This window comes from Saccostrea echinata, unplaced genomic scaffold (assembly GCF_033153115.1).
Source record: "Saccostrea echinata isolate AGI-Se365-2 ecotype Australia unplaced genomic scaffold, CSIRO_AGI_Sech_v1 ptg000029l, whole genome shotgun sequence".
Classification (NCBI taxonomy): Eukaryota; Metazoa; Mollusca; class Bivalvia; order Ostreida; family Ostreidae; genus Saccostrea; species Saccostrea echinata.
In genome coordinates this window covers 33,653,467-33,713,666 of record NW_026889778.1, presented here as the reverse complement: position 1 = coordinate 33,713,666, position 60,200 = coordinate 33,653,467, and the positions used below count along the sequence as shown (strand labels likewise).

Sequence of the window (60,200 nt, the reverse complement as noted above, 5' to 3'; positions counted from 1 at the left end):
AAACGACATGTCAAACAAGGAAGTCCGGTCCTATGAAATTGATTAGTATACACCTATTTACTGGCTATGAGGACAATAGCAAGTTTATCGTTCCCCAAGACAGCAACTATTTCCCGAGGCGCAGCCGAGGGAAATAGTTGCTGTCGAGGGGGACGATAAACTTGCTATTGTCCGAATAGTCAGTAAATAGGTGTTTTATTATACCGAAGCAGTTTTTACTTGTGTTACGTCATAATCAGGATAAAACCAGAAGAGTTCCGAGATGAAAAGCGAGGGAAACAGAATGCTGCCGGTGAATAGTTTAATGACTATTTCACCATGGGCAAATAGCACAAAAACTATTCCACGGTAGGAGCTGTTTGGAAAAAATAGCATGTTTATTCGTCATATTTTTATATAGAAAAAATTCACAGAGGTATAATAATGTATTATGGCAATCAGCTCGCAGAATAAATCACGTTCAACAAGTTTTAGAAAACTCATGCTGGAATCTGTGTCTACAGATGTAAGCCTCAATAAAAACGTGGACTGAAGGATCTGATTTAGAAGCATGTACTAGTGTATATATATATATATATATATATATATATATATATATATATATATATATATATATATATATATATATATATATATATATATATATATATATATATATATATATATATATATATTTAACGAACTAAGAAGAATTATAAAATATGTCAGGAGTATGTTATAATTGCTTTCTAGTCTCTGTATCGCATGTATGGGCACTGCTTTTATAGTGTACAATGTGTGATCAAAAGCATTGATTTACATTAACTATTGAAAACCTCCACTAAGCTATATGAAATCCCGCAGAATTATATTTAAGGACTAATTAAATATACATGAGTTGGAAAGATTCTGCATCTAGTAAATCCTCAAGGCAATATACTGCGGTATCAAGGGCACTCCACATCTTAAGTGGTATATATAGAAAAATATCTACTGAACTGTAATTGATATATTTTTACTTACCGATTAAAATTGAGAGTACCTATGGGTCCAGTGAAAGCTTAAATTTTCCTTACAAGATACCCACACAACAAAGATGTAAGTAAAGTAATGTACTGAAGTGACCTTGGCACATATCTTTCCAAGTTAACCAAATTTACCGAAAAAAAATAGACACCTATATTTTTTTTAGTTGGTATTTCTTAAATAATCAATATCGTAATTGTGAAAGTTGTGATTACCTTTAATCATATATAGTTACATTAATCTTTCTATCTATCTATTTATCTATCTATCTATCTATCCACTTGCTGTATCGTTCACAAAATATCTAAGAGCCATGAAGGCCAAAGCAAAGACACTACTTCGTCTTAAAATATCAATATTAACTTATTTCCCTTAAGAAATATTTCAAGAAACGTAATTCAGAATCTGTAATATGGATTTTAGTCATTTTGTGCTGTCTAGGCTCAGTACTTACTTCAAAAACCATGATCTCACAAAGTATGCATTATTCATGTATCAAAAATAAGCAGTTTCGTATAAACGGTGATCTAGTACGTTTTATTGCATTGCATGAAACAAAATGCCTTAACCAAGGGCTGCCATAAAAAGTTGGTAGAGTTTAATTCTTTGTTTTTCAAAGATAGATATCTCAGCCTGGCGTAAAGGGATGAACAATGTTTCTCAGCAGCATACATGTATAAGTATTTTTCTTTATTACCTCAGTCAGTGATTCTCCACGGTTTGTACAATACTTACAATGCTTCACTGGTCCTTTCACATTACTTTTAAATCATTCTTTTATTATATAATTAAATATTTCCTATCCCTCTGATCGGCTGAGATTCAAATGTAGAAAAAATACTACGTTATATTCACCTGCACGTGACCTTCCGGGTGAATATAAGGATTTATTTTCTCTACATTGATCTAAAAATAGATCGGGAAATCCCAAATTGATACAAATAGTTTTGGAAAGCTATTTCATTTGCTAACAAATTCCATTCAGGTGATTATAACATTAGAAAATATATAATTTGGGGTGGGGACGGTTGGGGGATGCAAGGGACCTCCTCCCCTAACACTTTTTTGTTCTGAACGTAAATTTCTACTTTTAATTTAGACTTAAAAATATTCATTAAAAAGCTGGTCCCCCACTTATGGACTTTATTCCCCTATCTCAACCCCAAAACAAAATTTGAAGTTTAGAGATTTTTTTTTCATGGGGGCTAATCAAAGATTTTTTTTAGCCACCTTCGAAGTACAATATTCACCTCGCTCTTCAGGTTCGGTTAATATTGTACTCCTCAGGTGGCTAAATCATCATATTGACCTAAAAAAAAACCCAGCAATAATTGTATTTTTGCATAGTATCTATAAAGAAAAAAAGTTTATATATGTATTACGATATTTAGCGGCTACTGGCATAACTGATTTAATTTTGTATGTCCGTATGCTTTCAAACCTTCATTCAATGATCTACAAAATTCTTTAAGACACTTAAAAAAATTCTTGTCCTTAGCTCGAACAAACACTGCAGATTTAATATATCTCCAAGTAAATGAGTGATTTTCGGTGTTGCATCATACTCATGTGTGTAAAATCTGACATATGTACTTGTCAAAGAAGGAATATCAATAAAGTCAAACTTACAGGTGAACCCAGTTATAAATCATTTAGGGGTATGTTTTCTAGTCCAAGTTGAAATATTTCTGAAAAAAATGCTTATTTTATGCAAAGGAGAAAATTTATTTAACTACACAGAAAACAGTGTTACTTGCAGATATTAAGTCACACATAATGAAATTTTACTTGTTATACTTTGTTTTCTACAAGGAATATGATTGCATAACTTATATATATATATATATAACTTGGATTTAATTCTACAAGTGGTAATCCAACTTATACTCATAGTTCCCTTTCTAAAGAAGACATTCTCCAAAATCATATGTCAGTTTTGAATATTTTTAATATTCCAAACAACCAAAATGAATTTGAATTACCATATTTATATTGGATTCCGAAACTTCATAAAAATCCTTACAAACAAAGATACATAGCGGGTTCCAGTAAATGTTCAACCAAGCCTCTTTCTTTACTCCTCACTAAGATATTAACAGTAGTGAAGGAGAAACTTCAAGAGTACTGTGTAACAATATATCCGAGAAGTGGTGTAAATCAGATGTGGATACTTCAAAATTCCAAGGAACTTTTGGAAAATTTGAAATCACAAAATTTTACCAAAATCAATAGCTTAAAATTAACGACTTTTCAACTTTATACACAACCATTCCCTACGATAAATTAAAGTCCAGGCTTTTTGATATCATTGACAGCTGCTTTTTCAATAAAAATGGAACTCGTAAATTTACTTACCTTGTCACTGGTCATTTGCAAAATTGCAAAAACATTCTGATTGTACACACAAGTACTCTGAAGTTGACATTAAAAAGATGCTTGAGTTTCTGATTGACAATATCTATGTGGTTTTTGGAGACCAGGTCTTCCAACAATCTATTGGAATTCCCATGGGTACCAATTGCGCCCCGTTATTAGCAGACCTTTTTTGTATTCATATGAAGCAGAATTTGTCCAAAATCTTCTACATGAAAAGAAGAAAACACTTGCAGTGGCCTTCAACTCGAAATTTAGATATATCGACGACGTATTGTCCATTAACAATGGCTATTTCCATTCTTATGTCGATACGATATATCCCGGTGAGCTTGAGATAAAAGATACCACAGAGTCTGACACATCTGTTTCATATTTGGATATTTTACTTGAAAAAGACGTTAATGGTAATCTAACAACCAAACTTTATGATAAACGTGATGACTTTAAATTTTCAATCGTCAACTTCCCTTACTTATGCAGCAATATACCTTCATACCCTGCATACGGGGTATATATCTCTCAGTTGATTCGATACGCAAGAGCATGCTCTACGTATGTACAATTTCTAAAACGAGATAAATTATTGACAAACAAGTTGATGAAACAAGAATATCAGCTGTCTCGTTTAAAGTCATCATTTCGTAAGTTCTATAGTCGATACAATGACCTTGTCAGCAAATACAATTTATCATTGAGTCAAATGCTGACTAACGTTTTTCATTCTAATTGTTAGGCCATTATTTACACACTGAATTGTCGACGGATTTTCCCGTTATTTCCCGATCATGACAAGGAGCACACGGCGGGTGTGACCGGTCGGCAGGGGATGCTCACTCCTCCATGGCACCTGATCCCACCTCTGATGTTTGGTGGTCCGTGTTTGCTCTGCTCCTATTTTGTATTGTTTAATGGACTTTGAGCTTGAATACTGTTCGTTATCTCCATATATTTCATTATAGAACAATAATCATGTCATGTATTGTTTATCACGTTATAATTACCGTATACATCATACAAAATTTAAAATCCTTTAGAAGAGATTTGAAACAATTTACAGTGTCCTTACATTGAATTTACAAGTACATGTTATCATAGTTGTCGAATGTTTTACCTTGTTGTGCCATTCAGAAATGGAATAGGTTTTTCTTTTTACAGCAAAAATACAAGCCATGCAATGGCTTCAAATAGATAAAAGTCAGATTGGTCAAAAAGACCGAGTTCAGCTGTTAAAGTGGATCCGCTCCTCAGATAGCCCACTAGTGATCTCAGGTTAGTATTCTCATTGTGTTTTAAAACAGTGTATTCTTTGTTTTAACATGTTATTATGGAGAAAGTGCAGGAAAGATAACTCGCTTGGTTCTGTTTTGGCAATTTGGCTTATTTGCTTTGTGATACACTGAAATAAATAATTATAGTAAAGTCGTCATTTAATGATATTTCTTTTATGGCATTTTTATCGTCAAAAAATAGGTTGAAGTGCTCATGTGGGAAAGACTGTATTACATGTTTATCACAAAGGTTGCAAAATATCACAGCCTGTCACACATTAATTAGCTCATTCATCTTGTTGACGAAAGCAAATCAATTTTCACCTGTCTTTATTGAATATTATAATTTAATCATTTTTAAACGATTTTTTTTTGTCGGATTGGATACATCAACTTGAAAGAAACCAGTATAACACGATATTTTAAAGTGTATGCAAATTTTACAAATTTTCCGCCATTGCTGTTAAGCGTACAAGAGAGTAGTGGTAATTTCCAGAGACCTTCCGAGTGTGACACAGTATGTCTCGGACGTAAGCTTATAAGTAATGATATATCTTTTTCCAAATTGGCAGCAATTTGCGTATTTATGTTAAATCTTTGTTGCATTTCAATTTACCACTTTGTAAATAATGTAGCTGAACTGGAGGAATTCTCAAAAGTTTGGAAAAAATATTCTTTATCAATTGAACCATTCTGAAGTCCAAAATAAGTATGCATTATATGACATTGCTACCATGGGTGAGACTTTTCAGTAATTAAAATCATCGTGGCCATGGATATTTAAATGTAGGAATTATCCTTCTGTCCTTACAATGTTTGCGTAGCATTAGCATCTCCAATACTAGTTGACTAGATTAAAAAACATAATTTTGAGTCAACAGAAAAGCTCTAGATGTTGAAGAGACTTCTCCTATAAGCAAAATATTGATACTACATGGAACCTTTTCCGAACAACGTTCAACTTAGATTAAAAATTTGAAGCTTTGTTGACTTCAACTTATACAAAAACCCGAAAAATAAGTCTTTTATCTGAAATAAATATAATCCCAGTTTTCATTTAAATTGATTAGTATTTAGGTTTCTTTAAGAATATTGCAATCAAAATCGCTTGCTAGTTAACAAAAGCAAGGCTTTTAAAAAGAAATGCAACTGATTACATGTAATTAAGAAAACGGTTTTGGTTATTGGATTTGAACATTTTATATCAGTTGTGGAAAAAAGTATATTCTTTGATTCGTCACAAGAGAATTTTGCATTATTACTTTGCAACATAAATAACACAGGGTATATTGATAGTTGTATTGGTGGTGCCGTGTACATGTACATTAGGAGCCATAACAGGGATAGAAGCTTAACTAAAGAGTATTACTTAGAGATGAGCAATCTTTTTCTTATGGTCACAGTTAGTCAAATTGATTCTCAGGCATCATCACGTGGCATAAATTCAAATTATACAATCTTGACCCTCAGGACTAGGATGGGACCACAATGAGGGATAATAGTTTAACATATAAACTATTTATAATCTTTATAAACTACATTACAAACTTGAGACAGTAATTTCACCTTTAACAAGAGCATTTAAACAGGTTATAGAGATAAACAATTAAGTAATCTGATATTGTCACGGCGGCAACGGAATGAAATAACGATTCTTGATACGATATTTCAAAAGATGATTTCATTACCAAATATACTTTTTTAATCTCTTCCATCTTCTTGTGAACATTTTAGAGCATCGTGAACTTAAAAGGATGATCTATCGAAACAGGAAATATTGAAATGACATTACATTTTCATAAAGACAACCAACTAATTAGTTTTGCCAATTGCCAAAAAAAAACCTTTTCTAATTTGAGTGATCCAGTAACAGACATTCACAATAATTTATTATGTTTCAGTTGTTAAACAATCGAAAAAATGAAGCAATTTGACCTTCAGAAGAGTGGAATTTAGAAATGCATATAAAAACCGCCCCTAATTATTGTAACTTTGATCTCATAATTAGCTTTTATCATTAAGTTCTTTGATTACAGCTTTGTTAATCTGATTGATGCAATAAACATCAATGAAATTTGTTTCATGTGTAATGGATATTTGAAAATAGAAATGTTTATTTAAAACCCTATCATGGAGTAAAGTGTAAAAAGAACATGTTAATATCAATTTTTTCATGCAGACTTGTAATCAGAATATAGCTTTGCAGCATACATGAAATGTAAAGTTAATAGTGATTTTCAAAAGTCCATTTAAACAATACAAATTATGAGCAGAGCCAACACGGACCTCTTAAAACATTGGTGGAATCAGGTGTCATGGAGTAACCATCCCCTGTCGACCGGTCACACCTGCAGTTTTTTCTTTTTCATAATTGGTTAAACGGAAAAGTCCGTAGAAAATTCAATGCGAAAATAATGGCTTAAGGAGGCTGGGGGGTCAACAAATTAACCATCAGATATAACTTAATTTTTTAGGCATGATATCTTAAGCTGTCAACTTTCATTTGGCAAAGAAAAAATTTCATAAATTTTAGTTTTAAAATTTGGTCATTTTTGTATATCTTTATATGGAGCTCTTCTTCTAAAGGAGATCAATATAGTCTGAAAATGGCCACAACCCCCCAGCCTTCTTAACAATTTGTTTGAAAAGCGAAAGTCAACATTCGACTTAAGGACAGATTGTATTTGCAAACAAGCTCACTGTAAACACCATAGAATTTGGGAAATGTTGACTTTACACAAGATTGTTGATATCCTTGCATTATCAACTTATTTGTCAATAGCCTATCTTGTTTCAACTGTGACCATATGAAGGTGATAATAGTTTATTGCTGCATAAATAGGAGAAGTTGACGAAAGACAAGTCGAAGTTTTCACGTTTATCATAAAGTTTAGTTGTCTTTCTCTGGTAAAGCATCCAAATATGAAACAGATGTTTCAGATCCTGATCCAACCTCTGATGTTTTAAAGGTCCGTGTTTGCTCTGCCTGATTTGTATTGTTTGAATGAACTTCTGAACTTGAATACTGTTCGTTATCTCCATATTTTATACTGTGGTGTCTTTTATTTCGAGTTCAAAAGGATATATCGAACCAACGTCAGCAAGCTAATATAGCAGTAATATGAAAGTGGGCAGATTTATTACAATCTTGTATAATTCTAAATTGGCCTACCTGCTAGTAATACAATACGAGTCAATCCTGCTTTCTTACCTTTTCATCATTTTTTAATATAAAACTTTCTGAATTATTAAATAAATATGTCTTTCAACAATTAATTGTAATGAATGATTTATGCATTATTGTTTTATAGCTTGTTCCTCTTTATGAAATAAATGTTGTAATGAAGACGGAACCTTTATTTTGATTAGTTTTATAAAAAAGTTTTTCATTTGAACATTTCGCGATTTGACGGACTTTTTATACAATTTTTTATACATGAGATTCATAGACAGCAGCAAAAGTAATCAAACAGAAGATTTGCGAGGGGGAATTTTGAAAAAGAAAGACAAGTCATTATATACATATACGAGGATTTTCCAAAAAGTCGTAGACAGGTTAAAACAAGTTAGTTTTTCTAATTTGCTAAATTGACTTTTTTTGCTGAATTGACTTTTTTCTTTGTCAAAGTAAAAGGCAACTTTTAATGTAACAAACCTAGTATTTATATGTTATTTTATATGTATTTTCTTTAAAAACACTCTTTATAATTCATTGTTTTCTTCCCATACCCGACTCTTTTTGTTCACAGTAAATATAGTTGTTAAATTGCTAGAACAATGACTCAGTAGATGATACAAAATCAAGAGACTACCCGTCTGAATTTTCATTTTTGCATTTGATTTTCTGGATACATATAAAGCACCATTATGTGCGTTGAAACTGGTTGATATGTGCAGCTCTTAACAGTAGATTCTATAGAAAGGTCAAACTTTAAAAAGAAAGACCTACTTTTTTCAAGAAGGATCGACAAGAATGTTAATAAATAAAGACTGTCGACAATCAAGGTATACAAAATACTAGTATAATGTTTTGAAATCTTTCAAATCATAAATACTTTAAACTAAACTCCCCCCCCCCCCTCCCCCAAGACTGATTGATATTCTTATAGAGGAGAACAGAAATGTCCCGTTATTTTACTCATTTGATTTATATACATCTTTGAATTAGTTTATCCTTAAATTTTCGTCATTACACTGAATATTTAAGCGGTTGTTTTTTTTTTTTTTTTGCATAATAAAAGGCGTCTTTAGATGTGTGCATAATTTTGATCGATTTTTTAACATTTTATTCAATCACAATTGAAGGTTTTTATTTAACTTTCAGACGACGCATTTTTGGGATAGAGAATATATGTCTCTTTGCATCTGTTTACTGCTCAGCTTATACCTCTCAATTATGACGTACATTAGTAATAAAGCACAAGTGACAAAAATTTTTCAGTGTTATCTAACGGCTCAAACACCATTTTTTGTCTATATATTAATCAAATCATATCCGAAAAAATGATTGCAATGTCATGGATGATGATTGTTTTGAAAGGTATCCTTTATATCACAGGATGTGAAACACGTTGATGTTAGATAAATCAATGAAGAAACTTTCTGATATCAAAATTTATATAAAAAAAAAAAATAATAATAAAAAAAAAATGTATATAGTTTATGATTTTATCTAAATGGTAATTAAAAAGTTTCTTCTTATGAATAAACAGAAGATTTTTAAGTTATTTACAGTTTAATAAACAAAAGAATTTGATATTCAAATTTGAAACAACATTCATCAATTTAGTTTTGAAGGGGTGGGATGTTTAGAAAATACTTGCACAAATTAAATATTTCTATTTTTGGAAACCCAGAAAGTAATAGTATTGCATTACTTTACTAAAGCAATGGTAATGTAATTACTTTAAATTATAATTTTTATGCCCAAATTCTAGCAGTACAATATCCTTGTAATATGTTAATATGTTGGCAAAATTCTCAAAAAAGCACATGAATATGCATTCACTCTTCCTCTGGCATTCACTTTAAATCTTGGAAAGTATAACAATGTACTATAAAGATAACGAACATTGTTCATGATCAAAAGCCCATCCCAAACAGTTCATTAGAGAGCAGAGCAAACACGGACCTCTGAAAAACATCAGAGGTGAGATCAGGTGTCATAGAAAATTAAGCATCCCTTGTCGACTTGTTATTACTGCCATGAGCTTTTTGTCTTAATTGAGTAAATGGACAAATATGTAGTCAGTTCATTATGTAAGCAATGGCCTTACAATTCTTAACAAAAACCAGTAAACATTCGACCTAATTTACCGACAGGTTGCATTTAAGAACAAAGTCTTCATATCTGTCGTAAGATCTGCAAGAAAATATTTTTAACTAGATTGTTGATACCCTTGTAACATTAACTTATTTGTTGGTAGTGTGCCTGGGTTGTGGATTTGATAGTACGAAGAACATGTCCTTGCGTATTGAATTAATTGGGAGACATAAACACCATATGCAATTGATAATGGTATATTGCAATATATATAAGGGAAGTTGATGCTGGAAAAAGTTAAAGTCGCCAAGTTTTCATAACCCTTAGTTGTTATTTTGCCATCAATGCTTTCTCTAGTAAAACATCAAAGTGTAGAGCAGATGTTTCAGAACTCTTTTATTTCAAACTCTGATGTATATATCGAATCAAATAACGTAATCAACGTTTTAAAAATACACAGAATATCATTGGATTCCCGCATACAGAACGGACATTGCAGTGTCTTGCCACGTGCCTCAGCACTGAAAATTCATTCATGGATTGGGCAAGTAAATCAGAAAATCCACTCTAAGGACCTTTGTCCCCATATTTAAAAAGTGTTTTCGATATGTTCCCATTTAATGGAATACAAGGAAGATAACTCCGTTGGATTTGTTTCCATTTCGGAAATTACGCTTTTGTCATCGTGTCGCTGTTCTCTGGGCCTTTAACATCTCAAACTATCGGAAAAGTCGACATATTTTTATTTTCTTTCACGATAAATATATGGGGTGAAGCACAGAGTGTGGGAAAGACGATAATACATGTATTTTTGTTAAAGGTTGAAAACTATTACAGTTTGTCAAACGTGAGCACTACTTATCAATTTTTGACGAAAACTAATAAGTTTTGACTTCTCGTTATGACATATTCAAGTATTAAATGATTTCTGAACCATTTTTTGTATAAATGGATACATGTAACCTGAAACAACCCAGCATAACAAAAATATAGAAAAGTGTGCGGACATTTACAAAATTTTGGTCAAGCGTTCGAGAGAGTAGTTATTACAGTACCCGCATCGTTATTCTTTACAATTCTATCGTGTCCTATCGTGCGTGTATCCTATCGTATCGTGCGTGTATCCTATCGTATCGTGTTTTCTGTTTATCAGGTTTTGCGTTTTCTATCGTGTTTTCTTTTATCAGGTTTTGCGTTTATCGTGAAGATCGTTTATCAGGTTCTATCGTGTATCGTGTTTTGCGTTTATCGTGTGCATTCGGAAACCCTCGCTTTTTATCTTTACCATGAGAAGAAACACCCGAGGTATCCCGAGTTCATTTTTCGTTTTGTTAATTTATTAAGGATTAATTTAACTGTTGAACATAAACACAAATTAATACTTTAACTCTGGTATATTTGTTTAAGAAAATAAATAAATAAATAATAAACGTCAAGTACCGTGACCAAGCAGAGAGTGTAAATCGAAAGTCAAATTCTATTTTTGTACATGAAATAATCCATCTACTATTCATTCGTTTTTTTTTTCTCTTTAATTTGTCGATTTATAACTCCTTTACACAGTCAGGGTCACAAAAGCAAGACTTTGTTGTGCAAAAATAAATTATAAATAAAAAAATAGCAGCATCATTATTACATGTAAGTCAATCCTTTCTATCAATAACGGAATTATAAATTTTGTCTATGCGCGCAAGTTTTGTTGTTCCTTTTTATTTATTTGTTTCTCTGATGTGTGAACAAGTTAAATTACATGCAGTTTATTTTACATGAACATGCTCCATTCAATTCATATGATAATTATATATTTTAATATAGATGTTTGCCATTCATATTTGACTACTGCATTTAGAAGATCGATGTAAAAACAAAAACTAAATAAACAAATAAACAAAACCATACTTATTTTATCATACAATTACCTATTTCAACGTGTAAATGAAGTGAGTATACATGTATACACCGTAATTAAGTGACAGGTGGAAGCGCTTCCGTGACAAGAGAACTGACACCTGTATGTACCTGCCTAAACAGTACACTGTCTTCTTGTCTGATTTGTCATTTCAAGAATCCACCCCCCCCCCCCTTTCCCCCTACATGACTGGCCCGTGTGTATTCAACGTCGACATACCTGAACTCCTCTCTCACCTGGTGTCAGGTATTTACCTTGAATCCTACTAGGTTTCAATGAAATGCTTCTTCTTATTTTCTGGATATCGTTTGAACAACACTAAATTAACAATTAAAGATTTTGTACTAAGAAAATTGGTAAATGTACACTTCCGTTACAGATCAAAAATTTAATAAATGAATCAAATAAAATATAGGTGAGTTTTGCCCCCAAACTCCGTTGATTTAGTTCATTTGTATACTTTTATATTACTTTTATAGGTTTACAGTATTAAACATTATTGGTGTGATCAAATAAAAAAAAATGCGCTTGTGGTACTTCCGGATCTTCGGGTTTTCTACATGTATGTAAAATAAAAAAAGAAGCATTCTAATAATCGAAGAATATGCTAAATAATTCATAGCAGAAAAATATGAACTTTGCCTCGCAGGAATTTTCTCAAATATTGAGAAATAGAGACACTTTTTTTATACCAATTTGTTATTACACATGTTTTTTCTTTAACAAACAATTAATTCATTTAATTCATTTAGCTTTCATCTCCCACCCTCTTTTCTTTACCATTGATAAGTGATTGGTAAAATGACTCTGTCAAAAGATATATATGATATAAAGTAAAAGGAATAATTTTCATTTTGTGAAATGAAATATCAAAATAACGAACAGTAATCAAACTCAAAAGTTCATTGTAACAATATAAATTTGGAACAGAGCAAACACAGACCTCTAAAAACATCAGAGGTGGGATAAGGTGCAATGTAGGAGTGAGCATTCCTTTTTCACAGGTCACATCCGCCGTGTGCTAAATGTTATGATCGGGCAAATGGGAAAATCTGTAGACAATTCAGTGTGTAAATAATGGCCTAACAATTTGTATGAAAAACGTCAGTTACTGTAGCATTCAACTTAATGATAGATTGTATTTGCTGACAAGGTCATTATATCTACCAAAGAATTTGCGAAATATTGGCTTTAAACGAGACTGTTGATATCCTTGTTTCATCAACTTGTTTGTCAATAGCTTGCCTAGTTTAAAAAATATTAGTACGTAGAGCATGCTCTTCCGTAACGATTCAAATGGGTTACAAATAAAAATAATCTAAACATGCTTTTCTACAATCAGGTTAAACTTTATTATGTGCATTATAGCTAGTTGAGTTGTGCATCTGTAAATGGCAGATTTTTCTGGAAGGTTCATCTTCAAAAGAGCAAAATGACAAACACATTTAAAAATTCTGTTCGAACACTTTTTTTAAATCTTCAAATTAGAATTCATCAAAACCAAAACTAAAAGACCCCGAGATTTAATTGTTATTTGTACGGAAGAGACAGAAATGTGCTGTCATTTTAATCTTATGAAGCACATCTTGATTCTTATGTATTCTTGAATTAGTTTAAGTTTGAACCTTTGCTCTTACTGAAAGACAGGTCCCTCTAAATGTTAGACTATATCACATTCTAAAATTGAATAATGTTTAACTCTTTATCAAGTCACAGAATTCCATAAGACAAGATTGTTTTTTGAACTTTCTGAAATGCTCATTCATTTTTACCCCTCCTCACTACGATCAAACGAATATTTGAATTTTTGCATCTACCGACTCGTCGATAAATCTATTTTCAGTGTTACCTAAAGGGACAAAAAGCATTTTGTTATTACAAATATAAACATAGCATTGAACAAATATGCAAGGTTATGGATGACGGCTTTTTTATTTGGTATCTCTAACATCACACGTTGTGTAACCCATTGGTGAAAGATAAATCAATTAAGGGCGTTAAATAAGGTCAATGCTTACGCGGAGGGAATCACGTTTTTTTATTCGCATTATAATTTGCCTTTAAATGTTTATAAAATTTTCTTTTAAGTCCTATCAATAAACTTCTTTTTTTCAAATCCATTCAATTTTCATTCAAAGGATATATGACTCGATCAATTATCTTTAAAGTTAGACTATTTGTATCTCTTATGAAGATATTTGACATTTCTGTTTTGGGAGTTACCGAGAATAGAAGATTCAGAGGAAAACATCGTTCTATGTCACCTTGAAGTAGACCATTACCATCAAGTATGATTGAGACAGTAATATGGAATCTAAATAGAGTGAATTTGCCATGTATACTCACATTCCTAACGTATCAAAACATCAAATAAAATCAATTAAAAAATTTTTGTACACGTGAGTCCCTTTCAAAGATGCAAATTGATCAAGACTTTGTTCGAAACAAATGGAGTTTCTGAGAAGGAAAGGTAAGAGAATTTGAAATGGAAATCGAAAGAAAAAACGGGGAGTTTCAATTATAATGTAGTTAAGTACGTCATTCATTTGTGAAAATTTAAGAAAAAGTTCATGTTCGACAATTTTCAGCAAGTTTTATAAATACAAAATACATATTATTTCAAAGGCTTAACATTTAGTTTCGAGAAAAGCCTCTTTATTAGCAAAAGTATCATTCAGTTAATTGTTTTAACAATAGCTTTTGATTCATTATGTGATATCTAGCACAATTTCTTCTTCATCAGGTGACTTCCATTGATTATTGATATTTTTACACTAAAGCTGTCATGCTTATAATAAATTCTGTAGCTTTTTTAATCAGTGAATAATTCTTTATCTCAATTTTTTTTCTTTTTTTGTCTCTGATAAAACAATTTTAATGTATATGAAATAAATGTAAAACATCATAATAAGAATGTCTGATGTCAGGCTCAATCGATGGTGACGTGCTATTTGCAGAATTATATAGATCTAATAAAGTGATGTGGTCCATAATACTTGGTCCACAAACATATTATTCCCTTTATAGTGATCCTGTTAATATAATGGTTCCGGTCTACCCTATACAGTTTTACATAGCAAACCGTACAGAGCGAAAACCAGGCTTATCCTGATAATTACAACATTTAAAACCTCAAATCTCATATCAAAAAGAGAGATAATTTTTGTCGTCGAAAGAAATGTGCTTTTAATGGAAAATATTCTTGTTAACTTAACTTATCTCACTTTTCCAGTAATATCATTAATATAATTTTCTATCAAAAATATCATTTATTTGTAATTACCAGAGATACTGGATATGTTTATAATTTCATGATTTTATTCCTTATCATTATAAAAAAAGAAATTGACAGATATAAGTAGGTTTACGTGGAATGTGAGTTTTAGGGGTGGTGGTGTTGGTTGGAGTGTCTGGGTCCCATATTTTATGAAGTGGATTGTCCGCTCCGGACTCTATGTCCCTTCTTCTTTTATATTAAATAAACTTTCTGAGTACTCTTTATGTCTGTGATTTTAAGTAATTTGTTTATGTTCCTTTCGTTTTTTAATTAAAAAGCACTCAAATTGTAACTCATTATATCAGCAAGGTTGTCCAATTCCTGGAGAATTCTTAGTTGATATAAAATTATGTCATGCCCTGAAGTTTTGAAACCTTGTGTACTTTCACTTTCTTGGAGGAAAAACTGGAACTAGATTTTTCCTCAGAAAATAACTGATGAGATAATGGGGAAAACAGCAAGTTTTTTAGGATTTGTGAATAAATTTCTACCAAATCATTCATTAAACTGGTGCCAGTGTATGTGCATGGTTTTGATAATCTGATTATAACTGCTCGTCGTTAGTATAAACAGAGAAATAGAACAAGATGTTTAGAAACCTGACTCTCTGAATAGTATCTACATTCCATCCTGGTAATCCATAGGGGTATCAGTTATACGAATCGCATCGTTCATAAAAATGCTTCCTTTGCGATACTAAATTCTGTTTCATCTTTCATAGCGTGATTTCTGTATGGTCTAAATAATATAATTAAAGTAGTCGGGCAACTTCTGTTTTTAAGAGTTTGAATCTCTAGCTTGTTATGACACATCTGTCAATCATTGTCTTCATATTTGATCACTGTATACAGCCTGCTGTACAATTCAAGTACATATGTAATTTGTTTTTAATGTTACTGTAAAGTAAAATCACTTATTTTCTAAGGTCACATTTTCGTTGTTTAAAGGTAAAACAAAATTGAAATTCCTACATAATTAGTGATTTCACAGAAATATGCATTAAATCACAATATATGTTTCGCGTTTAAATGTAAAAAGGAAAGAAGATTTTATAAACTAAAAATATCATCAAAACAGGACCCAGTGAGATTTCTCAAGGAACAACCAGTAAAACCTCATTTGATTTAAGTATTAGAAGTACTGTAAGTCAGCCAATAAACTATGTATACATGGACAAATATTATACAGACTAGAAAGAAGTAGTTGAGGAACAAATAATTGCATATTGCTGTTCTATTGACTACACTGTTCTCTGTATCTTAATGCTCAAAATGTTGATTTATTTAAGTGTCTGTGCATATTACAACAGATCATTTTGTTTGCACTTAATTTAATAAAACGTTTAAATTAAAAAGATTTTTGCCACAATGTTTTTACATCTGATTGATATTGTCGCTTGAAACCTTGTGGTAACCCTTACTGTTCTCTCCATGATGATAGAGATGTGAAAAAAGTCATGAGGTTTCTTTCTATTGTTCTTTTTACAGACAGTGTTACTTTTGATCATAAAATGTTCTGAGCATAAACGAGACTGACAAGAAAAGTGATAAAAATTATTGGAATCCATTGTTTTTTTTCAACTTTCTATTTATTTGACAGAGATGATGATGAGGACACCTACGGGGCCATTCAGAAAGTTTTGTCTTTAGTGCAATAATAAAAATAAGGGCATGATATTATGTCCATTTCTTTATTTCATTCCGTTAAAGTACTTCCTTTTAACATGTACACACTTTTTCAGACGAGAATTCCACTCCTGAAATGCTTTTCTGTATTCCACTTTAAAGAAACCTTTCACAAACTGATGAATTGTAGATCCAAATGATGACCTAGAAATATAGCGTCTTCTTGCTTTTGCTTTTTGGGAACAGAAAAAAAGTCACAGGGGAAAAGATATGGAGAGTAAGCAGGGTGAAAGATGATTAAAACTTCTCTCTTTGCTGAGATAATCTGTAACAAATTTTGATTAGTGAACTGGGGCACTATTATGCAACATTATGCAACAATAAGAGACGCTTAATATCAGTTTTCGGACGTATGTTTAAGTTTCTGCAAAATTTCACAACTGTACACTTTTCCAATGACACTCTTCTTGGGAATACTAAATTGCAACACAACACCCTCCATATCAAAGAAAATAGCATAGGTTGATTGATTAATTTTATGTAGTTTTACGTCAAATTCGAGAATTTTTCACTCATATAGAGACATCACCATATACCGGTAAAGGGCTTCAAATTTAGACCTTTACTCGGCACTCAGGGCCATTGAGTAAGTGAGGGATCTTTATCGTGCCAACGCCTGCCGTGACACAGGGCCTCGGTTTTTAAGGTCTCATCCGAAGGACCCGCAACTTTCACTTCAAAGTGCCGAGCACTTGGCGAAGGAACAGTTGCTACCTATTTTTAATCGACTTAGGTCAGTCGTGGCCGAGATACGGACTCACGGCCTTTCGATCACGGAGCGACCGCTCTGCCGACTGAGCTACCGTGACAGCGAAAATAGCATAAAGAATCTTTTTTGTGTTCTGACAACTATTGACAATTACTGGACGCTTTCCATATTTTGTTATCCATACTTTATTATTAAACTTTTTTTGCGGCTGAATATAATGCACCCACGTTTCATCTCCTGTTTCTATGTCTGAAAATAGTCCATGTTTCCTCTTTTCGAACAATTTTTTTTCACATGAAACATGGTTAGCTTTCTGTTTCTTATTCAGTAAATGAGGAATCCAACTCTCAGAGTTCTTCCTGTATCCGAGGTCTCTTGTTAGAAATATATGAACTAGCCTTAACAAAAATTAATAATATTAAATTAACTACTACTCGCATAGTTAACTATGATAAATACTTTGATTTGCTATGATACTTTACTCTAGAACGTTTTTTTTTTTTTAAGATTTCGAACGTTAAAATCTCTTAAATTCGATACCAATAATGTAAATTTCGGGAATAATGTATGAATACACAAGTAAAATTCCCATTTCAAATCAAAAAGGTTCATGTATGAATTGTAGAACATAAAATATAACAATCTGAAAAACATAGTAAAAATACTTTGATTTACTAAAGAAAAAACTTTGATTTACTATAGTAAAAACTTTGATTTACTATAGTAAATACTTTGATTTACTAAAGAAAAAACTTTGATTTACTATAGTAAAAACTTTGATTTACTATAGTAAAAACTTTGATTTACTATAGTAAATACTTTGATTTACTAAAGAAAAAACTTTGATTTACTATAGTAAAAACTTTGATTTACTATAGTAAAAACTTTGATTTACTAAAGAAAAAACTTTGATTCACTTTAGTAAAAACTTTGAAACTATATAGTAAACTATGGCATTTTTGTTAGGGCTGCTCCCATTGATATCCCTACTATACGAGCTAAGTCCTCAACAGGTTACCCCCCCCCCCCTCCCTCTACGAAATCTTTGATTTTCGGTAATTTTTTTTTTTTACATTATTTACCGCTTTTGGTATCCCAGATGGTATATATCATCCATCTTTAATTTTTTTTTCAATCACCTGGAACTTGTTCTATATGACGGTTCTTGGTCTCCATGTATATTGTGTTCTTGTTCGAAAGTTTCTTTTGCTCTTTTCTTAAGTTTAGTACAGGTTTTTATGTAGTTTTTTTTTTATCTCCACTGTTGTATTTACATGTCCTTTCTTTCCCATGATAAAGCAACAGAGTATCACATGTAGGGTATTTTCGAAACTTCCTGCAAGGTAGATGTGGTAGAAAAGGAATTCAACGAACCGTTACAAGTGTGTTTGAAGTCTTCTTTATTCAATTTCTTGACATTTACATCAAATAAAGTTTATCAAAAATTAAAACTTTTCTCAAAAACGAAATGTTTAAAAAAAAAAGGATACAAACAATTTTGCAGTAAAATATTGTATAGAAATGATTGATATATTTAACTGAAATCTATGGTGGCATAGTTATGCCATCCACATCATTTTTTGTCAACATAGCATATCATGTCAAGTCAAGATACTATCTCGTCAAGTCATAATAACTTTCTGGTTTGTCGACAAACACCGACTTTATATCTTGTCCAGTCAAGATAAGCTATCACATTTATTGCGATAGCTATCTTGACAAGACGAGACAACTTATCTTGCACCATGAATATAATAGCTATCGCAAAAATACGGTAGCTTATCTTGACCAGACAAGATTTGTCAACAAACCAGAAATTTATCATGGCTTGACGAGATAGTTATCTTGACTTGACATGATATGCTATTTTGACAAAAAATTATGTAGATGGCATAAATATGCCACCATAGAAATCAAAATGAAAATTCTTTTTCACTAAAAAAATTGAAAAGGAATCAGATTCCTGACTGATCTTCATTTGTACACTGTAAGTATTCTCAGCTGGTTGAAACTGCAATAACTCAAATAATTTTAAAATTTCAATATTCATTTTTGACTTTTTCTGCTTATCGAATCATCTAGGCGTTTCCCAACTTTACCCGCTTTACGTCAGAATACCCAAAGCAATATACTAGTTATCCAAATCATGTATATTTTCTATAAGCACTTTCCATACAGTGATAAATGCTTAAATTCAATTCTAGTCCTCTCTATTTCTCTTGGAGTTTCTTTTAATGTGTTTTAATGTGATTTTTCTGATTATCCTGAAGACTTTATTTCATAAGTTATCGAGCTACGTCAATCTTTCAATTTATCTCATTTCATGGCCTGGTTTCTAATAGACATATATATATATATATATATATATATATATATATATATATATATATATATATATATATATATATATATATATATATATATATATATATATATAAAGCACTAAAATGACCAACGATACGAGCAATAGGTATTGTCGAATTTTCGGGACGTCCAACAAAAGATTAGAAAGTCAACGAAAGTGAAAAAACAAAACAAAATCCAGCATTACTACTGATCTTCTAAACCCCTTATATTTACAATTTTACGTGCCTAATTTTAAAGCTGAAAACCAATCGATTCGAAATAATTAAGTATCTCTATGAACCTCTATATAATATATCTGGTCTGTCTGATTTATCTTTATTGTTTGTGTATATAGTTGGTGATATTTAGTACCTTAATTAATTAATTGATCTTTCATATCATTTGTGACGTTGTATCTATCTATTTAGTAGGTCCGACACTTCAGGATATGCAGTGTTGCTGCTTTTCTTTTGCTTTATATATAAAGAGAGAGAGAGAGAGAGAGGGAGTCCCCAACGATTTTTAAATTTTATATGCTCTAAAACATTCCAGAGATCAATTGAGGGGTGAACAGCCGGGTTAAGATATTATCACTTTACTTAAGATGCATTAACAACAGTACTTTTCAAGCACACTAATAATCAAGAGCAGGAAGAGCAAGAGCAAGAAAAGGTCTTCATGAAAAAGAAAGTGTGGTAGTTTGTCTCCATGTAGATGAAAACAATATTGATTTCAAGACTTGTAACAGCACAGATAATTGCCGCAATATTCTCCTTTAGTGGGTCAGGGAACGTAATGCTTAATCCAATCGAACGAAAACAGAAAATACTTTTGCATGCTGAGCACCTCAATGTAATTTAAAAAAAAACTTCTTTAATAGAATTTCTACTCTCATTCTGGAAGTTGAATTTAGAATAGAAAAAAGTTTATTTTGTAGACTCAATATTCACTGAAATGACAACGTTTTTAAATATCATCTAGCCCAGCATAAAAAATAATGTGCACATACCTAATCATCTGTTATAGGCTCTGCCGGCTAGGCGACATGTTGCCCTCACGGAGTCGTTTCTCAGGAGCTAGGTTTATGTCTCTCTTTCTTGGACTTATATTTACCCTTTGTATCTGCAGGTTTCTTTCTGGTAAGTTTTACTTATTTAAATATCTCAATGTTCTTTTTTCCCTTTAATTCTCCTATTTTATAGAATACTGCTTGTGTCCACAATGGGTGATCTTAACCATGTGAAGGATGTTTATCTTCTATAAGCTATGTATTTATACGTCCATTAAAACATTGATAATTGGAGAAAACGTATACATGTACATGTATCTTTTAATAAATTGGTGTTGAAAATCCAGCCTTTCAAGATAGTACAAAGCTTAAGGAATTCAGATACATCCCATAAAATCAATACATCTTAAAGAAAATTCAAATTGACTAATATTGAGCGCTTGCTCTCTACGAAGATGATAAAATAATCAAACCTACACAGAAAGGCCACATTAATCATATTTTGTGACTGCTATTCCTTATCCTAGTTTTTTGTGACTTCAAGTTTGGTGCAAACATGAACCTTTTAGGCTAGACTGGGCTATATCATTGTGTTAAAATTTTAATTTGAAAAAAGAGGGGGAAACTAAAAAAATCATCTGTTGAAGAACAGCAGGGCAAATGGTGACTCTGGTGACAGGTTGGGCAAATGCCTCTTGTTTTTAGCTTACCTAAGCGGGAATTTTATTCGTTTTCTGTGGTTATATTTTCGACTTCTTCTCAAGAACCATGAGCCAAAATCAATCGAACTTGTACAAAATATCCTTGGATGAAGGAAATACAAATTTGTTCGAATAAACTGTCGCGCATTTTTTTAAGGGGGAATAATAAGGAAATTATGAAAATAGGGTAGTGTCGTTTAAAACACTCCAAAGAATCACTCAGTCTGAAGAGGAAAGAAAACTTATTTGAATGCTTTCTTAAGATGGGCTGTGGATTTTTTTTCTCTTTAAATTATTAGAAAACATTTAACGAAATTAAAAAGCTCAAAAACGCATGTCACGATTTGTTTTGTTTTTTTTTTAACTAGAATACTCAGAAGATATTGTGCTGCCTTCTTTTATCACACAGTTCCAGTGAAATCAATAGTTGGTAGTTCTGAATACAATAGAAACTAAAGCAAAGAAAATTTGAAATCTTTTTATTTATCAGTTATCATGTTAGAAATTCATAATTTGTATCACTTTCATTTATTATGGTAATTAAAAAAGAGGAAGATTGATGGGGAAAGTATTCCAAATTGGGAAAGTATACCAAATGGAAAATTCAACCTTATTACAAAATTAGGCATTTCTGGACATTTCATGGTTAACCACTTCTTTTTTTCTTTTATATGTTAATTTACTTCTGTTGTATTTAAAAGGCTCATAAAATGTAGTTCTCAACTACCTTTCCTCCTCTCGACAACTTTTTAATATATATACCCCTATCTCTTTCAACTTTAACTTGAAAAAATGCAATTGTAACACATTTGTTCTGAAAAAAAAACTTCATTTGCATGCCTTAAAAAAATAGAAGTCATTCTTTTTGTACGAAAAAGATTGTGTCATAATTTTGTTTTAAAAATTTTATAACTTACGTATGTAAATATAGTACATTGCATACATAAATGCAAGATGCTGATATGTAAATGTAGTTGAAAATACCCTAACAAAAAATGCTATAGTTAAGTATACTTTACTATAGCTAATTATAGTAAATCAAAGTATCAAAGTTATCACTACAGTAAATTAAAGTTTTCAAAGTGATCACTATAGTGTCATAGTGATCACTATAGTAAATCAAAGTTTTCAAAGTGATCACTAAAGTGTCATAGTGATCACTATAGTAAATCAAAGTTTTCAAAGTGATCACTATAGTTTCATAGTGATCACTATAGTAAATGAAAGTGTCAAAGTTATCACTATAGTAAATCAAAGTTTTGACCATAGTAAATCAAAGTTTTCATAGTGATCACTATAGTAAATCAAAGTTTTCATAGTTATCACTTTAGTAAATCAAAGTGTCAAAGTTATCACTATGGTAAATCAAAGTGTCAAAGTTATCACTATAGTAAATCAAAGTTTTCATAGTGTCAAAGTTATCACTATAGTTAACTATAGTTAACTAAAGTAAACTATAGTTTACTATTATATAATAGTATATTTTTTGTTAGGGGATCAAAACCTTCTTAGACATGCAGTCATCTTTGAGTGATGATACTTATGAAATATCATTAAAATAAGATCTACAATAATTCTATCATTCTCTTATATGATCATTCAAGTAGAGACCTACCTTACTAAGTGAAAATTCAGATTTGTTCAAAAAATATGGCCCAGCTTTGATATCGTGGGCGACAATAAAGGGTTAATGTTTATATAAAAATATTTATATAGGAAACACCTTTAAATCTTTTGAAGAACAGCAGGACCACAATTACATGTAGTTATATTACTATACACGCATCTTCAGGAAGTGTAGACTCAAGTGTTCACAATATGGCAATATTACTGCAATGAAGGGTTAGAATTCTACATGGAATGATACAGGAGAAGTCTTTAAAAAATATTCTCCACAATAACTACAGAACCAAGTAGTCAACATAAAAGTACCTTCAAGTAGTGAAGATTCAGATTTGTTCAAATCGCCATCCATATGGCTAGAGCGAAGCTGTAATATGAGTTATTGTTTTATATGTTAAAATATTCATAAATTCTTTCAAAATCTCAAGATCTGCAAAGCCAGTTATCTATAATCGCAATGTGTATTCAAATTTGCTCTATACCGGTCCTAAAGGGCTTTGGTGGGTCCTTAAAGGGATCAACGTTTTACACATTCAATAATATTGAAAATTATTTTTAAAATCTCACCAAGCGCAGCATGGCCACAATGTTATAAGCAATATAGCAATGCACACATTCATTAGTAGTGTGGACTCGACTTCGTTCAAACAGCGACTCCAGGGGCTATGGTCAACGTTTTACGAAAACATTATTTTTAAATAAACTCTTTGAATTTTTTTTTTGAAGAAAACAGCACAGCTACAATTAGTCTTATAAATATGCAATATAAATATGTTGTTTGTATATCGGCATATATAAAAGTTAGTGTTTCAAATCACAGCCATTTGTCTTAAGGTCATGCCTGAATAATGAGTTAAAATTTTACTTTTTTCAAGATCAGCTGGGCCCCAGACAGAGAAATAATTCATGTAGAGTAGATTAAAGTTTGTTCAAACGAACCTCTTTTATCTAGCTAGGAAATGATCACAGTAAGAATCAGAGTTTTAAATAGGAATGTATGGGGGAAATGTTTTTAAAATCTGTCTCTTCTGAACCTCAGAACAACATTTACACATTATTAATATGCAAACACCCTAATGAAGTTAAGATTTTTTTTTTTCAACTTGTGGTCCCTTTCATAAGGAATATAACAAATAAGGGATGACGCCTTAACATAGAAATTCATAAATACAGGGAATTTTTTTTTTAAATCAATCCTCTCAAGAATATCAGGCCTTAATTGGTTTTACTGCTACAATTTTAATATAGAAATGAGACTTTTTCAAATTATAGCCCCAGGGTATAGGGAGGGGACACAATATAGATCAAATGTTACATTTTATTCGTCAGGTAAATTAGCTATAGGAACCTTCCGAAGAAAGACTGAATTGACAGAGTGATTAGGTGAGTATTGTGGCAGTTGGGGTTTTTGTTTTGAAAAACTATACTATAAAATCATTGCGAAATTATTGCTTTTAACAAAAAAAAAATACTTAACAACAAAAACAATATTTAAGAAACTAAATATGTATGTTAATTTAAAATTGTATTTTTAAATATTTGAAGTATTGGCTCCTACTGAAAAATTTCACTTAAGGGGATATCTTTACGAAAGGATCACCTTACCGGTTTTAAACATCGCTTCCTATACAATTATTTTTATTTCACTTAGTAGAACTGTTTTGATAATTAATATTTGAACATCGGAGAGAGCATCGGATTTAATTCACTCGTATCCGAACTTATTTTCTGCCAAAAACCAAGATATATAAAAATGGCAAAACATTATCAAGTGTAAAGAAAACGTTATATAAGGAGGGAAAATTGCAGTGCAGTAAAGAAAATAGGATCTTTACGTTTCAGTGTATAGGTTTGATTTTGAAAGCGTTACATCTATGTACAAGACTTGAATTATAATTTTAAAACACTTAATAATAAAGAAAAGAAAAAGGAATGGAACATACAACAACTTTCAAGATATGAATTGATTGGAATCTTGACAATGTGGTACATATGAATTTTCTTTATTTGTCAATCAATATAAAGATCTGATAGCTGATTTACATTGCAACATGAGAAAAAAAAAATCAATAAAAATTATTGGAAGGGAATTAAAAAAAAACCTTCCCCTATAATACTTCACTACTCTTTGAAATCAACTTATATTAATTTATATGGAAGCAAATTGATTTTAAAAGTAAATTCGGCAAGTCTATGCGATATATATATATATATATATATATATATATATATATATATATATATATATATATATATATATATATATATATATATATATATATATATATATATATATATATGTATATATATATATATATGTATATATATATATATATGTATATATATATATATATATATATATATATATATATATATATATATATATATATATATATATATATATATATATATATATATATATATATATATATATATATATATATATATATATATATATATATATATATATATATATATATATATATATATATTTGTTGTAGTTGTCAATGAAAATGTTAATATGCATTACATAAAGATTGAAATATTGGGTTAATTCACCCTTAATGTAAAACATTTCCCTTATTGTAAACATTCTCATGAGAGATTATACTTCTTTTTTTTTTTTTACAAACTATGAAATTAGTGCCTCTCATATTCGTTCTTTTTTTTTTCTTTTTTTTTTTTGTCTAAAGTGTGCATTTAGTACTTGCGTGAAAGGAAGCAAAAGAATATTGTTCTGCTTTAACTACAGCTCTTTGTACGCAGTGCTAGGAGCGTATAATATGTTAAATACTAGTAGCCATTAAAAATCGCTATACTCCTATATTCTTAACAATTTTTAATATATCCATGCAAAAACATACAATATTCATATGTGCTTTAATTTTTGAAAGGATGGAACATTTATACGTACTAAGGTTATTAAAAGATGTTTCTACTGGTACAAGACATAAGGTTTTATTCAAGGGTAAGGTGTCCGTAATCTACCCCTCTGTCTGACTGTCGTTTAATCTATATGTCAGTAACATTTCTGAAAACTCTACTCCTCCCACAGTTTTTGGTACGACTTCTATAAAACTTGATACACATGTAGACCAAAAATAGATTTTTAAAGCAGATTTTGTTCCATATATACAGCACGAGAGATGTATGTAGAATACAAAAAAGATACACGATTTTGTTTTTCCGTTTTTCAGTTTAATACATGAATATGGTGTCATTGTTACTAACAATATTTTTCTCGTAAAATTCTTCTGAAAATTTCTCCAGTCTTGTTTCTGTCTTCATTTCAATAAACCTGACATGAAACTTGACTCCATCAACATTCATGATTCTGTTTATTGATTTTGAATTCAATGGCTACAAAAAACTGAAAACCTCTGTAAATGCTTTGAAATGCATTTTTGGGACGATGTCAATATATTTCAGAATACAAGTAGACTACACGAAGATACAAAATAAATTTTATCGTTTTGTGTGTGTTTGTCAATTAGCAATGCTCATGGTTTCTAAAATAGATTTTGTGAAACTCTTGAAAATTGCTTCCCCTCCTACACTTTTTTGTTTGCTTCAATAAATATCCATACAAATGTAAAAAAAAAAAAAAAAAAAAAAGAAAAGAAAAAAAAAAAGAAAAAAAGAAAAAAAAGGACACTTTATTCTTTAAGTGCAAGTGCGACTTTCATCATCCACTTTCATATAAACAAATCAGCAGAGCTACAGTCTCGTCAGAACCACGGGTTTTGTTTTACTTCACATGAGAAAAATCTAATGCTATTTATACCCCAATATTCAAATGAGCAAAACTCATACTTCTTTAAGAGAACTCTTTTGTTTGTTTGTTTTCAAGGTCAAATTAACTGTGGATTCAAGTGAAGTATTCCTTTCTGTGCATCTTACTACAGAACCCCGTATTTCTGTTAATTTTACCTTTAAATTCAGAAATACAACCTTATTAAAGGATTCTTATACAATTGTTTAGAATTTAAAGTATGAACAGAAAAGACTTTATCGAGAAAACTTATCTGATAAACTATTTGGACACTACTTTTCAAAACCTAAGATATCTTCTGAGATGATCTCTGCTTACTTAAAAGAAGCCCTTGAAAGTGTATGCAAATTATAAGAAAAATATAAAAATATAAATATAAAAAAAGAAAAACAGATTTATTGATTAAATATCTACCATTTTATATTAACCAATCCAACATAGAAAATTCCGTTTTTTAAACACATGACTCCTTAGGTAATTCCAATGTTTGATGATTGATGATATTTCTCCAACCAAATCTCTGAGTTCTGAAAAAAATACCTTACAGATAGTTATTGTCAATCTAATAATAAAATTGTAAAATGACACAGAAATGAACTAAAGTTTGAGAGACGTAAAAATAGCATTTGATCAGTTTGGACTTTATTACACAAAATATTTTGAGAATTATCGCTGACATATTATAGTTTCTATTTCATGTCTATAAGAATAATTATGATTTCCTCTTTAAGAAAGAAAGGAATGAATATCTAACTGAAATAAATTTAGATTGTTTCTTTTAGAATCGCTTGTACAAGTAGCTTTTGGATTCTAGTTTGCTTCATGTACTTCATGTTCAAAATATAACCTGAATACCACGAGATATGTCAAACTTTATGTATATTAATATTTGTTAGAGTAAACTACTATTAGACTCGTTTGATTTGTTTCATGTTTGTTTGTCAAACAGAAATAAAGAAAACCCCGAAGGTTAATATAATGCATGGAATTTTGTAGCATAATCAGATATAAATGACGTCTTGCTGAATTATCCTGCATTGCACCTGATGAATGAATTTTTTAAACATTCTAAATAGGAAGTTTTAATTGTCGAGAAAAATTTCAATGGCAGATTAAGAATATAAAATTTTTATTTTCTCAACATGTCAATAAGTTTTAAATTCTATCATTTTCTTTAAGAATTATAAAAGTTCAAGATATATATTTGAGAGATGTAATGAATATTAAGACTGATATGATATCTAATCATCAGGTGCATCCGGATGTTGCGATTTGAAATTTAAGGTCTCAAAGAATTGTTATCCTTCTAGAATCATTCGAGGAATGAATAAATACACTATTTGATATATATTTTTAACCTTCTGTTATATAAATCCCAAAAAAATGTGGTTCAGGAGGTCTGATCAGTTTTCTCAAATTCATTTATAATTGGATTGGCACAAACTTGAATTATTAAAAAAAAACAACAAAAAGACAAACATAGTTTGTGAAATAGAATATCGATTTCCTGTTTTTAATCAAAAGAGGAATCGGTGCAGTCCATGTAATTTAAATATGTGGGTCAAAGAACGTGACTGTGAATGAATCGAACTGAAGAACAAATATCATCTTTTCATGTTGAGCAAACTGTGGTTACCTCACTACAACAAAAACAGATCTAATTTTTGTTAAATTCAATTATTTTTATCTCTCCCCTCCCCATGAGAATCACGTTTTGAAGAAAGACAAACGCTCAATGTCCTTGCTTTTTGCCGCATGTATGATTTTTCAAAGGTTTTTGAATCGCAGGTATTTAAAAAAAGTTTAACCTACGGTCTTGGTACAAATAAGTCGACATGTGGCCTTCAGGAAGTTTTCCTGCAAAAGTTCGACTTATGTTTGTTTTTCTTGGACTTACATTCTTTTATCATGTATGCACAATTCTTTCAGGTAAGTTAAACCAAAGCTAAAATATCTCATCCTTCTTTTATATTTCACGTGAAATGTTCTGCTTCATCTTAGTTTAAGGTCTAATTACACGATCCTCAAATATCTATTTTGTATCTCTTCATAATATATCAAAAATAGTTTATAATCGTCATTCTCTTGCTAATTCTACAATGTTTTCAAACTGTTTTGAAAAATATGTATATATAGGCAATTCAAACGATTCCTAAAAGGATTATATACAGGAGACACCATCCTCTGGTATCTTGCACAAATGCCTAGTAGGGTACATGTACCGTAAGACCTTAAGTTTTTGTGAGGAAAGTTATTAAAGTAGCAAAACATCAATGACAAATTATTGGGGGAAATTATATATTATTTAGGAACGTGTCGTCTGTCCTTGAAATTACTTTTGATTCTACGAATACTATGAAACTCTGTATCTGGAGACCGTCACCTTTTCCCTCTTTGAAAGATACGTACACAATTCCCATCATCACACAACCCGAATGAGAAAGATGTATACCTAGGTATATCCTAAGAATGATATTTGTAGATAACCCTCTTGCCTTTCTGACTGTTAAAATTTCCATGTTACTTTGGAGTCAAACCAATCAAAGATAACAAAACAAATGTATGCAGTAGCAGAATATCAGGATGTCTCACTGTTTTTTATTGGCCTCTCAATACAAAAGGACACACAAAACATTACGAATATATCTCGGGAAATCTTTTCTTAATGAAACAAGCAATGAAGCAAGATGGATTCTTATCTAGTCGCAATAAAATATTCTACAGTAAGGCTTTTCAGTAAGGCTATTATGACGTCATTTTCAAATGACGTCACCTTATGTAGAGCTGACCCATCTGACATAATGTAAAAATGTCTGTACATACTTTTGGAGATTAACTTATTTTTTCTTTGTTTTTCACTCAATAATAGCATAAACAGCTATATCTGACCACCGACATGTGGCATGTGACTTAATGTTACCATTACACATCCGTTAGAATGTAATTCGAATTAGCTTCGCTTAGCGTTCAAACGGTGCGAATGCGAAATATAATTTGATGCGCAGTAAATGAATTCGAATCAAACTGATTCGCATTAAAATTCTCCCTGTGAACGCGGTTCAAATTTAATTCGCAGTAACTTGAGTTTAATTCGAATTCAACTCTCCGTGTGAACAGAGCATTATTTAATGCATAAAATTACCCTGTCCATTTACCAATTTATTGACCAAGACCATATGTTTCATTTTAAACACCGATATAAAGGAGACACTTAGCGCTTTTATTTTCTATACTACAGTTTCCTCCGAGAGTTCAACGAATAAAAAGCAGGATTTGTGAAATTTCAATATGCTTGAAATTTGCGAAAATATGTTTTTGAGCACCTTCGGCAAAAAAATCAAAATATGAGCCCACCCCTCGTTTCAAAAAATAAAACGTGTTTTATAATGTTCAGAAAGAGTTCTTTCGTTATATAATTCCACATTTTGGATCAGAGGTTGGATTTTATGCAAAATATTGAAAAATAGCGTACATATTTGACCATTTTTGTATACATTTAATGATTTGGGAATAATTACGCCATTCATGACGTCACATTACATAGACTACGCAGCTCTGTTAAGGCTGCATAAAGGGGGCGGAGCCTAATTTATACGGGAAAAGTTTACTGTGACATCACACAAATATAGCAATTCCTCACAATAACAGAAAATGAAATAATTTGCGAATCTAAACTGCATAAGAGTAATGAACTACATCAAAACTTACCACTGCATTCATTTTTGTCGCTAGTTAAATCCCACACAGCAAGATATAAACAAGTCACTGATCGCAATGCACTTGTCGACATGACGTCATCATGGTAAAGTTTGACGCATTTTATGTGCAGTGAGAGGCGGATCAAGTAATTTTTTTCACAGTGAAAAATGCATTTTATTATTAAACAGAATATTATTTGCAAATCTTAGGTAGACCATTAATATAAATCTGAAACGTTTGTTTAGTGCCATTATATAAAAAAAATATCGAGAGAATGTATTGAATTAATTCTACCGTGTTTTTGTCTACAGGGTGTGCATGTTTCACGCCGAGGTGCCTCATTAAATCGCCTTTTCGCAAGGGCATACACTTAATAGATCTTGACCATTTTTTGAATACACATAACGGACTTATTCCTCAACTTGAAAAGTGCTGATGCTTTCCTGAAATCGATAGCATAATTTAATAAATGCATTAAATATTTGGTAAAGGTCACACATATTTCGACTTTAGTCAGATAACTTGAAATTTAAACTAATAAAATGCGAATTCTATTTAAAGCAGCAGCACTTTCCAAAAACTACAAGTTATGTAGAAACAAACCAATACTTTAATTTTTAATTTTAACTAGGGTATGCCCTTGCGATATTGAAATTTGTTTATGACCTACATACAGTACATATTACATGCATTTATCACGTGACTATCAAATAACGTAACCAAACCAAATTCAGTACAGAGCGGGGTATACAATGTTATTCCAAAGAATGTTAAAGTCATAAGATAATATAGTACCTTTACAAAAAAAAATTCAGTTTAAAAAGGTATGTATTTATGCACGTTTACATTCTGTTGATTTCTTTGAAGTACGCCTTAACAGTGCTGCGTAGTGAGAAAATTACGTCATTTTCAATAGATATGCAGTCACCAAGAGTCCAAGTGATAATCAAATAATGTATCATCAACAAAAAAGATACTTCATAACATACTGATGTACGCGGGACTTTGTTGTTCATTTCACGAATTAAACTCAATGCCCAAATGGAGTTTAAGAGGGATGTTTCAGTAATGAAATATGGAGATAACGAACAGTATTCAAGCTCAAAAGCAAGTATTGAAAGTGTGTTTTAGAAGTTTTGGTAATATGTTTACGGAAGTATAAGAGGGGCATTTATGTAGGTATTAGAGGAGCATGAAAGTGACTAATATATAGGATATTTATGTATTGGAGGAAATGCTTCCGTAAATATTGCAGAGACATTTCAAAACGTATTAATTAGACAAATGTTTAAGTAAATATTTGAGAAATGTTTAAGTACATATTTAAACGAACTTAAGCACGTAATAGATGGGCTAAAAGAAGTTTAAGAATGGTATATCAGTACGTATTTGAGGGGTGTTTTAGTAATCATTTGAGTAATGTTTCAGTAAGCATTAGAAGGATGCTTATGTACTAGTTTTTCATAGATTATGATAGAAAAGTTCAAGTTATTGCTAGAGGAATATTTCAGTAAGTATTAGAGGGGTATTTAAGAATGTTAAAGAGTGAAGTTTCAGTACATATTAGAGTGGTGTTTCAGGAGGTTATAAAGGGATGTTTCTTAATAGAGTTAACATTAAATTAGTTTTTGATGAATTTTCATTGATTATAGTAAGGATGTTTCAGTAGATTTTAAGGGATCACTAAGTAAAATATTAGTGTTTCAGTAGGTATTCAAAGTATAATTAAGAAGTATCAAAGAGGAGTTTCAAAAGGTATTAGAGAGTTGTTTCTTTAAGTATTAGATAAAAAAATGTGAGTCTACGAGAAATATTTCTTTTAGTATTGGAGTGATATTTCAGTAAATATTATCAGTAACATAAGTAAAAATCCCTATCACTTATATATACTCCATATGTTAAGATCCTCACAACCAATGCTGTTTAATTATTGAATGACAGAACAGCATTAAACATAAAACGACAAATTCTACCTCTGATCCATAATTGCAGTCATAACAGACGGTTCTTTTGTCTAGTAATTATTAGTTTTCATTATAAAGAGCTAAAACTTCACCTTCTAGTCATCATTTTGCACTTGGCAAAGATTAGTGATCTTTTTGCAAATTATTTTCTAAAACATTAAAAGAAAATCGCTGCAAAAACCTATTGAACTATTTAGTTACACTATTAATTCCGCTTCTATGCATGGTAAATATTTGATTTTCGATATGAAATAATATACTTTCATTGGAACTGGAATTCTAAAATCATGTAATGTGGAAGATAAAACACTTGCTGCATGGATTGAGTAATAAAGCAGGATACTTCCAGTTGAGTGTAAGAGGTTTCTCATTAGACTGAAATGATAGCAAACAAAAAACCTATTCTGTTTATTTTTAACTTGAGATTGGATCCTTTCTATAACATATCATACAGTAAAACACGTTTGTAATGAATTGGCCTTATAGCGAAGTGATTTTCATTCCCTGTGGCTTTAAAATATATTGTAAACTTAACGGATATTACAAATTACGTTAATAACGAAGCAAAATCGTCCTTCCCTGCCGGCACTTCGTTTTAGGCCAAAATAAAAAATACCTTTGTTTCCCCTAACGCGACCGCCCCAATTAAAACGAGCCGACTGAAAATTTTTTTCTTAAGATTATTCAAATATTTTTTTTATGTTTATCAACTTCTATAAAATGAAATGCCATCAAATCTGTTTTTTACCAGAATGACTGATTTTGTTCTGTGATTTTTCAAGCGTTTATTGGAAACAAAATAGCGCCTACAACATGTGGTCACGGAGGGTTAGTTCGTGTTTTAAAAGAAAGGCAACGTATCCAATGACTAATTGAAAGTGTTTGGGTTGTATTTACTAGCCTGTCTTAAAATTAAGGTACGTAGAGAGCATGCTTAGGCCCATAGGCCCTCCTTATGATACCCCTCATGAGCAGACAAGGGGTCCACCTTGTGAAAGCACCAATCAATTTCATTGCATTTTATTTAATTTGAGTTTTGATCTTATACACAGTTCATCAATATTCCAGTGTTTACTATATCGGACCATAGGAGTTGTAAATAAGTCTGCATATTTCATCCTAATGAATAGAATTCAAATGTCCTTTCTTCATGCCTTTTAATCATGGGTTAAACTTCGTAACATTGACATTGTGTATACTATGACATGTTATCATTTATATATACTGTTTGCCTCAATCAAATATTGTTAACATGCTTTTTCCAAATAGATTTGAAATTATGATACAAGTTTCCTGAGACGTCCGTGTATTTTTCTTTAATAAGTCCCCGGAAGATTGGTTGTTTCTTTGATTTGAATCCCTTTGATAATTGTTGGGACAACAACATTTATTTAAACATTTGTCTGGTGAAGGACTCCAAATTTAGGCCATGAGCAGTAAGGGTTTTTTTTCGTGCCAGTATCTACTCCGTAACTGGACCTAGTTTTTGCTATGCCATTCGGAGAATCGGTCTCAACGTCCCGCATTGGGATTTAAACCTGCAACTTAGAAATAGCTCCTGACTTCGAGACTCTAAAACGAAATGCTCTAGAAGCACTGCACAATTCGAAGCCCTTGAAAAAGTACAAAGTACAGAGCAATGGAAGCTGGTAGTAGGTATAAAAAATATACTCTGGTGTCCAGTCTTTGCGTACCCGAGAATCTTTTAAACAGATGTATTTGATTTCAACAAATTTACTCTGGTATGAGATATTTCGATTGAATAGCAGTTGTGAATTAATTTACCTTAAATGTTGAGTTTAAACTGCATTTGTATGGTATTCTAGCTGTTTACAAATCACTTTCTTTTGTACTTAACTTATTTATAAAGTTATCATTCTATTAGATTTTAAGAATATATTTTCAAAGCTGCTGTCAAAAAAAAATTATTTGCCTACCTACCTACCCATCTTGAGATTTTAAGATAGGGTTAGGGGAAACATAGATATTTTTAATGATGGCCTTACTGTATTGTCATGTTGATGAAATTGTGCATGCTGCTTTTGAATAGCTTGGAGTACTGATATATTTTTCGAAATTTCTAGAGAGAAAGACTAAGGAGAATGCCTTTGATAACTTAGACTTTCATTTTTTTTATAAAAAAAAAAAAAAAAAAAAAAAAGACAATATCATTCTGAACCATTCGAAATATCGTAAAATTATCAATGAAGCGTAATACAGTTTTTTTCTGAATTTGGAGAAAGAACAAACCCTTCATAAAACCTATCTGATGAAACGTTGTATGAATTGAGAAATCGCTTTTTTGAGATGCTAGAAATTGGCTGGGACAAAGTTGTAAGAGACGTGTGTATGTGACTTGGTACATCCAATTAAAGTTGCAAGCAGATTGAATGATTTAGCTTCGATTTTTTTTTTCGCTCAACTCAATATGATGAATATGTCAACATGAAATCTTAAATAGGGTTATTTCTTTTGAAATTAAAAAAAAAATAAAATAAAGCTTTGCAAGTGTTGCATAGAAATTTTATGACTAATGAACAGAAGTTATTGTTTTCGATGTAATCTAAATGTTGAGATTTAAATTCAAGTTCTATAGAAACAATGGGTGATTTAGAATTCACAAATAATGAAGCATACTGGATGAGTTTGCATCCATTATCTATAAGCAATGGTATCATTAAACAAAAATAATTACTGTAAATGAAACAAGATCCAATATTAATAAAACTTATGCAGGTTATGGATAGCAGTATTATGCACCTGATATAAAAAAAAAAAAAAACTCTCAAACGATTAGTTAGGATTATACAAATATAATATTACTTGAAGAAAGTGATCCACTAATGCAATATTATATCATCTATTATCACTACAAATGCGTCTAAGTTTTGTTTTTCTTTAGAAGAATCATATGAAGAGAAAACTCCGCTTAATCTACATAAAATGTTTTTCGTTAAGTATATAAGTTAGTCAAATATTATTAAAAACCTACCATTTTCACACAAACTTTCATAATTCTATGCTAATGTTTTTTTAACATTTCAAGAATTTTTTTTATTTCAAAAAAATATTGATTTAGAGTTGAAGGGCGTATGATCCATTTACTCACGTTTCAAGGGCAGACATTCTGACGCATTTAGAAATAAAAAAAAATCGAATAAATGAAATTCACCAAAAGAAGCGTTCTTGTGACATGGATATTGATTCAAGTCTTTAATCAACAGAACAATCGATGTGATGGATATAAATTCAAATTTGTGGGTCGGAAAACGTGGCGCTGAATGAATCGACGTAAAGAACAAACAGGATCCTTTTATGTTGAACAGACTGTTGTTACCTCTCTACAATAAAACATATCTTATTTTAGCTGTTTTTATTGATTATTATTTTGCCTCTCCATCTGAAAGTCATCTTTCTTAAGAAATCAAATATAACAGTGTTTCACACAATTACTTACTTTTTGTTATACAGATGGTTCCTATAAACATTTCTGAAGCCAATATACCAAAAGATAATATAAACTTTTCTGAGTACAAATAAGTCGAGGCAGTTGTGGACATGTGGCCATCACGAAGTTTTTTCACAAGAGTTTGGTATATGTTTGTGTTTCTTGGATTTATTTCCTTCTTTCATATCTACAGGATTTTTTCAGGTATGTCAAATCAAGCATAAGATTATTTCATTTAATTTTACATTTAATATCCAATATTTTTGACTAAGATTTAAAATATTTAGCTGTGTGCAAACTTTATGAAAATTAATAATCACTGATACTGTACATCAGTATTTGTTTAAATTGTGTATTTTTATAAGAGAAATAAAAGTGTTCATAATAAAATCAACAGATGAAATGAGTTTATCTTATTCTTTTATCATTTACTGTGTATTTGATACTCCAATAAGAAAATCTTAAAACTTCTGAGGGATAAACATAAAACATGGCTAAATTACTTTTTTCCATGAGTGGAATGTATTGTCAATTAAAACATGATTGTGTCGTAAACCTTTTGTTTGTGTTGTCCATTCTATAGCTTAATGTTGAGCTAACTCCTTGAACAATACTCTTTAATTTTTATGCAAATAACAAAAGGAACGCGGAGGTCAAAGTTAATCCAGAACACAATGTCTGCACAGCATCCACTCGATTTTACTCTTTTAAATCCATGAATAATGCATTTATTATTTCAATACTCAAAACTTAATTCTCACAAAACTTGAATTCAAATGACAAAATTTCACATTTGATTAAAATTTCGGAAAAATCATTCCCTCGAGGGGATAATCAAATAAAAAATGAAGAGAAATGAAGGAGAATTCATTTTCAGATAGAAGTACGTCTTATATTAAATCCTACAACCAGAAAACAGTTTGCACCATGAACACTACACTGCTGCAGTTAATATTTCGATAGAAAATATATAAAAATGAAACATTTCCAGATTTGATTTTAAAAACATTTTCAGGTCAAAGATTGGCTCATGGCTAATCCAACACTCAGAACAGAATTTGCTTCTCACCATTACACTGCTGCAGTTAATATATCCTCAAAAATAGAATTCAAATAAAACATTTCCAGGTTTGATTCGAATTTGATCATCTGTATCTGTCGTCAAAGTTCATTTTTGGGTCAAAATTTGGCTACTATTTCTTTTACTCTCACTTTTCTGTTTCCAGATCCAAATATCACTAATTTTGTGCATATTTTGGTTTATTAGATTTTGATTCTGTCATATACTCTCTCCATCACAGGAAAACATGTATGCCTTTACAACGCAAACTGTAAACTGATTTTGAAGCATCGCATACTTGTATAAATACTAGTATCCCACCACATTCACCTGTAACTGTCCATTCTTAAGACAAAGATTTTTTGTTATTTGCATCTGAAAAAGAACGACTATTCAACAAATTGCTCTGCATCCCTAGCTTACCTGTGACAGTCCATTCCGTAAACAATGAACTTGTCATTGTGTGTGTGCTACCTGTCATTTTGTACATTTTTTATTTAATTTTCAGAACAATGGAGATCATGTTTTAAGTAGGAGAAAGGCCGAAAACTGTCCATTCTGTGAGAGAGAGAACTAATCTCGGGCCTACGGCCCTCGAATAGTTCTTTCTCTCACAGAATGGACAGTTTTCGGCCTTTCTCCTATACATAATGGACAAGCGTTTCATATATCATTGTATCGTTTGTAAGAATTGTGAATATTTCAATTATGAAAATAAGGATTCAGTAATTCTATATGACAAATCACAGGGAATAATGTATCCGAAAGTTTCTCTCTACAAAGTAATTTACCTTTCCGCCTTCTTGACAGCAAACTTCTCCAACTATTGAAGGAAATGGATTTGATATGTAACGAATTAATAAAGGATATACAAACTTTATACCCAATAAAATGGTCAACAACAAACTTTAAATAAACTACGTAAATTTCAAGGAAGTGGCTATTTATATACATTGTAATAATAAATCATTTGCACCGCGCTATTTATAATATAAGTAACTCTAAGCAATTTTACAATAGGAATATCATAATATAAAGGTACATAGAAATTCAAATTGTGTATAAAATTGAAAAATGAAAAAATAAAATACATAGCCAGCAATGCAGGATTAAGATAGTAAAAAAGTTCAGGAAATATAAAATATTACCAAAATTTAGTGGGAGGAGAGAAAGAAAATTTAAATCTATTAAAGTTAAAAAGCAAACTTTGATAAAATTTATTGTCTATGGACTTTTTTCTCACAAATCTGAGGAAAAGATGTGCTTTTGAACAATCTTCAAAAAAAAAATATGAAGTTTTTTTCCTGCGAAATACATATGCTTCAGTGACAGTGATTGATATGGAGGATGGATGAAGTCATATTGTGTGACTGACACATTAACAAAGATTGAGAAAATTAAAATATTAAAATAACTGCAAATAATTTCTAGTTTCTTCATTTATGTAAGGAGTGAATTTAATTGCATTGTGTAGAAATTCAAACTAAAAATTATTATTATTATTATTACTGAATTAAACATATGTCATATTATGAAAAGGGTTTATTTCAAATAATTATGTAACTTTTCTATTGGAAAAACATAACAGATTGTCATTGAATTACTCAAAAAAAATGTTATATTCTAAAAAGGGGTTAAATTTCAAATGATAATGGAACGTTAACTAAATCTTGATCATATATAACCTGCCTGCCATAACAATTTTCAATTATGATTCAATTTTGACTAGTAAAAAAACCAAGTTAGGGAATAAAAGATTGAAATTTCTTCAGTAGTTCAATGCATTGCAAATACAGTTTTCAAAGATAATGAAAAATATAAAGACAAAATGAATTTCTCTGAATCCTGTTATTTATACGACAATTCACGATGTACTTATAATGTCAGACAGTAAGTATTATTTGTGAATATGTGTGAGGCTTAAGGAAGAATCAAAAAGATTATTCAGTTTTTGTGTGAATTATTATTTCTGAAATAAATTCAAATAAATTCAAGTGAAAAGTACCTAGTAAAATATCTATTTATCAAACACTCTTAGACCACCTATAGTAATATATTACTATTTACCTATTCTGAAATTCTTATTAGATTAAGTATTTAAATAAACAAATCATGATGCTTATGCTATACCATATATAGAATAGAATATTTTATATTTCTATCACTGATGCACTTCAAATATGGCAAGACTCTGAATCCTAAATTATATAAATTCAAGAGTGATCCATAGTGTATGATTAATTTACTGAAATACATGAACCATAAACCATTTCCATTAATACAACATTCTTTAAATGATATTGATAATAAGAAATGCACATATGATTGATTGATTGATTGAATATTGTTATACATCCCATTCGAGAATTTTTCACTCATATAGAGACGTCACCATATACCTGTGAAGGGCTTCAAATTTTGACCTTTACTCGGCACTCAGGGCCATTGAGCAGTGAGGGATCTTTATCGTGCCAACGTCTGCCGTGACACGGGGCCTCGGTTTTTAAGGTCTCATCCGATGGACCCGCAACTTTCACTTCAAAGTGCCGAGCGCATGGCGAAGGAACAGTTGCTACCCATTTTTTATCGACTTAGGTCAGTCGCGGCCGAGATTCGAACTCACGACTTCCCGATCACGGAGCGAGCGCTCTACCGACTGAGCTACCGTGAACGGTGAAATGCACATATGTAAGTGACAGATACGAGGTCACGTCAGTAGGCGACATGTTTGAGATACTCACAAAGATAAACACATATAAAAAAAAAACTGTAAGCTGATAATCTCTTAAAAGCTTGTTTCCTAAAGATTCTCTGTAAAACAACAACAACAAAAACCCAGGTTACATGCACTAGAAGAAAAATACATGTATATAAAATATATGTGTGTGTCATTTCCCTAACATATAAAAAAAAACTATCAAATTTATATTTTAGACAAAAAATATTTGACCTGTCAACAAAAAAACCAAATAATTTTTTTTCACTTTGTGAGTTACATGCATTCGAATATAATACACAAATATTGTAAATTTATTATTTTGAGAGGTCGGGTTGCTTTCTATATTCTAAAAGCATATGTTTAAATGTTACCGTTATTTTCACTGCAATTGGTTCTTGCACATTCACGACAAATGAACATATTCTATTTAAAAAGTTCGTGAATGTAAAAACGTGATGTCACGTCATATGCAATACAAAAGAGCACTTCTAACTTAACGGAAATGGGAAGTTTAAACATTAAATTTCGCACATAAGGACTTTGAGTAAATATACAGACTACGTGTTCTATATAATCAACCCTTTCATAATTTCAAAACGCCAAACATTCCATCACCTTTGATATAGGAATAGTTACTCCCTCTTCTGTCATCAAATGTCAATTGATGGCCTTGTGCAGAATTTAGTCTATTGATATCAAAGATCTTTTTCGTAACAACTTTGGAAGAACGTTGATACCGGATATATCAAGACCACGTTTCATTTCCAAATTAGAGCTGAATTATTGATTATTGAAAATTGTAATCATTTGAATTTTTTTCATTTAAGAGCACTTCCTTACAAAAAGTAGCCTATTTGTTTTTACACTTATAAGTTTTGGCTATGTAAAACAAAGTTTGATATTGGTTTTAAGTTGTTAGAATCATCACAACGATTAGCAAACAAAAAATCAGAAAATAATTTCATGTTTAAACTTCGAAATGTCCAACATTTACCAAATATTACCAAATATTACAAATTAGCAACAGGAAATATATGTTAATTGAACACTATTTATATTAAGATATTACTAATCACCTACTTTGAAATAACTATTAAGTATTTTTAAGCATCGAAACAAGCACGTTGTGATGCCTACGCTATACTTTCTCTATAAGACAAAAAATGTATTACTATTATTAATACACTTCAAATACTTAATCAAAAATAATCAATAAATTAGTTTTGAATACCTATATTTCACCTTATTAATTAAAGATATTAAGATTAAGATAATATTAAAGATACTAAGATTATTAAAGATATTTTAATCATATTAATCATTTTATTTGCACAAAATGACCATCGTTCTGTGCATCTACAAATCACGCCTATTAACCTTAAGAAGTTTTCAACTCAATCGGATAAGTAGTTTCAGAGAACAATTGATGACAATACAGAGAAAAGTTTTTAACTTCGTTTGAGGAAAATAATAAGTAGTGCACATATGTTACTGGTAGTTATTATATCTTATCAATAAATCTCTGCAACACGTTTGACTGTTCACAAAATACACATACTCGTATATAAAAACGGTTCGTTTATAATGTTTGTGTTGAAAATCTTTCACCTGAAGATTCTTTTTGTTATAGAATTGGTTATAAATCTAAGTAGATAAAATATTTAAATATTATAATATGCATTATCTGCTGACATATGATAAAATTTTCTAAGATTTATGTTTTATATATAAAGAATCTAATTAGTTGTGGTAAAAGTAGATATACTATTTTGGTCAAGGAAAAAAGATTTTCGAACAATATTGTAAATTTTAAATATCTTGAGAGGTCAGGTTGGTTTCTATATACTAAAAGTGTGCTTTCGCGAAAAATATGTTACTTTATTTGCATACTTATTCATGTCAATGTCGTACATTTGCGTTTTTAAAAAGAATTCTCTATTTTAAAAAAGGCCAAGGTTCTCCTTATATGCATTATAAAAGTTTGTGAATAAAAAAAAGGAAGGCAAGGTCATGCGGTATAAAAGATCTTGTCTATTTTGATGAAACACAAATATTGTACATTTCAACATCTTGAGTGGTCGGGTTGCTTCTTATATACTATAAGCGTGATTTTTTGTAAAATGCTATTATCATAGCATGTGGTCTTGTAGAGTCACGACAATGTCATGAAATATAAGTTTTCGAAAGATTATCTAAAAATAACGGAAGGATATCCCCCTATGCTATAACAAGAGTCTGTGAATGAAAAATCGTGTTGCCATGTCACGTAAAATGTCATTATCAAAAAAAAGATCTGTCCTTGTTGACGGAAAGGGGGACTTTAAAGATTAATTTCCAGATGAACGCGTACGATACAATCAACCCTTCAATAACTTTAAACGTCCAAGCGATTAAACGTCCAAGCGATCTAGATCACAGTTAATTACTCCCCTTTCTGCCTTCAACTCTCATTTTGTGAGCCAGTAAAAATGAATATATTCATGTCCTCGTCCTGTCTGTAACTACAATGATACCTTATGTATTAAGACCTCGTGTTTTTTTTTTTAAAACACTCAATTCGTTTGTAAGTGATGAGGTATTCTAGTGGAATTGGAAATGGTTTGAAACATGAAAAACAGAGGTTACAAAAGGTACACTTTTTATTGTAAACAAAGTTTGACATTGCATGTGTTTAATATGCTAGTACCATTATAACATATACAGTAAATAAACTACACATCTTTCTTTCATATAACATAAGGAAAAAATCGAAAATCATATCAGAGGGGATCAGGGAGGTCTTCACTCCAGTGAAACTCTTCAGATATCTCGCAGATTCAACAATCACCTCTAGGTGATTAACGAGTATGTGAGACAACATAGGAGTTCCGACCCATTTTTTTCGAGAACAGTCTTTTGCTGTTTATTTAGTATGGAATTTTTCATCCAAAGGCCGGTTGAAAACGAGAATAGCCTAAAAACCCCATCCGACTCCGAAAATAGTTTAAGAAGTATAGGCTGATCTTATTTGTTTGTTTTGTCTTGTTCTGTTTGTTTCTTTGGGTTGTTTTTTTTTTTTTTTTTTTTTTTTTTTTTTTTTTGTTTCTTTCTTTTGCTTTGTTTTTTCTTTTTAGGTGAGATATTCAAAGCTTTTAATTCAATTATTTTTCTTTTCTCAATATTTAGATGTCCCTCCCCCTTTTGAAAGCCGAATGTATTCTCTGTGTGTCTTATATTCAATAAACAGAATGAAATTTGGATTTACCCAAAATAATTCTTGATAGATTTTAAATATTCTATCTTGTAGAGTTAACCTTGCAATCTTTTGGATTGTTTTCAGATACACATATGAATACTTTCTTGACTTGAATCAATTTCTCTACGATGTAGACGAAACAATTTTCCTATCAATTTCTATCACATCTTTTGTCTTTAATCAGGATAATAAGCCTTCTAAAGCGTATTCTGAGTTTAAACCTAAAAATTTAGAAAAGCTTTGTATTATTATCAAAAATAAAGCATACAGTATGAAGTTTAAGCCAATTCCCTACCACCCCAAGCCCCCATTTTGTGCAGTGTTTTGTTATTGGCCTTCTCTAAGTCTTTTTATATAGCAAGTTATCCAACTCTTTTCAAATTTATTGAATATAAATGATTTAAAAGGGCGTTGGACACCACCATCAATTATAAATTCATATTTTTATTTTACGTTTCTTATCCAGACTTTTCATGCGCATTCATATCTAATTTTAGAAAAAGATCTAGTCACCATAATCAAGAGCTTACGAATTGGACCTGTGTACTGTTCGTCAGAAACAAAGCCTGTACATCTATCAGGTATTTTGTTAACATAAATACAAAGGAAACAAATTAAAATCCGTTAAAGGAGAAAAAAGAATTGGTGTATTTCAGTGACTACATTCTGCTAAAGCTAAATTGGTAAAACAGGATTATAACGATTATTAAGATTATAACAAAGAGTTTTTACCAGAAGAATCCATGTATCTTGTTCTTTTTCTTGTGCTCTAAGAATCTTTTGATATATTTATACTTGTATATCGATACTTTCAAATTCATCCACCTTTGATCAGAAATATTTTTGAAAAACCCTACCACAGAAAAGGTTTAACAATTTTTTTCATCCTTAAAATACATAAAATACTTTATGTAAATATGGCACATGCTCCTAAAACATTTGCAGTTTTGGTTTCAGAAGAAAGAAATTTGTTCACATTACATTTAACACAAATACTATAAACTGGCGACTACAAGAATGTGTCTTTGATTTTTTTCCTGCTTTTTATCTATACATGATGTCCTACATCATGGTTTCTTATTGTCATACATTCTTTCTCGAGGAAATATATAGCGTTGCATAGTGTCTCATCACACATTCTGCCCAGTGATATTATAATTTGAGTATCTTTGTATGCAGACAGTAACAATATCAACACGCCAATGCGGCTGATAGTGGCTTACATGAGGAGCGGATCTACTCTAACTGCTGATCTCGTCCGTCATATTGATGGCGACTTCTACATGTTTGAACCATTACATGGCATAACACAAGCTGTGAATGGAAAATCTGCAATACAGTTTCTAAATGGAACAAAACGGTGACTAGTTGTTTGTAGTAATTAGGATATTAGAATCAAGATAGCATTCTCTCTCTCTCTCTCTCTCTCTCTCTCTCTCTCTCTCTCTCTCTCTCTCTCTCTGTGGGTGTGTGTGTGTGTGTGTGAGGGTGTGTGTGTGTGTGTGTGTGTGTGTACAGCAAGTTCCATCTATTTGTTGGAACAGTATCGCCTGTAATCATTTGAAGTCTTTCGATAATGGACATTATAATTATAAGTGTCTCAACGTAGATGACGAATAAACGACCATCTCAAAAGAGTTTTTTAGCATTATCTCTCACGCGATTTATAATTCATCAGAATACAACTACTCGACGAAAACTCAGTTCAATATCAACGGACAAAGAGCAGGAACTCTATAAAACTGTTATTTCTTGAATGTCTCTGCTAAAAAAATGGATGAAATAGCGGCGGTTATTTAGTGTCCAACACTAAGTTGCAGGACATCGCCGATATTTTATCAGTGTTGTAGTTTTAAGATAATGTGAACATTTAAGCGTTTAATTTTAGATTACTGTTTTATTAATTTCCAGAACGATTTCCAGGGAGGAACTTGAAACCGTCTATGCAGAATTACTTTACAACTGGTTTACATGCAACTTTGGTCACATTGACATGACGGCTTTAACTAATCGTTTCATCGCAGAACATACCCCAGAACTAGGAAATTATTACAGATGCATCAATCCAAGTAACACCACATTAAGTAAAATTGAAATTGTGCGAACTTGTATATGGATGTTACGCGACAGATGTGTTGGATCTGGGACACGCACCATAAAAACAATAAGACTGTCCGTATTCATGGCGGGAAAACTTTTGGAATGGCTTCCAAAACTGAAAATTATTCACCTTATACGAGACCCACGAGGTACATTGCAATCGCAGTTTACACAGCTTGTTAATGAAGGTAATCTATCGGTGTCTGCTAAGGAATTGTGTAGTCGTATTTCGCTAGACTTGTCAGCGTTTGAGGTGGCACAATACTGTCATAAAGACAGAATAATGAGTGTTATCTATGAAAACTTGTGCCAAAACCCATTAATCATTGTGCAAAAAATATATAATTTCTTGGAGATCAAATATACAAAAAGTGTAAAGGACTACGTCACGCAGATTATGAAGGGTCCCGTTCGATTGTGTGACTACTGTACTAACAGGGGAAATTCAGTGATAAATGCATACCGGTGGATATCAACAATACCTCGTAATGTTATACAAACTATTGACGATCATTGTTCATTCCTTTATTCCAAATTAGGATATCTAAATTTAGATTACGAGAATCTGGCTAATACAACGAAATCGTGGCAACCTGTTGGATATAAATATTGAATACATGATGAATGTCATGATGGAATTTGTAATAAAAGAAAAGTGATACGTTTTAGTATCACTAATAAATAAATCTGTCTTTATTTGTTAAGCCAACTGAATAAAAATTACCAATTGCTGCATTTTTTAAGATTAAAAGTTATTACATTTTCAACCGTGTATACTTGAAATTTATCCATTGAATAAAATTGCTATTTTCAGAGTTTATTCGTCCTGTTAAATTAACAAATGCTTTATTTCCAAAGTGAAAACAACAGCAGTTCATCACAGATATAATTGCTAAAAGAAGACAGAATGATAAACTGGGATGGCCAATACACAATTTAAAAAAAAAACTTCAAAATGCAGAATTCCTAAATTTGATTCATTTGCCTAATATCTACACCTTGAATTCTTTCCTCAAATTACAAAATAATTGAAATTGTGGGTTAAAAGGAGTAATGAACAAGATAATGAAGTATGAAAATAGGTATTTACTTTCACCATGCGTACAAATGTAGAAACGAGAAAAATGGAAACGGTGATAATCATGAACTCAGAGTCTTCTACACTATAGGACCATAGGTACAGGTACGTGAAAGACATTTTTCGAGCAATACTCTTTTTGAGATTTTTTAAGAAGTCTATTTTAGATAAGTACTCATAAAGAATAACTCAAAATCGCAAAGAACATTAGGGGTCATCTTACTGAGCAAAGGTACAGTTAACTTCACCTTTTTTGTATTTAAACTGTAACTTTTAGATTAATCACTTTAACTTTAATTATATTTTACCAAACATAATCCTGGCAATAAATATAATCTTATTTTATGTTAAATATATTAAACAATATTTCTTATTGAAAAAGAAATCCTGCAAATTAATGCAAGTAAATTCTTGCATGACTTTTTTGCACTAAAAATATTTGTGTAATTTCAATATAAATAGGCAATAAAATATTTTCTTGTATCAAGATTTTCACGATCGGTTGAAAGTTTCGTGTAATTCAAAATATTAAAAGAAGAGGTCAGTGATGTAAGTTTTAAGATATGGGCGCTTTTTAGGCGAAAGATGTAAATCAAAGTCTCTTGAGTTTTAACTTCCAGGTTTAAAATGTGTAAAATTTATTTTTAAAATATTAATTGAAACCTATATTTAATATTCCTAGCATATATTAGCAGAAAATATTCTCCGAGTATGAATATCTAGAGCTAATAATAAAGTTATTATAGATATTGTTAAACTAAAGTATGCAAACAGAAAATTGCCCAATAGAAGTGCATTGGATTGGAACATAAGGCGCTCAGATGAGAACCATCTTTCTAGGGCAACAGATTTTTCAAATTGTGTTCAAATTCAAGCAACATATGACTTCAGAGACAAAATAAAGTTGCTGACTGAGAAACATTTGCAACCATTTAGAACATATTATAAATTTACATTCAATTAAAAACTGGCTCTGATATCCATGTTTAAAATACCTGTCTTAGAAATAAATGATCTAGCTTTACTGTGACTTTCATATTGAAAAAAAATTGTATATACATTTTCACAATGTGAATCAGTTTTAAATAAGAGCAAAGCAGTTAAAACACATGCATGAAATCAATCTACTCGTCGTTTTTAAGAATAATGTATTATGATCGTGTATGATTCTTAAAGTACAATCGCGGTCAGAGAATTTAAAGAGCAATGTACATGTACAGCGACCTCAGTACACGTAATTTTCAGACGGGTTTCTATGACAAAAAACTTGACCAGTTGTTTGTAAATTATGTCCAGGTTAATTATTTGCTCATCATCAACGAGTTAAGACCCCATCGGATCAACTGGAGCATTTCCAGTTCCATTTCCATGGGTTGGAAAGGCCCGAGAGGTTGTCTACAGACACCCGAAGCAAGGATATACACCCCCTTACTGAATTTCCAAAAAATAACGAGTCTATATATTTTCTCCAAAACATGTAATTCCTCCGTCAATTCCATCTTCATTGTGGTTAATAATCATGTTAAAAAATCCAGAAGTGTAAATTAAGTATTTATTAGATTGAAAATTGTATATTTGTATCTCTACAGGTGTGCTAAAGTGAAATCTGATCTTAAACTCTTATGTCGAACTCTACCGCCGAAATATGGCTGAAATATTGCCGACTCGGCGTAAAACAATAATAATCAATCAATCGAACACTGTACCTTAAATTCTTCACGTTTCCTTGTTATAATTTACATCATCAATGTAAATGCTTTAGATGGCCACAATTTGAGTACTTCATTGTGAAAATTCAAACATTAATCAGTTTGAATTTGATATGTTTCCGTCTGTGGGTCCATATTGTATACATACGTACGACAATAAAAATGACATCTGACAAAAACAAAACAAAACTACAAGTGTCGAGTAAACATATTTGTCGAATTTTGACATCATACGAGGGTCATTCAATAAGTAATGCAACATACAATTTATCATTATAAATACTGTGAAATTAGTTATTTTCGTGGGGACTTAATTTTCGTTGTTTTGAGGTATGAAGAGACCCACGGATTCATATCCTACACGAAATGTAAAATGTTATATACATAACTAACCAGCAATTCTTCATCCACGAAATCAAATCCGTGCGAACTCATAGTTTTTCCCAAAAACCACGAAAATATGTGATTTTACAGTATACAAGCACTTAATTTTATTTTTTCACAGTTGAAATGTACTATTTTACTCATAATTACCAAAAACCGAAAACCTATGGTCTTCGCAAAGAAATTCACTTTGAAAGAAAGCATGGTCACTATACTGAGTTGAAAACTGTTTAAAAATTGTCTCTGCTAAGAAGATGAAAATGAGGGCGGATGTATAAACTGCGCTTCGTTACAAAAATCACAGAAAAACCAAAACGAAAGATTTGGTTTTGTTATCTGGAAAGACAAGCCTTTAACACTGTATAGTGTTCAGATGGATTAAGAAATCCAAAAATAGAAATGGAGTGTTACAATTTCGCCAATGAACTGGTCGATCAAAATCTGAAGGGACACCAAAAAGTGTCGATTCTGTGAGCAATATGATATCTGTAAATGATAGATTTGCCGTGAAAGACGTTGATTAGACCCTTAACATTTCATCGTCACGGTTTATAGAGTTTTGATAAAGGAAATATGGATCTAAAAAATATTTCTATATCTGATGGGTGCCTAATTTCCTTAGAAATGCCTAAGAAGAAACATGCGTTAAATGTGCCAATGGTCTATAAAAAAATAAATTATTGCAGAAGATGGTATGATAAGGTAAGGTGATGGGTGTCAAAACAACGGTGCACTTTTTATAACCAAAAAGGAAGAATGTGGAATCAGAGAGGAAGCTGTAGCCTTATTATTGCAAAGAGAAGCCAGAGCTCCAAATATGTCTAATACAGGTTTTCTCTTTAGTCAAAAGGTCCGACAGTACACAAACCTGCACCCAAGGAAGAACCATCAATGGTAGTTTTTTATGCAGCTTTTTTGTGAGGGGAGACCAAAAACCGGTACCCGAGTTAATTTTTTGCGTCTGACAACGCTGCCGCAAATAAGCACGGAAATGTAAAGGGAATTATGAAGAAAGGAACGTTTACAGAGCTTAACCATTCTTTGTGTTCGTAGATCTCAGTCATTGTGAGATATTTTATTCCAAAAACGCAAGAAAACAATCAAGAAGAATTTACAAGTTAAGTTTGGTCATGGGGAGCGCTATTCATCAGTGTCTTTTGAACAGCCCTAAAAAGAGTATGCTGAGGTGATATGTCCATGAGTACAAAGACGTAAGACCTGTTGAGGTTAACAGGGAATATTTGAGGGATTCAAGATATAAAGAAACTGCTTCTTTGGCTTTTCTTAATTTTAGATTGCAATTTGCATTACTTACCGAACATCAAGCTTACGATTGCAATTTTTATAGTTTGAATTACATGTATTACACGGTATTATTACACGAGATTAAAGTTTAAGATCAACAATTTACAACTGTAGAAATTCAAACTAACAATTTTCAGTCTAACAGTTTGTGAATTTACACGTCTGGATTTTTTAACACGATTACTTACCCTATATGTTATGTCATTATGTGCAATCGATATCAAAAAATCGTTTAAGAAAAAAAATCAATAAACTATTTATTTTTTAATCCACTTGTTAATTAAATTCAGCAAAGATATGTCTTTAAGAGGTCTAATCAGTTTTCTTAAGGTATAATAACGATCTGATAGGCATACTTGACAAAATTAAAAAAAAAAAAACAAATAGACCGGAAGCATATTTTGTAATTTAGACTATTGATTTCATGTCCTTAATCAACGGAAGAATCAGTGCAGTGCATGTAGTTTCAATTTGTTGACCAGAAAACGTGATGGTGATTGAATCGAACTGAAGAACAAATATCATCTTTTCAAGTTGAGCAAACTCTAGTTACCTCGCTACAACAAAAACAAATCTTATTTTTGTTAAATTCATTGATTTTTATTTTGCCCCTCCCCGTGAGAGTCACGTATTCAGGAAAGACAAACACCCAATGTCCTTGCCTTTTGCTGCACAGATGATATTTCAAGGTTTTTGAATCGCAGTTATTTAAAAAAAAACAAGTTTAACATTAAGTCTTCGATACAAATAAATAAACATCAGACTTCTTAAAAAAAAAATTCCGCAAAAATTCGATTCATGATTGTTTTATTCTTTTATCATATATGCATAATTCTTTTAAGAAAGCCAAAGTAAGCCAAAAATAATTTGTCCTATTTTTTTTCATTTCTATCTTCGTTTAGAATTACATTGAATACTATGAAACCTCTTTGAGGAGCCCGCTATCTTTACCCTCTTTGAAAGTTACGTACCTAACCCTTATTACCACACACACCGATTAAGAAAGTTATAAGTAGATACTCCCTCTTGCCTTCCTGACAGTTAGAATACTGCGGAGTCATCACGTTTAGCAATAAAAATACGTCTCGGAACACCAATTCTTACTAAATTACTTAATGGAGATGGATTCTTATAAGTTATTTGAAAGGAAAATTTACTTAATTATTCTTAGGATTAATTTACAAAGAAAAAAAGTAAATGAATTTTTCCTTGAACGTGTGTTTTTACTTTTTATATACTAGTATTATGATATATATATATATATATATATATATATATATATATATATATATATATATATATATATATATATATATATATATATATATATATATATTAAAAAGAACAAGGTTCACTTGGGGCCTTTTTTGGCCCTGTGAATTTCTGAAAAACTGAAACTGCTTAGTTTTAGTTGACAATGCCTTAAATTTCATTTAGACATTTGGCGATTGCGAATCTACCAAAAATGACGTAATTTTCTGAATAGTGAATGCATTATGACGTCATGAAATGCGCCATTTCCTCATATCCTGAACAATTCTACAAAAACAGCCAATTTTTAAAGCTATTTTTCGATATTTAATATAAAGCGCAATCTCTGATCTAAAATATGCAATTGTTTACTGATAGAACCGTTTCCAAGGATTACAAAACATGTTTTACTTTTTAGATCAGAGGGTGCGCTCATATTATTTTTCTTCTCTGAAAGTACTTAAATATACCTGTTTTCCTTAAAATTCAATAACATTGCAGCAATTCCATAAAGCTTGTTTTCTAAGACCTGGCTCCGGGGCCATAAAACTTAGATGAGCTCACTTTTGATCTAAGTCTCACTTTTATAAAAAGGAATATATAGTAGAAAAGTGAGACTGACATCAAAAAGTGAGCTCATCTAAGTTTTATGGCCCCGGGGCCTGGACTTTAAGGAGAAAAATTTTAATAGGAAATGAAAGCACTAAGTTTCTACTTTATCTTGATGTTTAAAATGGAACATAAGGTGTTAGTCAATAAATTGGTATATCTACAGGGCCATTTTATGCATAAAGTGAACCTAGCTCTTTCTTTTTAATGTTTAAATATCCCTGAATCCTATCTTTTGATATCGGTATTCACTGTTCGAATGATTTTGTCACACAGATTTTTATAATCTTATATCTACTTTTTATAATGGAATATCTACTTTTTTATTTTAATTTCTCATTTAAGAAAACGCTCTTGAGTTATAGATGTGCATTAAGTTTTGACATTTATTATCCTTATTTGCTTGTGATTTAAGTCTCATTCTGGTAGTTACCATAGACATGAAACACAAGATACTTCATAACATAGTGACCTACATGGAGCTTAATAACATTTAGTTCATCATAAACTACACACTGAATGCCTTGGATTGAGGTAAAGACTCCGGGGCAATGAAACTTAGATGATCTCACTACTTTGATCTCAGCCTCAAGTTTCCCAATCCCTTTAGTAACAGCGAGTCTGAGTTCAAAAGTGACCTCGTCTAAGTTTAATGCCCTGGAGCTACGTCTATATCAAAGTCCAAGTGGAGTACAGGAGGGGTGTTTCCGTAAGTGTTAAATTTGTGTTTAAGAAGTTATTTTGGTAATTATAAGAAGGTTGTTTATGTTGTTATTAGAGGAGTATTAAAGTAAGTATTATAGAATATTTATGTATTGGAGGAAATATTTCGATTGATTGATTGTATATTGTTTTACGTCCCATTCGAGAATTTTTCACTCATATAGAGACGTCACCATATACCGGTGAAGGACTTCAAATTTTGACCTTTACTCGGCACTCAGGGCCATTGAGCAGTGAGGGATCTTTATCGTGCCAACGCCTGCCGTGACACGGGGCCTCGGTTTTTAAGGTCTCATCCGAAGGACCCGCAACTTTCACTTCAAAGTGCCGAGCGCATGGCGAAGGAACAGTTGCTACCTATTTTTTATCGACTTAGGTCTGTCGCGGCCGAGATTCGAACTCACGACCTCCCGATCACGGAGCGAGCGCTCTACCGACTGAGCTACCGTGAACGGTTGGAAATATTTCGATAACGCATTAGAGATACATTTCACAAAGTTTAAGAAGGTGAAAACATATTATGCTAAGTAAAACAGGTGTTTAAGTTGATATTGGAAGTATTTTAAAAATGTATGGGAGAGGCGTTTCAAAAGGTATCAGAGGTTGTTTTTTTTTTCATTAATTCTTGGATAAATATTGGATAAATGATTTAGTGTACAGCTATATAAGAGAAATGTTTCTGTATTATGGACTTATATCTCAGTACGTATTACAAATCACATCAGTAAAAAATTATTATTGCTCATACACTAGACAAAACTTGCCACTTGTTATTCTCGTTTGTTAATTGAACATTAACTTATCAGCACTATTATATCTTGTATACCATCTTTCCCAATCCAGTGGAATTGACAAATATCTTGGTGCCTGACAAGACCCTTAAATGACTTCTAGTCCGAAAACTAATTTCCCAACGTGCATTGCGCAAAGTCTTGTCCAGATATGAAGTTAGTCATGACCAATTGTGGTCAGCAGGTTGAAACAGAAGAAGTCTCACAGTTAAAATCCAGTGATGTACGACGATTGATCATCATATCGCTAGTTGTCACCCTGTGTCTTTGTGTCCATATCCAGTCCATCCAACCTCCTGTTGCCCGCATTTTGTGGAACAATCTTGACATTGTCCTGTGGTAAATATTTAATGCTGTGGGTCTCTATAGAAAACATTTTTATTTGTTTGTTTATCCATTTGTACCAATTTTTTAGTATAGAAGAATAACCATTTAGTTGTTTTAATTTTTTTTTTACGAATTTCATTAAATAAACACCCTACAGACACAATACTGACTGCTTTACATGCTCTTCTAGGGTCAGACGCCACATACTGTGTACTTTTTTTTCTGATTTTTTTTAAATCGTACAAAAATAAATAACACAAACACAAAGAAAAGAAGAAATTTATTCTTCCGAAAATTGTGATTAAGATTTTTTTCTTTCCTTTAAAATGGTTGCCCTTTAGTTAACACTGAAGTTTGTTATCGGTAAAGATACTTAAATGCCTCATTTTAGCTCAGCTGAGCCGAAGACTCAATGGAGCTTTTCTTATCAGTGTCCGTCTGTTGTCTGAAAACTTTTCACATTTTCGACTTTTTCTCAAGGATCACCTGGACCAATTTCAACCAACCTTGACACAAAGCATCTATGGGTAAAGGGGATTTGAGTTTTTTTCACATGAAATACCACGACCTCTTTCAGGGGAAGATAATTAAGAATTCGAAAATTTGGTGGCATCATTTAAAAATCTTCTCAAGAACCACTGGTCAAGAAAAGATGGAACTTATATGAAAGCTTCATTACATACTCTAGACTTAAATTTATTCATATCATAGCTCCTGGGGGTAGGGTGGATCACAAGAGGGGTCGAGTTTTACATAGAAATATATAGGAAATGTTTTTGAAAATCTTCTCGAGAACAGCAAAGCCTTGATAAGTCATATTATAAGAGAAATATCCTCAGGTAGTATAAAATGACCCCTGGGGGTAGGGCAGGGCCACAACAAGGTGTAATTGAATACATAACAGATGTCTAGGTGTTGAATACTAAGTATAGTAAGACATAATTCCCTTTTATTACTGTACGGGTGGGATGTGTCCTAATTTATGACCTTGAATTTTGGTAAGAATTATCTCCCTCTGTTTTTAGTTAATAAAAAATCAATTTAAAAAAACTTTTCTGGTAAAAAAAAATCGTTTTCAATTGTCATTCTATTTCTAATGTGTTTTCATCCATCTTTCCACCCCAGTATTTAATTATATTCTTATTATTTTAATTTTTATTTTTTAAAATTTTATTTTCTTAATTAATTACTGCTTAGTTAATTACATTTTTGAAACTTTCTCTTGGTAAATCCTTTTATACTGTTGTTTTTTTTTTAAATAAATACAGGGTATTGTGTATTTGTTGGACATATGAGGATAAAGAATGGAAAACCCTGAGGGTAAGAGCATATAAGGGTATAGAAAGTTTAAACACCAGTGGCAAGTATCCTAGAAAATTGATGTTTAGCTCTGGGGGTAGTAGATCTGAAGAAGATTGAGGCACCTGGTTTTTATCTACATGTATCAATGGGAACCTAGGGGAGTACCACGGTGCAAGTAGTACCTTAACCAGTCCCCTTCTCTAGATAAGAGAAAGTTTAAGTATTGTAGTGATATACCCTCAGACAGAACTGCCTTAATAAGCATTCCCATCCTTAACTCAGACAGAGTAAAAGGAAAATAATGTATATATATATATATATATATATATATATATATATATATATATATATATATATATATATATATATATATATATATATATATATATATATATATATATATATATATAAATTTAAGTTTACTTTAAATTTTTTATTGTAATCAATAAGTGTCCTCCTTGAATGTTCAAGTCTGATATATTGTATAGTGATGTATTATAATGGTCATTTTGTTTCATGTCTTAGGAGAAGCAGAGACTAACCAATCAAAATCAAACATTTAACATTTCGGCCACGCGGTGCGTCACTCTGCCTCTTCTCCCACCTACAGCCTTGGAGGACGGACGTTTTTTCAAGTTTGTTATTTATTTTATCAAGTATTTGGTGAGTAAAATTATTTTATCATGTCTTCAATGTGCAAAACTTCGGTTGTCATTCTTGGTCATTCAATTGTGCGTCGTTTTCACGAATTCTTGAAACATGGTGATGACATTAGATATTCTGCAAATCTTGGTCTGGGAAAAACGCATCCCGTTTTGTACAGGGGTGTGGGTGGAAGGAAGGTTCGTGATATAATATCTAAGGATATGGAGAGTGTATTTGCTTTAGGTCCCGAGATAGTTGTTTTAATGATCGGGGAGAACGACATCGTTCCCAGTACAGATCCTACATTGTTGGCAGCAGAAATTGAAACTGTGGTATCAGTGATGCATCGCCGCTATAATGTTGCGAAAATAATTGTTTGCAAATTATTGCCAAGATTTGAGGTTAATTTTGGGTACAATGATGTAGCAGACAGAGTGAATACAATATTGATAGGTGCATTGCCATCACTAAGTTATTGTGTGTTTTGGGAACACGGAAATTATTTTGTTTCTCCCAATGAAGGAGATTGTAGTCGGAAATTTGTATGCGACGGAGTTCATCTGAACAAACAAGGGAATGTACATTTATATAGGAGTATAAGGGGAGCGTTAATTTCAGCGAGAAAATAGATTTTCTAGAAAATGGAACAAGATTGTCACTTTTTTCCTTTGTTCAAAATCATTTCGATATGGTACATGTAACATGCTCAAATTTTTCAGTTTTTGTAAATTAATTATATATTTTTAAAAAAAATTTTTTAAAAATTATAAAAAAAATTAACTCTGCTTATCAGATATTGGCTTGCCAATCATTGTCCTTTTTCATTTTAATTTCAACCTTTATGTGTTAAATTCATTATTACAAAAATAGTGACTTTTACAGTACTATAGGCATGACCTAGGTATGTGTTTCAGGCATTCAATGTGCTTGCCAGTTTAAACCCGTTTGGATTTTTTCATTTTAGTTTCAACTTTTTCCATCGATTTTATTTGATTTATCTAGAAATGTATTTTAATTAATGCGTTCCGGATTTATCCTTTTTCTGTGAAAGAAAATCGTTGGAGAAATGTCTGCCAATATTTGTTTGTTACGGTATTAGTTGACTACTAAAATATTGTGAATTTTTACAGTATTTTAGGCAAGGCCTAAGTACAAGTTTCAGACAGTCTTTTGTACTTGCCATTTGTACCCGCTTGGGTTTTTCGTTTTAGTTTCAGCTTTTACCCTGGCGATTTTTTCATCGATTTTATTTGATTTATCTAGGAATGTATTTTAATTAATGCGTTCCGGATTTATCCTTTTTTCTGTAAAGGAAAATCGTTGGAGAAATGTCTGCCAATTTGTTTGTTACGGCATTAGTTGATTACTAAAATTGTTTAATTTTACAGTACTCTAGGCAAGGCCTAAGTACAAATCTCAGGCAGTCATTGTACTTGCCATTTTGTACCCGCTTGGGTTTTCGTTTTAGTTCCTTAGTTACCCTTTTTCTGTGAAGAAATCGTTCGGGAAATGAATGTTTGCCAATTTGTTTGTTGCGGTATTTGTTGATTACTTAATTAAATTCCGTTCTGTACTCGCTGTCCCCTTTTTACATTTATAATATATCATTCACATGTTTTTGTTCCATCAATGATTCACGGTTTTTTATTCTTAGATTTATCGTAAAATATGCCTATCACTCGTTTCGAATTAGGGCTTTAAAAAAAATATATTTAGGTTTATTGCTTATAGATGCTTTATATAAAAGTATTATTTTGAGTGTTTGAACGGCGTTTCTTTGTGAATTAAATCTGCTTCGATTATTTTAGGACCACCATGATCAGTTTAATTGCTTGTTTGAGAAACAATTAACAATTCATAGTTGTCTTTGGTAAAGGCACTATAGCCTACTTTGGAATTTGACACGGCACGAGGTGAATCGACTTCAAAAGTGGTGATTTATTACTGATGTCAGCGTTCTGTTTTATGTGGCTGCTAGTTCTTACTGACCAGCAGCGGTTCCAGAGAAGTTGATTAATGGCTTCTGCAGTCGCACAATGGGTGGTGTGATTTGCTATACAGTAGTGCGGGAAATGTTTGCCTGTTTCAGAACACTTTATTGTGACATTCCCGGGATGAATTTTGTCATCAACTGTATATAAGTATAGGGTGTGATTTAACGGAAAGTGACTGTTGGAAACAGTCTCAGGTTATACAACTTTCTCGTTTGTTTAATAGGATGTACACTTTGTATTCGATGCATTCAAGTGGTTATACAATCATTAAAATGTAATTTTAAGTATGAACATGATCGCATACGTGGTCAAGGTACTTATACATCTGATCTGACTCGCGCAGTCCTGGTCAATATTGACATTTAGGCATATATTACTTTGTATTCGATGCATTCAAGTGTTTATATAATGTGATTTTAAGTATTAACATGCTCATATGCGTGGTCATGGTACTGGTGTATCTGATCTGACTCGTGCAGTTCCGGTCAATTGACATTTACTAAATGATTTAGGCCTATATTATGTTAAATATTGGAAATATACTTCTGCCTCAATTTTACAATTCTATAGGATTACCAACATTATGCCAGGAAAAAGGAATAAATCCCAGCAGCCCAAAACAAGTCAGGCGATAAGACCACGTCGTGGCCAAAAGGAAACAAGAGGGCCCACCACCACTGATGCTGTGGCAAGCGATACCAGCACGCCACCCCTCAGTGTACCTCCTGAAACCTTAGCTGAATTAACCCAAACCATAACAAAGTCAGTCACAGAGAACGTGTTAGCAGTGATAAAACCATTGCTACAACATCAGGGGAGTATCTCTGTTCATAATATGGGGAATAAAAGGGGTAATAATGCTACCACCTCTACAAGCAACAGCTTAACAGCAAGCCCTCCTGGGTTTGATGGTCACACAATGAATAAGTCAGGGGATGCAGGTATTTCAGGTTTGGTATCAAATGTTGTAGCCTAACACAGTTCACAGATTGTGGGTACTGAATTCCCACCTGTAGAAAATGCAGGTAAGAAATCGGGATTTGTGAGCTCCTCAGTGCCAATAGAGGCAAGGGTTTCTGATAAAATCAAATCTAAAATTTGGTCAAAACAATATGTTGATATGGCTTTGTTGTTAAAAAAGGAAAAGGGAAAAAGTAAGTATTCTATCAAAGTGGAAGAACAAGATCAGACAGGTAAGGTGGTAATTCACAATATGCAGTCCACAGATGATGATGAATTTAGGGATGGCTCATTATCCCTGCATGACTGGGTAACTGCATGAAATAGGTATGCGACAATTTATTTCATTAAAGATACACTTGCACAGCCAAAGCTTGCAAAACATATGGAATCAGTTAGGCAAATTGCAGAGGAAAAGGGGGATTGGAGGAGATATGATAAGGAGTTCAGGGAACTCATAGAACAAGGTGAGGTAGAACGGGGTGATGTCCATATGGAGATTTATGTCAATGCTCGCCTCAAGCAATCTGAAAAAAAAGTTAAGCAAAATAACATCAGACCGGTCGACATTTAGCAAGTATGAGGAAGTCCCTCGTGGAGCGTGCTTTGCTTATCACAAAGCTGAAAAGTATTGTAGGCTAGGTGCTACATGCAAATTAACACAGATGCTTTAACTGTGGTGGCATGCATCCAATCTATTCAAGTAAAAAAAACTATTCAACGGCCATTTCGTTTCTTGGACAAATTCAGAACCCAGAAATTATTTCAGGGAAATGGGACATCAACCAACACAGCTAATTCTAAATCCTCAAAAGCAACTTATCCCACAAAAGGGTCCTACGCCAGTATATCCCAATAGGTTAGAGTACTGGTTGGTGGGATATGATAAAGTAGAAACAAAATTTTCAGTTAATATACACAAATTCGGAACAGAATACTTTCAGAAATCTTAAAAAGGGTTATTCTTAAGAAAAAAAAATTAGAAAATGTTGTGAGTATGAAAGTGTTATGTCTTACGGCCAGGTGTATTTGTTTTCAATTTAATCTAAATGTTTAGATTTGAAATTCACTGTCTGCCAAAACAGCAGGTGATTTAGAATCCACTAATGATTAAGCATTACTTGATGATTTACATGTACATCCATGTATCAATAAACAAAACATTTTACGATTTATGAAACAAAATTCGATATTGATAAAACATACAATTTATGGATAGCCGTGCCATCCACTTGAGATTAAAAAAAAATATCTCGATTAGTTAGAATAATATAAATATATCATTATTAATGCAATATTGTGTCATTTTGGTACACTCCAAAATTTTTTTTCAAGATTTATTAAATTGAGGTTATCATTTGAAGAGAAAACTCATCTTTCAATATGATTTTCAATATGTTATGTTATCTTTCAATATGTAATGTTATGAGTATACAGGCTAGTCAAATGTTATTAAATTCCTTCCATTATCAAACAAACTTTTATAATATTATACTAATTCATTTTTTTAGATTTCAAGAACATTTCTCTTTTTTTTATTGTCTGGGTTTGGCCCCTTTACTCACGTTTCAAGGGCATAATCTGACGTATTTATAAACGAAACAAAATCGAATAAGTGGGAAAACCCCAAAAAAGGGGTTCTTACAACATTGAATATTGATTCGTCTTTAATCAATAGAACAATCGATGCGATGCATATAAATTGAAATTTGTGAGTGGGAAACGTAAAGTTAAATGAATTGACCCAAAGAATAAATAGGATCCTTTTTATTTTGAACCGACTATTGTTAACTCACTACAAGAAAAAATATTTTAGCTGATTTTATTGATTTTTATTTTGACTCTCCATTTAAAAGTCATCTTTCTTAAGAGAGAAAACAGCAGTGCTCAATTCATTTTCTTGTTTCTTTGCTATAAAGATGATTCCTTTAAACTTTTCTGAAGCTAATGTATG

At 31.5% G+C, this 60,200-nt stretch overlaps 1 protein-coding gene across 1 annotated transcript; it reads left to right on the top strand.

Annotated features, from left to right (window-relative positions):
- The first annotated feature begins 4,550 nt into the window (after positions 1-4,550).
- LOC133194250 (carbohydrate sulfotransferase 1-like) lies at positions 4,551-45,781 on the top strand. The gene is made up of 4 exons (XM_061330245.1): positions 4,551-4,650; positions 43,566-43,649; positions 44,248-44,428; positions 44,980-45,781. The coding sequence occupies exons 1-4, from the start codon at positions 4,551-4,553 to the stop codon at positions 45,779-45,781; spliced, it is 1,167 nt and encodes a 388-aa protein (XP_061186229.1).
- The last annotated feature ends 14,419 nt before the right edge of the window (positions 45,782-60,200 follow it).

Coding starts and splice junctions, on each gene's coding strand:
- LOC133194250 (XM_061330245.1), top strand. CDS start 4,551: ATGCAATGGCTTCAAATAGATAAAAGTCAGATTGGTCAAAAAGACCGA. Junction 4,651..43,565: donor TAGCCCACTAGTGATCTCAG/GTTAGTATTCTC, acceptor ATCTAATTTTAG/AAAAAGATCTAGTCACCATA. Junction 43,650..44,247: donor AAAGCCTGTACATCTATCAG/GTATTTTGTTAA, acceptor CTTTGTATGCAG/ACAGTAACAATATCAACACG.